This window comes from Ips typographus, unplaced genomic scaffold (assembly GCF_016097725.1).
Source record: "Ips typographus isolate SLU unplaced genomic scaffold, UJ_Ityp_2.0 IpsContig109, whole genome shotgun sequence".
Lineage (NCBI taxonomy): Eukaryota > Metazoa > Arthropoda > Insecta > Coleoptera > Curculionidae > Ips > Ips typographus.
In genome coordinates, this window is record NW_028098534.1 from 34484 (window position 1) to 106572 (window position 72089).

The window sequence follows — 72089 nt, forward strand, 5'->3', positions numbered from 1 at the left end:
AGAGTGTAAAGGTAGTAAATGATACTCCGGCAAGTTCCCTGTATTCAATATATATTTGCTGAATAAATCAATTATATTTATTGTACTCTATTATGCCTACTCATACAATATAATATAGGTTGCTGTGTATACATAAAATACTTATAATAGCGCACCGATTGATGCAATACGATTAATAATAATACTTAGCTATGCATGTCAATGAACTGTTACAACTTCAACTAACTATGTTACACCTCCTTTTCCTAGAGAATGACCTTTGCTATGGCCACTTTCAAAGGGCACTTTACTAAAAAAAAAAGGTTACTGATGCCAAGTTAATTAAAACTGTTTTAAGTTAATTTAATTACAAATTTGCAATCTTTAGTACTTAAAGCTATACACTCTCAAAATATAGTTACTTTTACGACAAAATTTTCTCTGTACCTACTACTTTTCCGACTATAGCAATAACATAAAGTATAGTCAGTGGTACTTTAACTTAACCTAACCTAAATATATTTCTATCCCAATTTGCGTATAATTCATGTGTTTTAAACAGTAAACTGCTTGTTAAATAAATTTATATGTATAATGGAGAATATGCATCAGCACTTCCATAAATTGTTAACGTAACCCCCGAATGTAAATTTTAGGATTGAATAACCCTAAACCTAAATCTATATACTAATTTTACTGATACAAGAGCTAACAATAATACCAACGATGCACATCAAGATTCTGTCCACAATAAAAAACAGTAGGAACACTAATAACTGAACACTTCCCACGTTGAACACTACCGGCACGATGAATGCTAAGAATAGTATAATATATAAATTAAATGTACGTACAGTATTTAGGGTATTTACACTGTGTACTTTCGATATTTATAATAGTTACGATATTTACAGACAGGCCTGTTTATCTAACTTAGAACTAAACTTAATTATCAAGACACATTATATTTCTTAATTCTATTTTTATGAACCTTAATCTGCTTGTTGTTATTGTCTTTAACAATGCAATTTGGACCTTCAATTAATATGACTTCAAACGGACCATCAAACCAAGAATCTAGTTTTTGACGATCTTCGTTGGTTATAAGCACAAAATCTCCCGCGCTTATTTGTAGTCGACTAGTTTGCTGATCATAATACAACTTACGCTTTTGTTTGGTTTTTTCAAGTCTCGAGCTTTATTTTGCGCTAACTGCAACCGAAATCGAAATTCTTGATCATACGATTCTAAATTGTATAAAGGATCAACACGAGAACCATTAAATATTTCAGGTAGGTCTGCTCTTTTACCAAATACTAGCTCGAAAGGTGTGTAGTTATGATAAGTAGTAGGAGACGTATTATAACAAAAAGTGTAGTAATTTGTCCATATATCTCAATCTGTATGAGCTTGATCAATGTACATTCGCATAAATTCATTAAGAACTCTATGGTTTCTCTCGCATCCACCTATGGACTGACTGTGATACGCAGTGCTAGTTTTATGCGGGGGTATTTAACATTTTTGCTAAACTTTCAAAAATTTTATTCTTGTATTCTGTTCCTAAATCAGTTCTTACTTCTTCTATAGGTCCATATACTAAGATAAATTTTTCAAAGATAGCTCGTGCTGCTGTGGAAGCTTCTTTATTGGGTATTGGAAGTATTACGATGTATTTAGTTAGTTCACATTGAAGAGTCACTGCATAACAGTTATTGTGATTTGATTTTTGAAGTGGTCCTATTGTATCTATACAGACAATGTCAAAAGCTTTTTGAGGAGTTGGAGTCAAAGTTAAAGGTTCTATGTGTTTAACGGCGGCTTTATTTACCTGACACTTATGACACTGCCTAACATATTTAGCGATGTCACGTGACATATTTTTCCAGAGATAAAATGACCTTAATTTTTTCAATAATCTTTTCTGGCCACAATGTCCACCTAACATGGATCATCATGAAATTGTTTGATTAAATTAAGTTTCTCGTCATTGTCTATGATTAATTTTCTTTCTTTACATAAAACAGTTTTAACTTTTGAAAGTATTTTATGCCCTACTTCCTTTAATTCATTTACGGTGCACCGTGTGAAAATCTTGTCATCTAAATTCAATCGCAAATGTGTAAGCTTACTATCACCAGCCATGTTATTCAGCTTAGACAATAGTTTCGGTAATGAAAAATTGCCATTAGTAATTGAAAGCCAACAACGAGCGCTCTTTTTGCGATAATTTATAATAATGTGAATGCATTCTTTATCAATTTCAAATCTTAAGGAAGGAAATTTCAATACATTATAATTATTAAGGGCTTCATAAATCTGAGGTTCTTCAGTACGTGATAATTGTTTATCCCCAGTAGTAGTGTGTTTATTAAAATTTTGGTTTGTCTTAGTCATTAATCTGGTAATTGCTAATATTTGAGCCGTGTTTCTGATTTCCTGCAAATCCGAAATATTTATTTGAGATAAGGCGTCTGCGCCTACATTATCTGTTCCTTTTATATATTCTATATCAAAGTCAAAGTCTTCTAAATCCAATCGTATTCTGGTTAATTTGGACGACGGGTCTTTCATAGAGAATAAGTAAACAAGAGGTCTATGGTCTGTTTTTACTAAAAATGTTTGTCAATATAAATAACAACGAAAGTACTTTATTGCCCAGTGAATAGCTGTGAGTTCTTTAAGAATAGTTGGTTTGTGAGACTCGCCTTTTGTAAACATACGAGATGCATAAGCTATAGGTAGTTCCTGACCATTAAAATTTTGTGAAAGAACTGCACCACAAGCAAGTTGGGATGCGTCAGTAACTAAAATAAACTGTTTTGAGAAATCCGGATATTGCAAAATGCGAGGACTAATTAGTGCTTGCTTTAAACGGTTAAATGAACTTTCGCATTCGCTTGACCATACAAACTCAGCATTTTTCTTAGTTAGCGAATTTAAAGGTAATGTGATAGTTGCAAAATTTGGTATAAACCTTCGATAATAGTTGCAAAAGGCAACGAACCTTTTTACCTCATCAGCAGCTCGCGGCGTCGGATATTTGTTTATAATATCGTACTTAGTTTCATCGGGCAAAATACCTTTGTCTGTTATTTTATGACCTAGAAAAGTGACCTCTTTTCTAAAAAAATTGCATTTCTTGGGATTTAATTTCAAATTGTACTTTCTGCAAGTTTCAAAAACACTTTTTAGATTATTCAAATGATGTTTTTCTGAACAGCCTATTACTATTAAATCGTCCAAATATAAAAAAGCTTTTTCTGGAGTTATTCCGGCAAAAGCAATAGACATCATTCTTTGAAAACTGTTGGGACTGACTGAAAGTCCAAATGGCAATCTGGTAAATCGATATGAACCATAATCGATGCTAAATGAAGTCAAATCTCGCGATTCTTCATCTAAAGGTATCTGATGGAATCCTGATAACAAATCGACTACTGAGAACCACTTTGCTCTACCAAGTTGATCTAAAATATCGTCTATGCGATTAATCGGAAACTTGTCTCCTATAAGTACCTTATTTACAGCCCTAATGTCAATACATAATCTCCACGCTTTCTGATCATTTTGCGATTTTTTAGGAACCAATAGAACCGGACTATTGTATGCTGAGCAAGATGGTTCGATCATATTATTATGTAACAATTTTTCGACTTGTCGATTTGTTTCATCTTTAAGTGCTCTGGGAGCTCTATAATTTTTAATATAAGTAGGTTTTTTGTCAATTACTTTTAATTTTTGTGTGTAAAAGTTGTTAAATGTTAATTTATCTGTTTCTAATCCAAAAACGTCTGAATAATCTTCGCAAAGTTGTAGCAGATCTTTTTTAACAAAGTCTGGGACATCTTGATTAAGTTCTTTTAAGAGTTGAACATGTCTATCTTGATTTTCTGTTTCTATGTTGTAAATGTTAAATTTATCGAGACTGATAGTTTCAAGATTAGATATGTCTACAGTTACATTTTCAAATGTTGTGTTTAAGATTTTTACAAGCGGATGTTTTTGAGATACTATACTACGAGCTAAGTATACACCAGGCTTTAATTCTTTATTTAACACCACAGCGTCGTGTGTCAAATGTTTCAAAACGTCAATCTCTCTAATAACTTCTCATCTAGAAGGAATATGGAACACATTCTTTTCAGGACTGCTTAAAATTGGAATTGTTCACTTTTTGTGTTTTAAGTGTACCGTCATATTCCAGTTAGAATAATCTATTATTGATTGGTAAGCAACTAAAAAATATCTACCCAATATTCCGTCACATGGTATTGGAACATTAGAATCAACTATATGAAATTTGTGAGTTAACGTACACCCTTGGATAAAAATATTTGTGTTTGCAACACCTAATGAATTAGTTAGGTCTTCTGTGATACCTTTGATGCTAGTGGCTCGAGAAAAATCAACTATTTGATCAGGATTTACTGATAAACGTTTAAAAATTGATATGTCAGGTCCGGTGTCTACTAGTAGCGTACTAACTGAACCAGTCATTTCTAACTCAACTTTCACAAAATTTAAAAATGTCAGACTAAAACTATATATGGTTACATATCGCCCAACCGAGCCGCTTCTTGGCTCGATTGGTGCTCCAATCCGTTTCCCGACTCCGAAAAGCCAACAAAATTAGGACTAGAGCCTCTATAGTACCTAGCAGATGTGTTACTACGATTAAAACCTCTATTAAATGCACCTCTGCTTCTATTACTGCCTCTAAATTGTTCTCTATAATTATTAATATTGTTTCCAAAATTATTAGAATTTCTATTGTAACTGTTAGAATATCTATTGAAACTCCTATAGAAATGCTGGTTATAATTGTTATTACGTGGACCTGTGCCCCTATAGTGACGTCGCGCATTATGAAAGTTGTTTTGCCTAAACTGAAAAATATTTGCCGAAGACGGTGCCAACGAACTAACATTCACAAACTTAGTAATAGTTTCCTGTACCGAAGAAAACGTGCCAGCCTCCATTATTAATCGAACTCTTTCACTACTGACATTTTGGCTACATGCTCGCACAGTATTTTCAACCGTGTACCGTTGGGCAACTTCCGCTGGTACGCCCTCTGTAATATAGGCTGATTGTAATTTTTGCGCTAATGCGTCCACTTCAGAAGCATATTTTGCGGCTTCTTTATCGTTTTGTTTCAGATGTAAAATTTTTGCAGTCAATAATTGTGAAGTTTCGCCTTTAATCGAATTTTGAAGTTTAAAAATTATGTCGTCAATTGTATTTTCATTCGTAATAAGACTTCGCGCTTTTCCAGTCAAACGAGTTTTCACGAAAGCTACAGCGTTAGCAAGTTGATTTTCGCAATTGTTTTTAAGTAAAGTTAATGCATCTAAAAATGACTGTAAATTTTCGGAGTTACCATCGAATTGACTTGGGACTAATTTACTAGCCAAACTAAAAAAATCTACGGTGTTTGTCGACATTTTTGATATTTCAAGGATACTTTTTAAACGTTCTAGCAGTGTTTGCCTGGAATTAAAATTTAGTTTTTCAGTTTCTTTTATATAGGGCGCTGCTGCTGCCAATAATTCCTCTGGGCTCTGACTCTCTTTTAAAACTTGAGTTTTAAAGTTGCTTAACTCTTTTTCGATTAAACCTATCTGTACAAGTAATTTATTTACTCTGTCTAAATTTCCGCGTCTCTCGGTAGATTCTTTATTGATATTACTTAAAAAGCTTTTTGCAGTTTCGTAAATTTTCTTAACTTCTGTTAATCCTTTACTAGTCATTTATCAAACATAATAATTATGATCCAAATACTGCAGTTTAAAGAAAGTAACTACAGAATAGTCATATAGACAATAATACCTATAATAAAATTTTTAAACGCCTGAATTGAAATCAACTTAAAAGTTCCATTATAAAACCCAGTTTAATAAACTATTTAGTACGACTAATTATTGCTTACTTTTCTTTTGCACAGTTACACATAAGAACTTAACACATCACTATCACTGTACATACGCGCACGTCGCGCACACGCTTACCGGAACAGCTCTTACGTTTACTTACTCAACATTACGTTTCTCTTATAGATGCTAAAGAGACTGCTGCCATGTCGCGGCGGATCTGCTTCTTCATATTTTTCTTGACAGCCCGAATAATTCTCCACAATAAGAGCATTGCCAACATAGCGAAAATAAGATACAGAACCACTTTGACGTCTTTAGTGATGTTGTACTCAGCTTCTTGTACTATAAAATTGGAGTTAACTACGCCATTTTCCGTTACTTCTTGCTTGGTATTTTTTGACTTGGTTTGCTCCATCTTAGCTCACATTTATACCACGCTCAGCTCCTAAGCAGCTTTGTCGGCATCGGATACATTACGAAATTAACGAGACTGCGGCAAAATGGATCAAACTATAGATCACCAATGTACTACGCACCATCACTGTAAAACTCACTATCACTTTTCTTTTAACTTTTACTTTTTACTATTTAATTAGAAGTCCAGGAAAAATTAGCAAGGTCGCCATGTAAAGGTAGTAAATGATACTCCGGCAAGTTCCCTGTATTCAATATATATTTGCTGAATAAATCAATTATATTTATCGTACTCTATTATGCCTACTCATACAATATAATATAGGTTGCTGTGTATACATAAAATACTTATAATAGCGAACCGATTGATGCAATACGATTAATAATAATACTTAGCTATGCATGTCAATGAACTGTTACAACTTCAACTAACTATGTTACAAGAGGCCCAATTGCTGCGAACGGCGGCGAATCGACATTTCACGGTCATCAATAACACTGGCGGATACAGCCGCAATATTTTCTTCGGTCTTCACTCTACGTATGCGTGTTAGTGGTTTAATGTTCAATAGTGTAAACTGGGTTCGAAATTTAGTCACAAGCTTCCGAATAGCTCCCTCAGTAGGCCGACCAAACTGCCTATAAATTGGAAGAAAAATTTGAAAGAATTTTGATAGTAAAATTCAATAATTTGCAAGCGTTGTTACGCTAAGGCAAGGGCCAGAAGGGCAACCGGAATATCTCACCCTCACCTTGGTGCGTCAAAAAGACACAGGGATAACAGAAAATATAGAGGAAAGTCAGAACGAGAACGAAAGGTCAGAAAACGAGAATAACACAACGATAAGGGGAGAAACCCCACCCGCCCCAATTCAAGGGTACCCCGAAGGCACTAACAGGAAAAAAGAAGCAAGTATCAGTACCATGGCAAATATTACGATTTCATCGAACAGCGGTCGCAAACAATTGGAATGACGCCCTGAAAAATTAAATATTTTCATTCCTTTCTGCAAGGGGCGGCTAATATATGGTACTCAGAATACAAGCAGGCCCACCCAGACAGCAACTGGCACCTCATTGGCCGGGCCTTCAAAGCAGAGTTCTGCGACGACAATAGCAGCCTGAGACTACTTTCGAAGGTACGAGAAAGAACACAGAAACCCGCGGAACCAACGAAGAATTATTTTTACGACCTAAGGGTTCTGTATGAGGAATATAAGCAGGTAGTCGATCTGGTGGAATTTCAAGAAATTTTTCAAAGCGGGCTGAGATCCGACACAAGGGCCAGATATTACTGGCTCACACTTTCCCAACCAGCCTCCGAGATCCTTGGAAGAAGTCAAGCTACTATGCATCACGATGGACAACGCCCCTTCAGAACCATGCGCACAAGAACCACCCCCCAACACAGACATTCCGGCCGCAGCGCCAAGTAGACAGTGGCACAGGCTTCAGAGAATATACACGGTATGAAAGCCCTCGAAGAGATAACAAGACCCCATCCCCGCCCAGAAGGGTGTACGACGCAAGACGCACCCCCCCTCCGGGTAGACGAGACCCGCCCGCAAGAACACGAGACAACAGGCCAACGTGCTACTACTGCGGGAAAATTGGGCACTTTGCGGCAGTCCGCAGAAGCAGACAGCAGCACCCAAACTCCAGGGGGTGGCAAAAGTAGGCCCCGTCACCCTCTCCACTTGGGGCCCAACGTGCAATAAGGTCTTGACAATTAACGTAGTGCTAAACGGATACTATATACCGGCGATAATTGACACATGAGCGGAACTCAACATAGTAAGCAGCCGTCTAGTAGGAAACAGGGGGAAGGTCATAAAACACCCCACTCTGCTTCTTACAGCAGGAGGGCAAAGAATTCCGAGCCTAGGGGAAACGACAGACATCACTAAAGATACTAGGAAATTATGTGGGAAAATGGGAAATACGGGCAACGATACTAACAGACCTTCCCCCCAGCCCCTCATCTTGGGCATGGAATTTTTGGAGGACACAGAAGCAACGATTAGCCTGGCACAAAGGACAATAACCCTAGGGAAAGACTTATCCATCACATTCAGTCATCAAGCGAAAAGCATTAACCAGTCTAACCCGCGAAAAAGCAATGCGAAACAAGCAGAAAGCAGTAACCAGCCACACCCAAGAATAAAAACCCCAGCAAACAAAGCGAAGCAGGTACAAACACACAAACCAGCCATACACGTGGTGTCTAAATCGATATTTTCCTTTTCTAGCAACACGGCATGGGCATTCACAGTGTCAACAACACCTAGCAGGGACAAAGGAATAGCTAGGGTTATCAGAGGCCACGTTGGGATAAAAGACGATCACGAGTCGCACCTAGGGAAATTAGACTTTTTCTCAAAAAACGACCGCCAAATAGTACAAACGACGGCCAAAAAGGATAGCTCCAGCCCGGTCGCTAACGACCCTTTCAGGAAATGCTGTACAGGGTGCTGCATTTTCGATGGTTTTACGGGGTACAGAGAAAACGGTAATAGATAGAAAAAAAGTAGCATTCGTGTCCCGATCTCTTTTTCCGAGCTGAGATGACTGGCGAAGAGTGGGCTGCGCAAACTTCTTGTGTTTCAAAGATACGGGGGGTTTTTGAAAATTGGTCATTTTGGAACATCCTCTGTATTTCATTTGCTATTAAAGTTATCAAAAAAGGAAAAACGGTTTCCGGTAGAAGTTTTGACGTAGAATCCAATGGCGTAGTCAGTTTTTTTCTATTACGTTTAGTTTCTGACATATGACACTAAGTTATATTTTTTTAAATGGAACACTCTATATATTTTTAGTTCATTTAATTCTGTTTATTTTTACCTTTTCAACGGTGTATTACAACATATAAGTTTGTAGAGGTTAATCTTGTTATTTTAAAAAAAGGACCTTTGCTAAGCTAAAAAAAGGCCAATATCTAAAATACCAAACAAAATCGGAAATCATATAAGCTAACACATCAGAAAATTAAATATTTTTAATAAATCTTATTAAAAATCTAAGTTACAAACAGTTCTATCGTCACTTTAATAAGAAAAGTGGCCATTTCTATTTTCTTCTATTTTTAAGGTAGAAGTTAAAAAAACTGTTTATAAACGACATGTAACATGTTAATATGAATATAGCCAAATTTGGTTTCGACTGTGGGTATTTTTATACATATTATTTAGCACTTTTTTATTAAGAAAACGCTTTTTTTCGAATTACGAAGATTAACGTTTACAAACTTATATGTTTTAATACACTGTTGAAATAGTAAAAATCAACAGAATTAAATGACCTAAAAATATATAGGGTGTTCCATTAAAAAAAATATAACTTAGTGTCATATGTCAGAAACTAAACGTAATAGAAAAAAACTGACTACGCCATTGGATTCTACGTCAAAACTTCTACCGGAGACCGTTTTTCCTTTTTTGATAACTTTAATAGCAAATGAAATACAGAGGAGGTTCCAAAATGACCAATTTTCAAAAACCCCCCGTATCTTTGAAACAAAAGAAGTTTGCGCAGCCCACTCTTCGCCAGTCATCTCAGCTCAGAAAATGAGATCGAAACACGTATGCTACTTTTTTTCTATCTATTACCGTTTTCTCTGTACCCCGTAAAACCATCGAAAATGCAGCACCCTGTACAGCATTAAAAAATTGGGCAAGTCAAAGAAATATCAGGAGCATCGCGTTGCCAAGGATAAGCCCGCGTAACGACATCGCAGGCTGGTCGACGAATGGAAAATCCATTAATTCAAAAGATGGACTTATTGACTTAAAAACATAAGAATATTCGAGGATTGCAAAATATTAAGCGCACGAGGCAAGGTCGCACCAAGATGCACCGAGTGCACCATATCAGTGATGAGTCACCACCACCTGCTTTGCGGGAATATGAAAAATAGGCGACGAACAATAACAAACTACGTCAGCCGATCAATCGGGTATAAAACACGCCATTTCAGCAGTATAGGATAAGTGTGAACCGATCGACGGTAGTGCGATCAGCTGACCTGAGAAGTCGAAATGTCGACTCTCCTCGGGAAAAGATCAAGTTAAGTAGTCCGTTCTCCAAAGTTGTTCAAACACAAAAGTGACTAAGCCAACCGCCAGAAAATGCTAAGTCCTTAGCTTATGAGTCTAGGTAAGTACAATTGTTAGATTGTCAACTTTTAGTGTGTTTATGACCGTATTGTGCAGACCCGTTTGTGTATACTATATTTAAATAGATTTAAGTGTTTGATAGAAAACTCAGTGTTTGATTCCATCCTTAAAACTGAGATCCCGGCACGACGTTTAACGTCGTGAGTCAGTTTAATTAATGAATACGAAAGGGCTCATAAATTAAACGTGACATTTGGTGGAGGCGCCGCACAGAGGGGCCATTTATTAATAAGGTGGCAGAAAGTCGAGTTTACGAACTTTCAGTAATTCTTTTTCTAACTATTTATTATAATAATACATTTATCATAGTACTAGAAATGACCTACAGTGGGAGTTGTAATGCAACTATTCCGCTGTTGACATGGTAAATACTTTTATGTTGTAGAACCACATGATACGACTTTAATTTAACGGGTCAATTTCTAGTCTCAACTACAACTTTTTTGTTACTTTTATCAATATGAAATCTAAAAAAAATGTTAAATTATACCTTTAAATATATAAATATAGGAAAAATGTATTGAGATTTGAATAATATTAAACCACTTTGTCACTTTCTTGTTTCGCTTCCTAGTCTGTCGCGGCTAATTTTCATCACCTGAACTTGCAGCGAGTGCGAGAACCGTAAAGTCATTTGACAGTGTATCACGTGACATTGGTTTGTTCTGGCAATAAATTGATGAAATGACGTCACGGTGCTTGCAACTATAGTATTTCTGAACGTTCCCTTAATGTAATTTATACACATATTAGTCAAGAAAGCGGTGACCCCGAATATTTGACACGCGCTTGCGGACGGCCGGCGGCCATGTTGAACTCCACTAGATATGTCAAATAGTTGAACTTAGTTTCGGTACTATTATTTGTCGATAGTATTTAAAGTTGAATCGATAAATTCATAGTTCGAATTATAGTAATTCTATAATTTTTATCACCATGGAGCCAAAACCAAGTGGTAAGTTAATTGAATTGTTTATTTTAATATTTTAAATTACAAAAGCATGGAAAGGCATGTAAATGGCGGCATAGGGTTGATTTTAGGAATTTTATAAGCCGCCCCATTAATTTAAGGAAAATAAGCCGTAATTGGGAATAAATATTATATAATTATTAATTATCCTTTTCAGGTTCTAAAAGTTTAGATAAAAATGGTAGTATCCAATTATCTAAAAGAAAACTTTTTGACGTATTAATGTCTTACCCGACATTAAATATTGATGACAGGACTCAACGAGTAATCTTATATGTGAAAAATATTACCAGTTGTCCTCAGACATTACTTAACGTAATAAAGCAAAAGACTTCTCGTTTCATGTCAGAATTTAAGGCAAAGATAAAAGCTGCTCAGTATAAAAAGGATCGATTTATTACTGAAAATTCAAAATGGCTGGAAGGTACTATAACATTTCCTATGTTCTTACAATCCTCCAACAAATGCAAGCCAAGAATTGGTAGACCTACAAACGATTTTTGACACAGTAGCGAGAGAACCAAAAGAAACAAAACTAAATTAATTCGTTCAACAATGAGTTCAGGTGAACTGACGCTGCAGCCATAGTAAAAGACGTAAAGTTTAGTACACCTACTCGAGCGTCGAAATATAGACAAGGATTCAAAAGACGAGAAGGGGAATCACTGTGTAACCGCCTTTACGTACCGGTCCTGGTACGGTTTTTGCCACACCTAGGGGTAGGTGCTTTGAAACTCGGGCGCCACCTTAGTTTTATTTGGAGAAGCGTAACTAAGGAACTCGCTTTGTATACCTGGGGAGCTTTTACACAGTCGAAGACAGAGTTCACGTTTATCTGTAACTGGATGAAAGGAGTGGGACAAAAATAAGGAAACACAGGGTTGTTAGCAAAACTAAACAAGTCGTGTTAACCAGGAAAAATAACAGTTAACAATCATTCATATCCTTACTTAAAAACTCTAGCACAAATGAACAAACAGAGAACAACACAGCGTCGTGTTCAAATTAATAAACGGTACAGTCGGACCTGGAGATCCTAACTAAATTAATACGGTAACTTTGAAACGGAAAACAAACGGACAACACAACCTAGTGTTCAGAACGGGGAACGGTTCGGAGAACTAAGACGGCTTCGAAACGGTTTTCCCAGCCAGGGTAAACAGACGGTTACGGTATGAATGACGGATTCGGACGGTATGAAAACTGCTCTAGGGGCTCAGAAGGGGTCAAAGAATCGGCCGGAGCTGACAGTCCGAAGAAATCAGTTCGGAATGACCTGGGTGAGATCAGGTTTGGTTACAGGATTTCGGAGCCGTGGCCTTCGGCAACCGGCAGTGTTATAACATCCAGTACCGGCGGTCCGAAGGAAACGGTTCGGAAATACCTAGGTGATAGTGAGATTGTAGCCTCCGGAGTTGACCAGCAGTGTTATAACATCCGGTACTGGCAGTCCAGAGGAAACAACTCAAATCACCGAGTGGTTTTCGGAGTCGTGGCCCTCGGAGTTAACCAGCAGTGTTATAACATCCTGTACTGGCGGTCCGAAGGAAACGATTCCGAAATACCTTCCCCTTCAAAGCTTGCCCCCAGGAACAATAAAATTTACCGTTCAGCTGGCTGAAGCGTCGGTCGGTATTCACTACTCGATGGTCCGGGATGAACTGTCTAACTGCAGCGCGCGGCGCATTACCTGGTTACCAGCTCGCGAGTCGCGACGGCGCGATGTTGCTTCGTTTACGCTACCGCGGCTGCGCGCTGATCCTTTATCGATCGCGGCGGTGCGTTCACCATTCTGTCGCGAAGACGCATTGTAACTTAAGCGTGTGAGGCTGCGCATTGTTTTCTTAAATCTAATACTACATATTAACAAAAAAGTTAGTAACTTCGTTACAACTGTATCTGTCTGAAGATAAAGCTTTATCCGTATTAATAGAAGCTAAATTGACTAGACATCAATACAATATTATTAGAAAAGCAGATAAAAAGAAATTTCCGTCTTACAAGAAAATTCAGGAGGCTAAAAAACGTTGTTATCCGTCAAAAGAGCATATGCAAATAAACGGCAAAGTGGCCGAGGTAAAGCTACAGGCACTTCTCGATCATACTGTGAAACGCATTGTTGAAGTTCAGCAAGAGGTATTGCATTCAGTTACTGAAAATGACGACATTCGATTAACATTGATTTCTAAGTGGGGAAGTGACGGAACTTCTGGTCAATACCAATATAAACAAAAATATAACTACGATGAAGAGTTTGATGATGCCTCTATATTTATAACATCCTTTGTACCTCTTCGATTAATATATGAAACCCCTGAAAAACATATAGTTATTTGGCAGAACCCAAGAACCAGCTCACCACGATTTTGCCGGCCAATTAGAATACAATTTATCCACGAAACTCCTGTCATCATCGTTAGAGAAAAAACATATATAGAAAATCAGATAAAAGAGCTTCAGGCTACAAATATAAACTTAGGAGGAAAGCTTCTCAATATATCTCATAGTTTATTATTTACCATGATTGACGGAAAAATTTGCAATGCGGCATCGTCGACAACGTCTACACAAAAATGTTATATTTGTGGAGCAACATCAACATCTTTTAACAACATTGATCTAGTTCTGAAAAGAGAAATTAAGCCATCAACTTTGTCATTCGGTCTTTCTAGTTTGCATGCCTGGATTCGGTTTTTTGAGTATTTGCTACATTTGTCCTATAAAATGCCAATTAAAAAATGGCAAGCAAGAGGTGTGGACCATAAGAAGGTAGTTGCTGAAACCAAAAGAAAAATTCAGGAGCAGTTTAAAACGCGAATGGGTTTGATTGTTGATCGCCCAAAACCTGGATTCGGTAGCTCAAACGATGGAAATACTGCCGGGCGATTTTTTGAAAATGTATTTATATCCTCTGAAATTACTGGTATTGATGCAGATATTATCACAAGACTAAAAATTATTCTGCAGACCATTTCATCTGGCTTTAAAATAAATATAGATAGGTTTAAAACATTTAGCCTGCAAACAGCTAGATTATTAGTCGAAAGATACCCATGGTACAACATGCCCACAACTCTCCACAAAATTCTTGTACATGGACCAGATATTATTAAGTCGTTTTGCCTCCCTATCGGACTATCTATCCGAGGAAGCCCAAGAGGCGCTAAATAAAAGCATCAAGCAATACAGGGAAGGTTATGCTCGTAAATGCTCTAGACAGCAAACACTTGAAGATGTGTTTAAAAGACTTTTGGTAACATCGGATCCGGCAATTTCTAGTATACGAAAATTACCCAAGAAGAAAAGCAAGTCATTTGAGAAGGAAGTTCTGGACTTACTTTCCCCAGAAGAAGATGAATCGGAATATGATCAAATGAACTCTAGTGATGAGGACAGTGCTTCTGATGTGGAACTGTGTTAAGTTTTGTTTTGAATAGGACTTTGTGATACATAAAAATGTCAACGTATTGTTTATGAAATGTTCACATTATTTCTCTACTGTTTTTGTTTTTATATAATTTAGTTACCTAAAAATTTTCCTATTTTCCTCTGTTAATCATTTTACTTGAAGAAACGAGGCGAGGCGAGGCCGAGGCCGAGGTTATTTCAGCAGCAGAGGTAATTTCACAATTTAAGGATGTGATCATGTATTGTTATGTATGTGTACCTCTAAAACAAGCAAAATAAACTATTATTATACTACTTCTCAAAATCGATTATGCTGCAAAAACTACCATAAGAAAGAATAAATATATTTTTTGAGTAGAAATTTAGTTGACCAATAAAAGAAATTCTAACTAATGCCGAATTTAAGAAAAAAAACTCTCTGAATCAAGATACTCAATAAAAATATAGGTATTTTCTTTAAAATCAAGCCCAGGAAACAAACTCACATTTGTTTTTTTTTCTGAATATTTTAATGATGAAGAAAAAATTATAATAATCATAGAATTTTACCCAGTTTTATGTTATAATTATGTCAAATTTAATAAATTAAATATTATTTTTAATACCAAACCTTTAATTTATTAGAATTCTGGTAATAAACATTTCTGCCACAAATTTTGAATCTTGCCCCTCTGTGCGCCGGTCTGTTTTGAGATGGATGAAAAACAATAGTTGAGTTTTTTTTTTTATTGTATCTTTTGGGGTATTATACAGATTGAGGAAAATAATGTGTGGGCTATAAAAGAAATTTTAGGTATTATTTTCTTTTGGCTAGGGATAGTAACGTTGATTTTGTTGGGCTTACTGCTGCCCAAAATAGCTATTAAGTGGACTGTATATTTATAATTTTAATAACACTCTTTCTTAACAAACTGAAACTATATTCAATTAAAAAACTTGGCGGGAAAGCTCCAGACCACCAACTGGCTTCTTCCTCGTACACTTATTCTTAAACAACTAGTCTTACATTCAAGATGGCCGCCCATGGCGCGTTGTACACGTGACATATTGGGGAGGGAGTAGTTGATACTGTTTATTTATTCTAACCGCAACATATACCGCCCCCCTTGAAAGGCATTGCATACTTTCAACGCTAATATTACTTAAAAGCAAAACAACAAACATTACTAAATCTAAAATAGCAAAACTATGCTAAATATCAAAATACCACAAAAAATTGGAGAAGCACTACTCAATTGGTAAAATTGAGATTTTTGTGATGGCTCTTTTAAAAACACCTTTAGATGTTAGCACTGACACTACTCTCACAACACCGTCTCAACCTGGAAACACATTTATCACTCGCCCCAATGTCCATTTTAAAGGCGCAACATTGTCTTCATGTAGTATTACTAAATCACTAACTCTAACAGACTTATTATTATCTATATGCCATTTAGAGCGACGATTCAAAGTATGTAAATATTCGTGGCTCCACCTAGCCCAAAAGGATTGAACTAACTGATTAAGATATTGATATCTGTTAAGACGACTACATTTAATGTCCATTACATTAGCTTCTGGTAAAGAAAGCATACTGTCACGAAGGATAATAAATCAAATTTATTACTTGAACGGAAACATTAAAAAATGTTTATATTACTTGAGCGGAAACATTAAAATTGTGGAATGCGGTCGGAGTGCAACTGCAATTAAGATGCATTTGCTGAATTGCGAAATAATGTGGAATGTTTTCCAAGTACCGATGGTCGAAGGTCGTCACGAGTTGTCGGCTAGACGAGGCCAGGTCTGGGAGTTTTGATTGGTGGAATCAGTGTCTGGAATGCTATAAAAAAGAGGTTGCACCCTAGAGAGGGGTTCAGTTCAGTTGAGTCCAGTTCTTTTGCATGCTTTGAGTCCGCAGTTTTAACCACAATTAAGTGGGCGTCTGTCTTTCGACCAAATCTTTGCTTCGCAAAATTTTCTCTATCTCGGCGTTTTGATCATTCTTCTGACCACATTTGACATAATGATGTCTTGCCGTAGAGAGATGGCTCTAAACCTGCTGGTACCAATACCATCAGGCAAGTTTCGCCGTATATTCCGATTATTGTACCAATCGTCAGGCATATTCCATCCTGCACCCATGATACAACTCCAGTTTGCAATCTTGGCTGCTCGTGTTTCTCCGGGTCCATCCTCTTTATATAACTGGAACCCAAACACATTTGCTGCCCCCATGACTGCGGTGGAGCTCGTTGCTGCTGAGAGTGCTTGTACGCTTCTTTCTCTCCAGCTTCCAGCCTCATTAGTGTCCATAGGCTGAGTCTTTATTACCTGCGTTTCTCCTCCGGAGAGGCTCAGGTTCTTCATTGTTACTTTCTCATTTCTGAAAGTTTCCATCTTTCCGAGTATATCTGAAATTGACCGCAAGTAACGAAGGTTAAAACGCGTTCCAGGAACATATTCAGTAAAGTGATTTACTGTTATTCCGAAACCCGCTAATCGCTGCTTGATTTCTGGTCTCCTCGGTCCAATTGGATAAAATCTTCCAATGAGATTGTTTGTGAACACGGTGCCAGCTGGTCTTCCTATTCGGAAGTTTGGTACGGGTTCAGCATCGTCCGATGCCAAAGCCATGACCATGTCTCCAGCAATTCCTAATGATGGTACTTCTTCAAATAGGGCGTGCGTGTCAGTGTTTATTTCTGCCGCGTGGTAACCTCCGAAGTTTTGCACGACCGTAGTTGGTAGTGGCGGCACTTCGAGTCTGGTCTCCTTGCCCATTTTGTCCGTGTACGTTCCTATTTCTTTTAAATAAGTAAATAGCGTCTGAGGGACATTGAATACATCATCGGAAGTAGCTTTCCGTAGATCTTTTTCCGCGCTAGTGAGGTGTTGGTCTCCCTGCTTTGCCTTTGTCTCAATGAGCTTTAGTTGCATTAACGCAGTAGCGTAGTACGAAACTTCTTCTCGAGCAATCACTCGATCAATTTGCTTCTCATCTACTCTCATGGCGTCATACGTTTCTGTTGCTATGTCGACTATTTTGGCATAATTTGCAGAAAACACCTGTCTTGGCGCTATTTCCGTCACCGTTACGTCAATACCGAAAATCGCTTCTGAGATTATCGAATCGTTTCGCTGTGGTGTCGGTGTTGCATTTAAATTGGAAGGTGGTGGCAGTGTAGTTTTCCGCTCCCCTTTTGGTTTTTGGACGAATCGTTTCTTTCCCTTGGCGGGATCAAAATTCTCCGGTTTTCCTTTATACCCGGGTGCGATTTTCTGAATTTCTTCAGTAGAATACACTTTCTTTTCACTCTCCATTATTTCAAATCACTTTGTAAAACTTACTGTGATAATTGACATGTCCTATATTGAGACATACTGTGATTGAGACATGTCCTATATTATTGCAGGAAGACACAAAAATAAGTTACACCCTATCGCTTACGCAAGCAGAAGTCTTAGCAAAGCGGAGAAAAATTATTCTATAACTGAATTAGAAGGATTAGCAGTTATATGGGCACTTTCATACTTAAGACACTTTATTTATGGTAAACCTGTAAAAATCGTAACTGATCATCATGCTTTATGTTGGCTAAAGACATTAAAAGACACCACGGGTCGATTAGCTAGATGGTCATTAAAACTGTCGGAATTTGATTACACGGTGTGCCATAAATCAGGAATTGCGCACAAAGACGCTGACTGTGTAAGTAGATATCCGGTACCGCAACCAGATACGGATAAACACGACGTTGAAGAAATACCAACATTTATTTTGGATACTCGTAATATTGAGGAGTTACAGAAGAAAGATGAAAAAATTTCCCAAATAATAATGACAATCAAAAACCCGGAAAATGCTACAATTGGTTTACGTAAGCAGGCAAAAAACTTCAGGATTGAATCCGGAATTTTATACCGAGTAAATCCGAATGATTTAGGTCGAAATAAGCTATTGGTAATACCGCAACAGTTAGTGGGAGAAATTTTGTATTCTCACCATTCGGAACCGCTGAGTGGTCATTTGGGAATAGCGAAAACGCTATCAAAAATTAAGCAACGGTATTATTGGCAAGGGTTGCAAAAAGACGTTGAAAATTTTGTTAAGGGTTGTCCAGATTGTCAAGCTAGAAAAGGTCAGCAAAATCAAAAGCCGATAGGATTTTTACACCCAATTCCTGTGGGAACACCATTTGAAAAGGTGGGGATTGACCTTTTAGGCCCTTTTCGCCGAAGTAGCAATGGTAAAACCATGATAGTGGTAGCAACAGACTATGCAACACGTTGGGCAGAAACTGAGGCGTTACCAAGTGGAAAAGCAGGGCCGGTAGCAAAATTTATTTTGGAAAAAATAATTACAAGACATGTAGCGCCTAAGGAATTATTAAGTGACAGAGGAAAAGTGTTTCAATCAGAATTGGTGACGAAACTATTGAAAGAAATGGGCACTACAAGCCAATTTACAACGGCATATCATCCAGCGACAAATGGTCTTACGGAGCGATTTAATAAGACTCTTGCAAATATGTTGGCAATGTACACCAACACAAATCAGTCAAATTGGGACCAATACTTACCACATGTAACTTTTGCCTATAATTCAGGGAAACAAGACAGCACGCAGTTCTCGCCCTTTATGTTAGTATATGGACGAGAACCTATTTTACCAACTGAAGCGAACATTATGCCGCATACTGAATCTCTTAATAGCAATCAAATGAGGGAAACTAGTCTGGCAATACGTAATTTTGCTGCTGAAAACATAAAAAGACGACAAAACATAGATAAACTTCGCTATGATTGTAAACATAGACATGTGGAGTTTAATGAGGGTGACCAAGTGAAAGTTTTCACCCCGGTAAGGAAAGTTGGGAAAAGTGAAAAATTGCTGCTTAAATGGTTCGGACCTTATTATATAAGACGAAAAATGTCGGACGTGGACTATGAGATACAGAAAGGCAGATCAGACAAAGCAAAAAGAGAAGTTGTTCACGTAAGCAGAATATTACCCTATTATGATCCCTGGACCCCAGAATGCACGCCTTTATAAGGAAAAAAGATGGGAAAAACACACAAAAGAGACAACTTTGAATAACTAAAGAGTATATTACTACTAAAGAAAAAAAAAGGAAACAAACAAACGAAATAAGATAAAATAATAATAATAAAAAAAAAGATAATAACAATAATAAGAGGGAAAAAAAATACAATTAAAATTACACATTTACAAAAAATACAATAAAATTGAAAAATAAAAGTAATGTGAAAAAAAAAAAAAAAAATCAGTAATGGTGGTGGTGGAAGTAGATGCGGTGACCAGTATCATTTATGGTTACCTGGTCACCAGACCACCAAGTTGGAGAATTGCTGTCTCCTGAGGTTGTCTCCTCAATATTATTGTCCCCCGTTGGAGCAGGAATCCCGTTCGGAAGCCGCTCTTTGCGGACCGGGGGCGTCGATGGCCTTGTTGGTACTGGTGACCCCCACGCAGAGGTGTTAGATGAGGGTGACGGATAAGTAACACCCTGGTGGCGCCCAATGGACGGTGAAGCGGACCTGGCACCAATGTCCCTGTCATTATCAGACCAAACGTCGGCGAGCCCTTCACCAGGGCGGCGCATCGTTGAAAGTCTCCGGAAGTCCCGGAGACGGCAACCCCTACCAAACCCAGTTTGGTTGTCACTTGGGGGGCAAGATTGTGGATCTTTAGTTTTGAAAAGAACAACAAATTGGATTACTTTATAATGTGAATAACAAAGCCAACAAATTTACTTACGGTTCATGATGAAAACACGAAAAAAAAAAAACACTACTACACTCAATGGAGTAAAAAGAAAAAAACGACTGCACTCGCAAAGGCACACAAAGAAAGTGACTGGAGAGGAAAAAAGTGAAGGACCGTTTCGTCCATAAAATGACAAAACTGCTGTGAATGCAGTGCTGTATAAGTAAAATAAATAAACGATAATAAGGCACCGTCTATCCCTAACTGACATAAAGATTGTAACACTTTGTATACAAAGTAATAATTTTGTTGAAATGAAAATATTACGTTTGTTGGGTACAAACTTCACATACCGAGTGGTACCTAAATTTGAAGTTACTGAGCTCAGGGATTTTTATTCTCTTATCCGCGTCTGAATTTAATGGCCAATTGAAAGATTCACGAACGGATATTAGTCTAATTTTCCGCAGTTACACCAAAAGTGTGTAAAATGATTATCTAAGCGCGCGTGTTACAAGTTATTTGACTACAATGGAAAAAATGATATAATTAAAATGGCATACTTAGACAAAAAATACGAGGGACGTTAAATATATCGGGAAATGCCATAGGTGCCGAACAAGTAAATACTTGAATAAATATAAATGTCAGGGGTATGTGATAATGGGGGGATAGGCAGATTAAAATAACGAGTTTTCGTTTTATTTTAGTGTTGGATAATTTTGAATATCAGCATAATGTATTCGGTCGAAACAAATGCATCAAATGAATAATATGCGACCGCACTTGTCCCGTAAAAGTGCTGACATGAAATTAAGAGAATATAAATAATTCCATCGCTGTGATTTGCATTTTAGTTAGCGAAGTACCGTGATAGTACCGCGAGTGCGTTTCCTTGAAAAAATACCGATCTAGAGTTTATAAAAATGGAGTGGATTGTGATGTTTCTATATTATGCCCGATGTGTTACGGACATAAATGTTAAGTTACATTTATATGACATGGCGTTATACCATTTATGGGAGTTACATCAAGAAATACAGCGACCAGGAATAGTGTATTTGGGAGTCACAAAGGCGTTACTAGCACTTTGGACCCAGATAATTCACATGGAATACCAGATGATACATATTGATTTATTGACGAGACAAGGAAGAAACCCTACGGAAAGATGTGGTTGTGCAATCTGCGCACCTCCGAGGGTGCCATTCTATCAACCAAGACAATTTTGGGAAATTTGGGGAAGTCTGTTTATGGATGGTTGCGCATGCAATGTTTGTTCGTTCAGAAGGAATTCACAATTCAGGCGGCGTGAACTACATGAACCTCCCCGACCCCATTTACCACCAAGAATGATGGGACATCCATTTAGGGTGCCATCAAGAGGTGAACCTACATTAGTTGAAGTGCCGAGGGTGACTTTGCGACAGAATTGGAATCCCGTTGAGCCACCACTAAATACAGCAAACATGACAAATTGGACTCGGCAGGTGGCTGCCACGCCTCTTCGAAGACAAATAAATCGTACACGTGTACGTGGTACGGCACCATATCAAGTGCCTATACGTGAGGAAAGAAATGAGGACCAGTTAAACACTGATCAGGCGAAACCCGGAGGGACCCAAACCGAACAAGACAAGTGAAACAATTATTGTTCAATATTTTATATCAATATTATATACTATATATTTAAAGTTTATCTATATAATAATGACTATTGTAGCACGAAGAAAATAAATGATATTTAACCATTTTTCTTGTTTAATTAAAGGTAAGATGGGTAAAGTTAATACAGGCGTAATAAGTTTTAAAAGGCGTCAAGTACGTCACTGTTATTAATATGATAATGATGACACAAGCGTTACCCTGACCTACCTCAAAACCGCTGACAAGACAAAATAAACCGAGTATAGGTTGTTTACACTACTTAGGTAGAGTGCATTTCAAACCATAGGGTCATTAGACAACCATAAATTTTGTTTTGTGTTTACGTTTTAATAATTTACTTTCTTATTTTTGTTTACAGATAATCTAAGGAAGAAGCAATCAAACGTTATCGTCAATTTATTTTTGTTTTGGGTAAATAAAATATTTCTCCGCACGGATTTGAAATGAAGTTAGAACGTTCAATGTTCCAGTTTTTAAAACAACTTAGTTGATATGGAAATTGGAACATTAGTTAAACATATGCAGAAGTTATTGCAATCGGTTTGAAGTATACCAGTGAATAAAATTCACTCGGTTGAAGGTTATTAATTTAATTGAAATATAAAAGAAATATGCGTGTAATATTATATATTATTATATGTTATTATTAAGCCTTAAGTAACGCATATTAACCTTTGTTCTTATTTTCATTACATGTAAAAACCGCTTGAGGGAGCCATAAGAAGCCAATGTACTAAATGGCGCTGTGCAAAGCCAGTATTGGACGACCATTGAAGATGACATTTAACAGTATCACCAGAGTCAACCACATGATGAAAATAAAGCCTAAGCAGAAGAGACTATGGAGTATGGAATGGACATTGCTAGACTTCAGCTACTGGACTATTTGGTGACCAGTGGAAGACGATGTGTTAAGTCATAGTCAGGGCAATATATGATTGTGACAAACACTTTTGTGCGAACAATGGCGCAATAAAAGTCGCAACATCAGAGCTACTTATATTGCAATATATGGTACATATTTAAGGGCTACCCAAGGTTTCAAATGTGTTATGTTAATTTAAGGGTTAGTTTAATGATTAGGATTATTATAATTTTTGGGTACGACGAAGCGATGACGGAAAATGGAGAAAGTAAGCATTTAGAAAATATATGATAAAAAGTAAAATTAAAAATTTTCGCTTACTCCATTTTTCAAATGATATTATAATAAGATGAATTTTATATAAGGCTAGCGATAACTTAGGTTGGTAATTAGAATTGTCAAATATAGGAATTACCTCTCTTGGTTTAAACTGGAGGGCCAGTTTCATGGAGAAGGGGCAAATGTCACGAAGGATAATAAATCAAAGTTATTTCACTTGAAAGGAAACATTAAAAATATGGAATGTTTATATTACTTGAGCGGAAACATTAAATTGTGGAATGCGGTCGGAGTGCAACTGCAATTAAGATGCATTTGCTGAATTTGCGAAATAATGTGGAATGTTTTCCAAGTACCGATGGTCGAAGGTCGTCACGAGTTGTCGGCTAGACGATGCCAGGTCTGGGAGTTTTGATTGGTGGAACCAGTGTCTGGAATGCTATAAAAAGGAAGTTGTACCCTAAAGAAGGTTCAGTTCAGTTCAGTCAGTTCAGTCCAGTTCTGTCCAGTCAGTCCAGTTTTGCTGTGCACCACGTTGGTGATCGAACCGCAAATGTCAATTAGACATGTCCGTAACGCTCAAGTAAAGTTAATCGCGAACCGCGCTCCAAGTGACAAGCCTCTCTCCAAGATTCTGTCTTCTATAGAGATGTAAGTATGTTTATCGTACTTCTATGTTGTGTATTAATTTACGCCTGGTTTATTATGATTTTATTGGGAGTTAGTAACGTTTTCGTTGGGTAGGAAACCTGTTATTTTACTAGTCAGTAAGTTAGGAGTTGTTAGGTTTAAGTACGTATTCAATAGAACTTGATGGTAAAGTTAACTGTGTTTTATTTTCACGCTGAAACGAGATCTCAGGCAAATAAGTTGAATTAAATTCAACACGTCACGCTAGTCGTGACAATAGGAACACTAATAACTGGATAGTAACAAATTTTAAGTTAATTACATACTATTTGAGACAGTTTTTTTTTGATTATGTATATAATAATAGTTACATAGTATTATAGTTTACACTTGACAAATAGCATATTTTGGTGGTTTTGGTTTGGCGATAGTATTGATCTGAGTTTTGAACTGTAGTAACATAGACTATCTAAACTATCTTGTTTTGTCAGAATGAGGTCAAATCTCGGGTAAAATGAGATAGACACTCTAAACACACCAAAATTCTTCTTATGTGTATGTAAATGTAGGGTACCTACTTATAATTGTTTTTAATTTAAGTTTAGTTTTTAGTTATCCTATTTTTGCTTAAAGGAGAGTTTACACATGCATAGATTTACTTGCGCCAATAAAAACTTGTGTCCAAGTAAATTAAATTTGCACGTATAAACATCGACTTACATGCAAGTTGTATGTATGCAAAGATACAACTTGCATCAAATCTTTGTTTACACGTGAAAATTTTAGTTTACTTGTTTTTATTGGCGCAAATAAATCTATGCATGTGTAAACTCTTGTTTAATCTAATGAAATTACTTTCTGGTATTTGTTTGCATCTTAGCCATTGTGATGTCTGTCTCAGATGTGGAAAAAACATCAGAAAGTAATCTTTCTAGATCACAGCTTCAAAGTTTGGAAAACACTTCAAAATCATTATACTTACTTACTTAATCCCTACGCACTTAGCTTAAATTCTTAAAAAAAATTGTATCTGTACTGTAACTACTCGTATATTATTAGGTAGCCGTTTATAAACTATAACTTCCCTCACAACTTGACCACAGCTTATTTGAATTGTAAGGGATGAACCAAATAGATGCCAATGATTTGGAATGACTGATTTTTAATAAAACACCCTGTATAATCAACAATTGAACACAGAGGGCATTGTGATTGTAGTAACTGACCAAGAGCATTGGTTCAAGAGTTTGATGGTGTCAATATAGTGCCCAATTTGTTCCTCAATTGATGCCTGTCTCAAATGTTACTGGTAATATCTGTAGAGAAACATCAATTTCAATAATAGTGTAACAACTTATTGAAATCTACTTTATCCGCGAAAAGGTGTGCGTACTTTATGTTGTCAAAGTGAGCGAAAATGTCAGCTGTTGTAGTAGTACAAAAATATTAAAGTAGTTACATTCAAGTTTTAGTTTAAAATGACGAATGTCCTGTGTGTGTATGATAAATGTACGTTTTTCAAAAAAAAACTTAAATTGTTGTTGCTTCGCTACGCAAGAACATTTTATTATTTTTTTCTTTTTTGAAAAAGAAAGGTTCCTACCTTGAATGGTTAATGTTTGGTGTGACATTGTGGGCAATAATATTGGTCTTTTTTTATTGATGGAAATATTAACGCGACAAAATACGCTACTTCTTAAGAGAGAACGAAGAAAATAAAGAAATAAATTTAAATCGATGAATGACCATGTGTTGGTATTAACATGCCGGCTGTCCAGCTCATTCTTTTTTTCTTACGGTGGATTGGCGTGATGGTACTGTTAACTGGCCAGTATGCCAGATTTGACCACCAGATTTCTTTATTTAGGGACGCTTATAACAAATTGTTTATGCAGAAGTGGCAAGAACAGCAGAAACTCGAAAGAAATGATAATTAAGAGAATAATAATAACGTAACATTTATTTGATTTCGTTCTCAAATAAATCTCCTGCTTTAGCCAAGCAGTAGCCTAACCTGTCATAAAATTCCTGACGCACGTTAATGAAAGTTTTGATTAGAAATAGAACCTAGTATTTCAACTATTTTCTGTCGCAATTGGCCTAAATCTTCAGCCTTCATGTGACGATGACCGTAAAGTTTTTGGGTTACATGCCCCCAAAGAAAGAAGTCATTTGGGGCGATCGAGGAGGCCAATAGACAGTACCATTTCTGCAAATCAGACGATTTGGAAATGTTTGGTGCAAAAATGCTTGTACGTCTCTGGCATTATGCGCTGGACAACCGTCTTGGTGGAACCAGATTTCCTGCATTAATGTTCAGATTATGTACAGCTGGTAGCACGTTCTCTCTTAAAAGGTTTAAATACTTATTGGCATTTAAGTTTCCATCAATAAAAAAAGGTCCTATAATATGATTGTTTAAAATGCCAGCCCAAACATTGACCTTTTGCGGATATTGAGTCCGAATAGGTACGCTTATATGCCTATTTTCCCTTGAATAAGCCACAGTAACGGACGGATTGTGACGACCATGCAAGGAAAAAGAGGACTCATCGGTAAATAAAATATTAGCTATGAAAGTATTGTCTTGGTTAGACCTTTCAATCATGTCTTCGCAAAACAACATTCGTTTTTCGCAGTCTTCCGGAAATATTTCTTGTGTTGTGCGTAACTTATAGCACCGGTACTTGTTCCGTTTTAAAATATTTCGCACAGTAGTTGGTGCAATGACAAGCTCCGCAGCAATAGCAGTACTATTACATGGGAAGTTGACTTCTGCCAAACTGCAAACTGCCGTTTCGCGCTGCTCTTGATTTTCATTTCGAGGATGACGGATACCTTCGGGAGGCTGCGGAAAATCGTGATCTCTAAATTTGGTACAGTTTTGCGTACACCCAGTATTTTCAAATCTATGGACCATATCTTTAATTGTCGTACTCGCTGGCAGAGGTCGATTTTTCAAACATAAATATGAATCTTCCGATAATTTCCTCCACTGTACAACCAGAATAGTACCATTTAATAATTTGTACTCGTTATTCGACGGAAAACATCTTGAAAACAAAAATGTTGCCAAAAATGTTATTTTTAAAAGCATTTTAAGCCTTACCTTTATCTGGGGCGCAAACCGTTAATTAGGTAATTTATTTCACTTATCTAATTAATAAATATTCAGTAATGTAATATGTATAATAATAGTGTAATAGGTAGTGTATAAGGACGTAATAAAACAGAACAAGAAAACTTCAATTAGCAAATACAAAATGTTTATTTGAAAAACAAAGGATAAACGACATGTCATTTGAAAATAAGCCCGCGTTGATTTTTGAGTTGGGCCGAATACTTTGGCAGGCTGCGTTCAGAATTTTTGATTATCCGTAATTGTTTTATAATGACTATGATTTCGAGTTTGCGTACTAAAGAACTAATAGAATACTATTAAGATAAGTGGTCTAAATGATAATGTATTAATAATTCAATTAATTGTACCAAACTAGCCTAGTCTAGATTTTTGAAATTTTGAGAGAATCCTGCTACAAAATAAAATTTAAAATTTTGTGACTTTTTTAAAAAAACCAACACTTTTACAAACAATTTTAATACATTTATTTACATACATACTATTTAAAAGAACAGATTTTACTTAAAGACAGTTCAATAATGTTAAATTAAATATTTAGTAGCATTCCATAACTTTCTTACATCAGTAACATCAATAGAAGGAAATTAAGAAAAATATTAAGTAACATTTATTTTTATAAAACTGCCCATTGATTCTCCTCTTGTATGTTATAAACATGGTGGGTTTTACATTATACTGTAGATTGTCAACACAAGTTCCTTTAGTTATACTAAACAGCATGTTTTTAAACAAAATAGAAGTGTATGTTTCCATTCATTAGAAGGTCAAAAATATTCTCAGTGCAGACAAACATGTTCAATAAAACACAAAAGCATGTCATTAGTATTACATACATACATACATTATTACTGACCAATTGCTACTTGTGTGGAGCAGCATGTATGGACATGGTTTGCTACAAATATCATGCTCATAAAATAGCAATACATATTTAGATTTTTTAGTATACCTACTATCTGGAGCATAGGTGAAAGGGGGCCTGCTTTTGGCACATCTGAAGTTCGGTTGCTTATGAGCAAGCCATAAAGTACATAGTGTCTACTTAAAGCAGGCATGCCTATTGCTAGGAAATGTGAACAGCTGAAGGGTACAATGATTCTTGGCATATGCTAAGAAGCAGGCCTTTTTATGAGCGTCTGCACCTTCACTTTGGGTACAGTGGCAGATAGATATGTTGATTGAAAACTTTTTGTTATTGTATTTCCTATGATAAAACACACTATTATACTTACAAATAACCATATTACATTATTTTATGAACTGATATAATTATAGACTTGATATAATAATTATTAAGTACATCGTTGGTTGCATTCCTTAGCAATACAGATAGTGGGAGAATGAATTCTGTGTTACAACCTTCTGTGTGCATGATCTGAAACTACAACTGTAAATTAAAAAGCACAGTCATTAGCCAACTTTACACTTCATTTTACAGCAACCAAGTTGGGTTTACAATTTAATTAAAATGGAGCACTGATCTAAGTATTATATCTTTTGGCAAATTGATTGAACACAACCTGAACACTGGATCAGATGGCTTGTATATTGTCTAGTGAACTGAAGCTTTTAGATGTTTCACACCTTATTATATCATTGTCATTCAACTAAGTAACTTTGCTAATAACAACAGAATACTGTACACCCCATTTGTTAGCTGGTTCCTTAAATGTGGCTTTGTTGGTAACTGGACTCTAGACTCAATAAAAGTTGCGATGTTGTATGGCTAAGCTAGCAAATCGGCTTTACTACCTAAAAATAACTTATTAATAACACTACACTAGAGGAGTCTCTTGCTATTCTCTCACTGATGAATTGTCTGGGGGGAGTTTCCTACCTTAAATTGAGAAGGCCACCAACTAGAGGAACTCTTACTATTGTGTAAATAGTGTTATTTGTTCATGTTTTCCTAAAATCTTACAATAATAGGACTAATAGGAGTACATTCTGGGGGTCTTGTGAAGAATAGCTAACCACGAATTTTGAGTCAATTTTTTTTTTTTGGGTTAGGTTACGTCCTATATAGTACAGATAAAAAAGAAAAAATGCGAACGATCCACAATTTTTGTCACAAATCGTTCAAAAAATCCATGATTTTACAAGCATTTTGTGGAATTTGATCAGCTGATTTGGAAAGTTCGTCTGCGCTGTTGCCAAATCGCACGCGTAGTCTGAAATCAAATATTACATCATTCTTAAAAATTGTAGAAGTGTTTTGAAAAAAGAATGAATATGAGAATATGTGAACCTATGCTAACCTAGTGGCCGATCACATAGAGTAATCAAAAACATGGTTATGCTGTAATGGTTATTTTTTAAATATTATTAAAAAAAAATGCTTAGGTGAACCTATGCTAACCAAGTGACTGATCACTTAGATGGCAACAGCGGACAAAGCATCTCGTCGTAGTAAATTCATGGTTAGTTATTGTTCACAAGACCCACATTCTGGTATTAATATGCCTGTCACTATAAATGATTTCTTGTTTACTTTTAATTTGACAATTGAGGTTAGATTTTAATCGCAGATGACAGATGAAATATAGGGAGGTGTGGTAGCGCTATAGCAATTCGACTGCTAAATGAAAAATAAATAATTTCATTCAAATTGTTAAACAAATAGACAGAAATCGGACTAAATACAGCTCGCTGACCGAAGACAGATTATCCAAATGTTTCTCTGTCCGTTACACGGTTTTCCTATGGTCGGTTTTGGATTTACCATACGTGTATAAGCCATAATCTACATGTTAAAAAAAAAGAAACAACTCGAAATTCGTGGATACCTAAAGTTAACAAGACCCAAACCATGGACAACGGCTGTTCCCTCTGGCTCCCCTTCAACCTTCCACCTGGGTTTTAATTGCATATTGTACACCCGAGCACCCACTGTGACGTCATGCAGCGTATCGCTTTATCCCAAACTCGGCTGAATATCTTCGATCTGTCATTTCTGTTGTGTTGCGATTTACGATGTCAACTAAAGGCGTGTTTTGGCTTGGCGTCAGTGTTTACTGGAGTGTTTACAATGCCTGTCTCATTTTAACTCATTCTGATATAAAAAGACGCCCTATGCTACTACAACTTAAAACTCAGGTTAGTAGTCCGTCAAAATACGCCTTAAACTTCCAACTTGTCAGCTGTCAGCTGTCACTATGCATTGCTAGCTTTTTTGTCGTGTTGTCATGAAAAAAATTGCCATGCATGCAGCATGCAGCTTAAAATAATTGTAGTTTATTTTAATTTATATTACAACTATCTAATAATTGACGAAGATTATACACTAAAATCAAGGAAATGTAGAGTTTTTGATATGCATAAGCACAATGGATACAACGGCTGCTTGCCCAGGTAAGATAACACTGATTACAGTGGCAAATTGATACATAACCTGTGTAACCAACATGGCTGCATTACTACAAATTTAACAAATCTTACAGAATCTTATCCCCTATATGCTGAATACTTCCCCATTTTTCATCTGGATGAGAAAGCACAACTTCTTTGAAGAAATTGTCCTATTTGAGGCCCATATTACCCACCAAGAAGTGCAACATATCAATAAAGTTGAAGAGCCAAATCATGTGCAATTTTTGCAACTACATTACAATGGTGGATAAAAAAGTAAGTTTTAAGGTGAGTTAACTGATTTTACTTAAATTAAAGGTGGGTTTATGCAGACGTTAAATTAAAGCAAATTAGAATTATACTAAATGAAAGTAAGGTTTGTAGTTACATTCAATTTTCAGTGCAATTTAGATGCCATCTTATTTTTAGTTCTTTTTTGATGAAATCCATGTCAGATTGTTTATTTAACTTACTTTTACCAAAATAAGGGTGGATGAATCACTTTCACACAGGAAAAACTCCTATGGCATTCTCCATACTAAACATAAATGACTTGTTTTTGAGCGGTACCAGCACCACCCGCCTGATTGTTGAACATTTTGTTTGGTGCCTAACAACCCTAGCAATGTTGTCAAACAGAACTGTTTTTCTGTTCAAAATTAGTAAAGTAATTCTAAAAATTGATTTTTAATTTCTTAAAATGGAAGTTTCCATATTTTTTCTCTTTTTCAGATCTTAATAATTATTGCTACATATATGAATCGGCCACTATGGTTAGCACTAGGTTACCATGCATCTTTTTCAATACATTTACAAAAAATAAACATTGCCCCTTGTACTAATCTGACACTAAGGTTAACATTGTCAACTGTAATTATAGATAGTAAAGTGTCACTTTGCATGTAAAAACTAAAAATACTTATTTAATTTACAAATTTTCAAGTTATTTAACTATTAAACCCTTCATGTACTTGGTGTAACCTGACCACTTTCAAAGGCATTTTTTTACTATTCTTTTCCCAACAAACAGCTCCAACCACCCATTTTTGGGTGGAACTAAGTTAAATAAACAATATGACATCAATTTCATCAACACAAACAACAAAAATATGGTTGCACCTATATCGCACCAGACCCAAAATATACAGGGTGTTACAAATTTGAGGCGTTAGCATTGCTATCTCAGAAACTATAGTTGCGAAAGCTTTGGTAAAATGGAGGCAAAGTTGCGCCAAAAAATGGTCATTACTTCGGGAGATATCTGATAAAAACCACAAAAGTAAAATTTCTATTTTATTTTTTTACTACTTTATTATTGATTATTTTGGAAAATCAATGGCACCTTCTGGAGACACTTTTTTATGCTCTTCAAGAAAACAGCTTTAGTTTTCAGCTCCGACGTTTCGTTTTTTAGATACCATCAACAACTTCATTTCTTCAAATACGGACCTGAACTTTTTATTTCATTTTTTAGGAGCTACACTTACTTACCTCCCAAAACTAATGATGTGCCACACTTGTCAAAAAATTATACCTAGTGTACTTAGGTACTTGTTTTTTTTTTTTTTAATCCATTTGTAATTCATATGTTGTCATAATGAGTAGATAATTTAGATTGATATGATTTAAGATTTAGGTTTTGCTCTTTTTAACACTAAAAATAAAGTTTAAGCTGTTTCATCAAAATTCAACCTCAAATTCAAACATGTGAGTATTTGAAAAATAAATAATTCACCAAAAACCAACCAGCAATGAACCTAATTATTAAATTATATCAAACTAAATTATCTACTTATTATGACAACATATCAATTTCAATTGCTTAATTTATTTAAAAAACTTTAAGTACCAAGTATGTACATAATACACTAGATATACTTTTTTGACAAGTGTGACACATCATTGGTTTCAGAAGGTCTGTAGCTACTAAAAAACGAAATAAAAAGTTTAGGTCGGTATTTGAAACATTGAAGTTGATGATGGTATCTAAAAAACAAAACGTCGGAGCTGAAAACGAAAGCTGTTTTCTTGAAGAGCATAAAAAAGTGCCTCCACAAGGTGCTATTGATTTTACAAAATAATCGCTAATAAATTTTAGCAAAAAACGTTAAATGCAAAACAAGTAGATATTTAGGTCTACTTTATTCTTAGATAAACAGTTATTATACAGGGTGTCCCAAATTTGAGTAACAAACCAAACAAACTTATGTTTTTTTTAAATACAGTGACCAACTTTTTATACGCTATTTGAATTCTACGTCAAATTCTAGGCCTAATGGATGTAGAATGTCTGTATCCATATTCAACTGTTTCCACAGCAGCATCCTTGATTGATTCAATTTTGACCTCCTCCTTAACTTCCTTATTTTTGATTTCAGCAAAAAACGTTAAATACAAAACTAGTAGATATTTAGGTCTACTTTATTCTTAGAGAACCAGTTATTATACAGGGTGTCCCAAATTTGAGTAACGAAACAACCTTAAGTGTTTTTTTTAAATACAATGACCAACTTTTTATCTTCTTCTTAGTTCTAGGCCTAACTGATGTAAAATGTCTGTATCTATATTCAACTGTTTCCGAAGCAGCATCTGTTACTTTAACAATGTTGCCTCAACTATGTGATTAAGGGTTTATTTAGTTACTCAAATTTGGGACACCCTGTATAATAACTGTTTATCTAAGAATAAAGTAGACTTAAATATCTACATCTAAATTGATACAACATGTTTTTTTACTAAAATCAAAAATAACGAAGTTAAGGAGGTAGGTCAGAATTCAATCAATCAAGGGACACTGCTGCGGAAACAGTTGAATATCGATACAGACATTTTACATCAGTAACGCCTATTTGACGCAGAATTTAAATATCGGATAAAAAGTTGATCATTGTATTTAAAAAAAACATAAGTTTACTTCGTTACGCAAATTGGGACACCTGTATAATAACTGTTTATCTAAGAATAAAGTAGATCTAAATGTCTACTAGTTTCGTAATTAACGTTTTTCCCTAAAACCAAAATTAAGGAAGTAAGGGGGGTGGTCAAAATTCAATCAATCAAGGACGCCGCTGCGGAAACAGTTCAATATCGATACAGGACATTTTACATCAATTAGGCCTAGAACTTGATGTAGAATTTAAATATCGATTAAAAAGTCGGTCATTGCATTTAAAAAAAGACATAAGTTCGTTTGTTACTCAATTTGGGACACCCTGTATATTAACTGTTCATCTAAGAATAAAGTAGACCTAAATATCTACTAGTTTTGTATTTAACGTTTTTTTGCTAAAATCAAAATTAAGGAAGTTAAGGGGGTGGTCAAAATTCAATCAATCACCCTGTACATTGGTTATAAACAACTTTTGATGTACTAATTTGTTTTCACAGGTTTTTTTTACCTTGTGCTTAATTGTTTGATTACAGTTTTGTTTTGTGTTTTGTTATTGCTCAATTCACTTATGTCAGTTTCCCCAACTTTGGCTAAGTAGATTATAAGGACATCTCAGATAAGTTTACTTTAGACTGTTGTTGCATAGTTATTTTGCATCGGATCTGTCACATTCAAACTTGAACTTAGCTAGTTGTACCGGGTGACCCAATGAGACTGTTTCTCGACCATATCTCGGGAACCGTTCGTTGTATAACTTTGGTGTAAAAAAATTATTGGGTAAATCGGCCATGAAGAATCGCAGGAAAATATTTTCAAGATCTAAAATAACCACCAGACGGCATAACTGACATTTAAATTTTAAAATCGCATTTTTCTCTAAATTTCTCATAATAAACTAAAAAGTTTTTTTTCACATTTTGAAAGAGAACCAGTTTATCTATAATTTTGGTTAAATAAATGTTCAGTTATTTGAAAAACAAAGATGGTGTGGGGTGTTTAATTGTTTTTGCAATAACCTGCTTTAACTTTTTAACGGTTTGACCGATTTTAACAAATTTGGTATCGTCGAAAAGAGCATTCTTTGGGCAATCAGAATCAACTAAAATATAGTTATTTTAGTTGAACCTTTCTCCGCCAGGGGGCTAGTTATGACACCATGACTAAAAAAAATCAGAAAAGTCAAATGAAATGATATGACTTTTTCTTTATGAAAAAGTAGCCAAATAACATCCAAATAGGCTAGGGAAAACCGTTTTTCAAAATCTCGATCCTAACCTAACCTCAAATATTGGAAAAATTAGATTAATGGATCTTTGAAGGCCAAGGATCGCGCGGTAAATGTTCTAAAACTATTAAATATTTAGCTACAAAATGAATAAGATGTTAAAGAGGCAATTGTGAGTTTAAATAGAATTCATTTAGGCATTATTTAAAAAAATATATATCATCAGAACATTCATGTTGCTCCAAAGGGACTAAACGCATCCTGAACTTATTAAGTCACTTTAATATTACTCTTGAAACTCTTACTTACCTTTAGTTTAGCAAAGAAGCCTAAAAACCCAAATAAATATACTATAACCAAATTACACATATTTTGGAACCATTAACAAAGATTTTTTGTCAAATTTGATGCCCCAAATCTAACATTTTGGGTAAAATTTTAAACTGTTTTTTTTTTTTGCGATTTTTTTTATCTCTGGGGAAGGATTAAGGATATAGTCTTTGCAACAAGGCCAACTTCCCGCGAGGATATGATTGCAAGAATTAGAAATGCCATCTTGAACATCCCAAGAGCTGAAATTGAGGCGTCTTCAGATGTGCATTCAAAATAACGGAGGCCATTTTGAACACCTGAGTCGCCATTAGATCTCTTTCTTTTTCCGTCTCATGGGTTTTATTAAAAAACGAAAAAAAAAACAGTTTAAAATTTTACGCAAAATGATTTGGGCATCAAATTTGACAAAAAGACTTTGTTAATGATTCCAAAGTATGTGAAATTTGGATATAGTTATTTATTTGGGTTTTTAGGCTTCTTTTTTAAACTAAAAGTAAGTAAGAATTCCAAGAGTAATATTAAAGTGACTTAATAAGTTCAGGATGCGTTTAGTCCCTTTGGAGCAACATGAATGTTCTGATGATATATATTTTTTTAAATAATGCCTAAATAAATTCTATTTAGACTCACAACTGCCTCTTTAACATCTTATTCATTTTGTAGCTAAATATTTAATAGTTTAAAACATTTACCACGCGATCCTTGGCTTTCAAAGATTCATTAATCTAATTTTTCCAATATTGATGTTAGGATCGAGATTTTGAAAAACGGTTTTCCCTGGCCTATTTGGATGTTATTAGGCTATATCTATATTTGGACATATCATTTCATTTGATTGTTCTGATTTTGTTTAGTATATGGGTCATGGTGTCAAAACTAGCCCTCTGGCGGAGAAAGGTTCAACTAAAATAACTATATTTTGGTTGACTTATTGCCCAAAGGATTGTTACGGTCTGGGCCTACTATGCTCGATACTTTTTAACGAGCGCTCGCTTCGGGATGAAACCGATGCGCCGCAATATCTGGCCGGGCGCGTATTAAAGTAGGCCACAGTTAGGAAGCGCTACCTGGAAGATTCTTGAATGGTCAAGGCAACCCGCGAAGCGTTTCGCGGTCATTCTAGAACGTGGTTTGCGAATATAAAGACGCGGTGTCAACCGCAATAGTAGTGAATTTGGAACGCGGTTAAGTTTAAATAGTGGAATAATTGTGGAATTGTAGTAGTGTTTTTAGTAGCTGTGTTAATTATTGTACGGAGTGTTTTGAAGTGTAATAATTTATTAATTGTTGAGTTAAATTGACTTTGTGTGAACCCACGGGAAAATCGTAACAAATGCTCTTTTCAACGATACGAAATTTGTTAAAATCGGTCAAACCGTTAAAAAGTTAAAGCAGGTTATTGCAAAATCAATTGAACACCCCACACCATCTTGTTTTTCAAATAACTGAAAATTTTATTTAACGAAAATTATAGATAAACTGGTTCTCTTTCAAAATGTGAAAAAAACTTTTTAGTTCATTATGGGAAATTTAGAGAAAATGCGATTTTAAAATTTAAGATGGCAGTTACGCCCTCTGGTGGTTGTTTTTAGAACTAGAAAATATTTTCCAGCGATTCTTCATGGCCCAATAATTTTTTTTACACGAAAGTCCTACGACGAATGGCTCCCGAGATATGGCCGAGAAAACAGTCTTATTGGGTCAACCGGTACATACTTAAATTTGTCTTGGAAGTGTGGGGGAAACAGGCATTAGGCCCACAGAGCCCTTTGTCGGAAAAATCTGACAAAGGAAGAAAACATTAATCAAGATAAGATGTAATTGACATTTGTCATTTGTCCAAATCCTATTCAGGCTATGTGCTATAAGCAAATAATAATAATAAGTAATATTAAGTTAAGAAAGTTAAAAGTTGACCAACTTCTTAATTTAACTTATCTAAACTTAATAGAAAATTCAGTTGCATAAATGCATGTTGCAATTACACATGTTGATGTTTCTAGTACTAAATTAGTTTAGCTTAATTCTATTTTAATGTCCTGCATAAATTCACCTTTTACAGCATTGCTGTTTCATTATTGTTTTACATTTAACACAGTAATCGTCATTATACACTTTAGTAAACCGAATTGCTCAACATTGAATTAATATGTATTATACAGGGTGTTTTTTAATGATTGCAAAAAATTATTTAAAAATCTATTCTACATCGAAAAATAATGACAGTTTATTTATACAGGGTGTTACAAATTTGATGCATTAGCATTGTTATCTCAGAAACTATAGTTGATAGAGCTTTAATTAAATTGAGGCAAAGTTGCGCATTTTATTGCTAAATAATTTGGTGAAAAAATTTAAAAATTTTTTATTACTTTGGGAGATATCCGACAAAAATCGAAAAAGTTTTGGGAAATCAATGCACCTTCTGGAGGCACTTTTTTATGCTCCTCAAGAAAATAGTTTTAGTTTTCAGCTCCGACGTTTCGTTTTTTAGATACCATCATCAACTTATTTTAATTAAATTAATTTAATTTTTCAAATACGGACCTAAACTTTTTATTTTGTTTTTTAGTAGCTACAGACCTTCCGAAACCAATGATATATCACGTCAAAAAAATATATCTAATGTATTACGTACTTGGTACTTTAAGTATTTTAAATAAATTAAGCAATTGAAATTGATATGTTGTCATAATGAGTAAATAATTTACTTTGATAAAATTCAAAATTAGGTTCATTGCTCCTTTGAAAAAAAGAGAGTTTCTTATAGTACTTTTCAATTCATTAATTAAAAAATATGTTTTTGGTTAATTATGTATTTTTCAGACACTCACGTGTTTGATTTCGAGGTTGAGTTTTGATGAAACAGCTTAAACTTTATTTTTAGTGTTAGAGCAAAACCTAATTCTTAAATCATGTCAAACTAAATTATCTACTCATTATGACAACATATGAATTCCAAAGGCATATTTAAAAAAAAATAGGTACTTAAGTACAGCAGATATAATTTTTTGACAAGTGTGGCACATCATTAGTTTCAAGAGGTCTGTAGCTACTAAAAAACGAAATAAAAGTTCAGGTCCGTATTGAAAAATTTAAGTTGATGATGGTATCTAAAAATCGAAACGTCGGAGCTGAAAACTAACTATTTTCCTTAAAGAGCCTAAAAAGTGCCTCCTGAAGGTGCCATTGATTTTCCAAAATAATCAATAATAAAGTAGTAAAAAATAAAATAGGAATTTGACTTTCGCTTTTTGTCGGATATCTCCGGAAGTAATGAAATTTTTTTTTAACCAAATTGTTTAGCATTAAAATGCGCAACTTTGCCTTCATTTAACTAAAGCTCTATCAACTATAGTTCCTGAGATAGCAATGTTTTTGCATCAAATTTGTAACTGTACAAACCATATTTCAAAAATGCTTTGTTATGAAATTAATGAAATACTTGAGTGTTAGTTCTGTGTTATTGTTTGGGGTTTAAGGCCTTCTTTCTCCTTCCACAAACTTTTTAATGGTGCCACAATGATTTTTTTATGAAATATTTCTGTTAATTTAGAAACTTTTTTGCTTCTTTAGTTTTTTCTGTACCTGTCACAGTTTTCGAGAAAATAACAAATTTACAATTTTAAAAATCTCAATTTCATAATGCACATTGATAGAGAAATTGGTATGTTTTTTCTGAAAATAAAAATTAAATCTGCTTGAAAACAGTTACCGATACTGAAGAAATAAATAATTTTCTTCCAAACATCCTGTATTTCTTTAACAAAGCATTTTTGAAATATGATATATACAGGGTAATTCAAATTCGGCCCTCACCATTGGGATCTCAGAAACCATAAGAGATACGAGAAAGTTTAAATTTGGGTAAAGTTGCGCAATTTAAAGCTCAACCAAATACCGTTTTAAAAATTTCGATTTTCCGAGTGCTTCCGAAGATATCCGAAAAAATCTGTAAAATTGATTTTTTGTTTTTATTTATTTCTAGCCTTATTTGAAGAGATATCCCAAATCTAAAAGCATCTTTTCTTTGTCATTTTCCCCAGCTATTCGATGATAGATTCCAATTTGCCACACGACGTTTCGTTTTTTGGCAGTCATCATCAATTTTCTTTTTTTTTATGGGCACCATATTGGATTTTTAGCCCACCAAATAGTACGTTTTATTCTGATTTTAGTGATGTATAATGACTTATGATTTGCTTCATAAATGACAAAATAAAATTCAATAAAAACTAATTCTACTTTAGTTGGCTTTGAGTTAATGAGACGTTTTATGAAATGATTGCTGCAAAATTTAGGTTAATCAGAAGAGATTTGGTAGCATCTCTACTTAAACCGGTCATTTATGTTTCCAAGAGAAAGATCATTATTTTAGGAACTTCATTTTTGCCAAATTGATTTTTTTTGTAATGTTAATTGCAAGTTTAAATGATTTAATATGGGATTTTGAAAAACATCAAATCAAGCTATGTTTTGGTTAAGTTTTAACTAAATAAAGTTATGTGGTGCTGTTTGGCTTACTGATTACAGTTGGTTTGCACTTATATTATTAACTTAGTACCAAATTTGTGTTGAAGCTTAAAATAATATTGCCTCGTTTTTCCTCATTGTGTCTAAGTATGTTCAGGCCAATTGCGTGTGACAAGTACTACCAAGTAATCTTCATAAACCTCTCATAACCTCAAAGCCAACAAAGGTAAAATTAGTTTTTATTCAATTGTTTTGTTATTTATGAAGCAAATCATAACTGATTATACATCACTAAAATCAGCATAAAACGTACTATTTGGTGGGTTAAAAATCCAATATGGCCCCCATAAGAAAAAAGAAAGTTGATGATGGCTGCCAAAAAACGTCGGCCGGCAAATATGAATCTATCATCGAATAGCTGGGAAAAAGTGGCAATGAAAAGATGCTATTAGTTTTGGAATATCTCTTCAAATAAGGTTAGAAATAAATAAAATTAAAAATTGAAATTTTCAGTTTTTTTAAATATCTTCGGAAGTACTCGGAAAATCAAAATGTTTACTACTGCATTTGGTTGAGCTTTAAATGACGCAACTTTGTCCCAATTTAAACTTTCTCCCAATGGTGAGGGTCGAATTTGAATTACCTGTATAGCAAACTGGCATTATTTCTTGATGTATAATCGATGATTAAGATTTTTTGCAATTGTTAAAAAACACCATGTATGTACTGTTGTCTAAAGACATGTTTAAAGTAATAGTAATAATGAGGTATAGTCTGATATTATAACTTTAGTTGCATATCATAACAGAGGTGATTGTATTGCCAACCAAATTTACACAACATGACAATAACATTGCATAGATATGGAACACCGTTTTCCTCTTTAATGAGTTGAAGTGTAAAGTAATGTTTGCATGATCTGAAGTTTAAACCACACTATTGTCTGGTTACTTACATGATTATTTCAGGCAACTACTAAGCAAGGGCCGTTTTGACATTTAAAAAATTTGCCCTATAAATCAATTTTTTTTTAAGATTATTTTTTTATTAGACCTTTGTTAACTTTTCTACATAATCGCCATTTAATTTCTAGCACCTTGACATACGGACAATAAAAGGTGTCTAAACTAGAGGATTTGCTTAATTAGTATATTAAGTGAGGCGGCCATTTCCGTAACGTTGCGAGTGACAAATTATAAAATTTTCAGTAGGTAAAAAATATATTTTTTAATGAAATATGTTTAATACGTTTAAAGGTATTATATTGCCAGGACTAACGTGACGTGTTGAATTGAATGCAAGTTTACTGCCTGGGATCTCGTTTCAGTGTGAAATAAAACACATAGTTACACACCATTAAATTTTATTAAATAAGTTCCTTAACCTAAACAACTCATAACTTACTAACTAATAAAATAAGCGGTTTACTAATCTTATAAAAACGTTACTAACTTCCAATAAAATCATAATTAAATAGGTGTAAGATCAATACACAAAAATAAAGTACAATAGTACTTACACTTCTAATGAAGATAGAATCTTGGAGAGAGGCTTGTCACTTGTAGCGCCATTTTCCGAGTTTCTGCTAGGCAAAGCAGGACTGACTGAAATTATCCCCTCTCTAGGATATAACTTCATGCCAAACACTGGTTCCACGGTAGGTTATACTCCGGTGCATAGTTTAGCTATTGCATCATAAGTGCAGGTGCATTTTAACCGCATTCCACATTTTTTATGTTTCCGTTCAAGTGAAATAAATTTCATTTATTTCTATCGTGACAATATAATACAGACATAACGTAAAAGATCGATAAACAATGGCTAGTTAAAAAATAGTCTAAAGGCAAAACGCTGTAAGGGTCAGAGTTTTGAACTGCTGTTTCCTATGGTCGAAATTCTTTTCAAGATAAATTTGGACACCCAGGTGATCCGAATTTCTCTTAAAAAAGCTTCTTAGCTTTACCGTCCAGAACGGGGAGCATTTGTTCGATCTCATTTTTTACGAAATACTAAAGTGAGTTTTAGTTTTTTGAAGCTGCATCGTTTTAAAGCTAATGCTACTTCAGGTTTGAGTACATTGGTCTGATTCCATCCAGCGACCTCACTATGTCCTTAAGCCACCATCACAATACCAAATTTACCTTTCGTTGTTGAAGTTGCGTAGCTGTTGAAATTTGTTTGTATTGAGTTTTACAGCGCCTTAAAAATAAGCATTTCCGGCGTTTTCACGGCAAAGTTACATTTTCTCTATTATTAATTCGAGAAAAAGATAGTATTCGGAGTAGAATAATGAAAAATAAATTGCTAGCAATTGCTCAACTCTACGTTTCATATAATTGCATAGCGGTACATACAACGTCATGACTTGCATCTCTCTTTTTATTGCGAAACGTGCTTTACTCGTATTGTTGACAGTTACCTTCAAAGATTTATGAAAATATCTGCAGCGGTTTTGAAGAAAAATAAATTCAGATTTGTTTATCCAAATTTAAGCAGCCTGTATAATAGGTTTTTTAAGGTCTTTTAGTAATAATTAGTTGTTTTAAAGTATGTCTTTGCACCATAATTATTTAGCAATAAAATGCGCATCTTTGCCTCCATCTCTCTCTATCAACTATAGTTTCTGAGATAGCAATGCTAATGCATCGAATTCGTAACACCCTGTGTAATAATTTTTTTAAACAAAGTCGGAATTAGTTTTTGAAAATGTTTGTTGGTTGTTCCGCTTATTTGTAGGTACCACCTTTTTTGTGAAGGTGCGGTAATAGTATATTCAAAAACTACTTTGCTTAATGCACACTTTACACTTTTTGGTCGGCTGTTGTTGAATTATTATAGGGGTTAAGGCAATGTTCAGTTGGATGATTAAAATAATGTTTCCTACGATCGTGTGGAAAAGTGTACTTTGCCGTACGATTTTTCAAAGCGGAAGTAGCACTTTTCCGCTGTAGTGCGGTAATAGTATATTTTATTAGTACAAAAATAAAGGTTTTTCCGTTCGCGTATAACTAATTCAGGTGTGAGGCAAAGCCGAACACCGGAAGACATGCAAACACGGAAAACCTATTTTTGGACGAATTATGAACGATATTTTTCATTATACTTCTTTAAAAACGAGGGAATAAAAACCAGACTTAAAAAAAAATGTCGACCCGAGTGTATTTATTGTACTCTTGCTATACTGTGGTAATGATTCCATCGTTCATGTTGTTTTGATGTATTATAATTTGAAAGTAACTAAAGTTAAAGTATTTTGTAATATATTCTTATATTTGATTTCGGGAGATTTATTACTCTTTTTTAAAATAATTGTTTCAAAACCATAAAATTTTTATCCTGCATTCTAAACAAAAATTACAATTAACAAAATTTCTTATTTAAAATTAAATATAAAAAAATCTCAACTATCTCGCTTATTTTCATAGATATAAAGTTGTGTTTTTTGCGACAGTTTGCTACTTTTGTTTGAAATTACACATGGCTACAGCAGAATTCTCATAACATTTTTTTGTTAGGGAAAAATTGAAAAATATCACTTTTGAGGTATCTCAGATATAATTTAAACTTTTTGAAGAAGTTAAAACGGATTTTTAAAGACATTTTCTGTAGAATCCAGTGACGTAGTAAATTTCTAGCGTCGTCGGTTTTTGAACTATGGTACAAACATTTGATTTTTTTTTAATGGAAACACTTAATGATTTAAAACCGCGAATATTTTTTGTCACTATTAAAAATTCCATTGTTGAACTGACGCTTTAACGGAATCTAGGAACTGATATGATGTGGTATAGTAATGTTTTGTTTTTTTTTGGGACGCTATTAATACGTTCCAACTCATAGACTTGAGTACAGATGGAACCAAATATTGCATGGGTTTTGTTCTTTGGTTACCAAGCCTCTATGGCCTGATGAGCCGTAGTACGGCGAAACGCATCAGAGGATTGGGATTAATAAACAAAAAATAAAATCTTACCATTTTTGTGATACGTTGTGAGTTAGGCGTAGGACTGTCAAACGCAGATTTTGATACAGATATTTTTTATTTATAAAATAATCACCTTTTAAAAATCGCAGAAGCAAGTGTTTGTTTTGCAAGCTTAGAGATTGGTTTCAAATACATACTAAAATTAATATATTTTTTTGTTCCAGATATTGTCCCGGTGGTGAGAAGCAAAACTAGTCGTCCAGGTGAAGAGTGGAATTCCTGTTTTTTTTATTAATAAATTGAAGATGGAGGCGGGGGTTGTGGGTAGTTTTATTTGCTTTATTGTTCTGCCATATGCAGCATTGAGCAATTACCGAGAACATATATTTTAGTTCCACATTAATGAAAACGTATTACTACTGTTACGTAATTTATTGATTCGACATCTTCACAATATTTGGCTCAAGAATTTTTATTTAATGTCTGAATAAAAGGCGAAGTATTAGGAAAAGTGTCATTCTTTTTAATGTCAATCTACGCATGGCGAACTGAGTAACTGTGCAGAAGTTGACATTGGGAGTGAACATAGACCAGCAATCAGCCATTTATATCTATCAAACGTACGATTTACTTTTCAACTGATTGACATTCTGCAGCAAAATCATTCGAGGAATAAATACGATTGCCACCTTTTTTATAAAAGAAAATCGTCTCTTGGAAAATAGGGGAGCAAAAACACAGTAAACGAAAATTTGTCGAGAGGTTAATAGGTACTTAGGTGATTTTTTCAATCGCTTTTTTATGCAAGATAATTAAAAACACACAAAACATTTATAAATCCAAATTAAAACTTTATTAAAGAACGAACTCTAAAACTTAACTAATTGCATATTATGTCAACATTTACAATAGTATTTTGTATTGAATTTTGCAGACTTTAAAAGTTCTGGTTTATCACTTAACGGTGAATACAATTCCGGACAGGAGGGCATAATGCTAGAACGTATGCAAAGTTCTGCTGTCACCATTTCAGTTATATAACCGGTTCATTAAGTTGAAAATCTTTCCCATAAGCATTGCTACAAGGAACTGATATCACTATCTGAACTATTTGTTTCAAAGTTAGATCTTCCACATTTTTGGCAAAGTGCACCACTTGTCTGCGGCAGAAATATCATCGTTTATGAAAGACGCAGATGCCTTTTTCGAGCAGACAAAATTTGTCAAGCTCTCCACCTGGTTTTCATTAAAACCCTTAAATGCATGACTTTTTTTTTTAATTCCGATTATCATAAATACTGTACTTTGCATTGGTCTTAATATGGGAAAAATAAGGAAAAAATCTACATTATGTTTTTTTACTTTATTTTTAGAAAAAACTGTTTGTTGCCAAATGGCAACATCATGTATTACAAGCCAAGAGACTCACATGTGAAAATTTTTAAAACAGTTGTTCTTCCGATTTAAACAAAGATCTGAACACCGCATTTTTCGCATTTGGTATGCGTAAAACCTTTACATTTTGGAAACTTGCACCTCATCTTGGCTTCTTGAAGGACTGGCCAGTGCCCCGTTTGGTCAGTACGAACTTCCATGGGCGGCAGGTGCTTCATTGGACCCCTTGTTCTTTTTTCTTTCAATTCGTTTTCCAGGCTAGTACTCGGACGACCGCGTTTGCTAGAGAGAGCTCTGACATTACACAAATTATAAGCAACTTCTGCTCTAAATTGAGCTTGGATTTTTGGCTTGAAACCAGGCTGCGTTTTCGAAAGCACTCGTTTGTAGAGTAGCCAGGCATTTACCAAACTCAAATCCAGGAGATGATAGAAAATACGCATGTACCATTTGCTTCTTTTCAGTTTTATCTTATATCTTCCCATGAAGCTGTCTAGTAAATCAACGCCCCCCATATGTCGGTTATACTCGGAAACAATGAATGGGCACTCAACTTCCACAGATTTTTTCTCTTTGCGATCGAATCGTTTCACTTTGGAGGTAGGTTTTTTTCCTGCGAAAGATGACGCTAAAGTTACATATTTATTATCTTTCCACACAACAGTAGAAATGTCATCACCGTCCACTAATGCAACCAACTCGTGGCTTGTCCCACGTTCCGCTTTCTTCATAGCAGCTTCCAGTGGCAATTTGCAATTTGGTATTCTGTTTCGCCGTATTGTGCCGAGAGAAAGAATTCCTTCTTTGGCCAAATGTACCATCAGCTGCAAAGATGTGTAGTAATTGTCGTGATACAGTCTGTAATTCTTTTGGCGAGGAATAATTCTGGCTAAGCGTAGAACCAAATTGGAAGTAACACCAAAATTGGGTTCATCATCAGGTTGATCAAATTTTTGCTCACCAGTATAAATTTCGAATTTATAAGCAAACCCCGAATGGCCTGACATCACAAAAAATTTGAAGCCCCATTTATGAGGGTTCATTGGCATATATTGCTTCGCATTATTATTATTTTTCTCCGTATGAACGTACAGGCCCATCGGGAGTTCCAACAACAATAATGGCTCATCATAGTTCGCCTCTTTCTTACATAGCCCTCAGTGTTACATGAAATATAAGACAAAAGGTTAGTATGTGTTACTTAAGGCTTAATATACAATATTATGTCTTATAACAAAATTAATTTGAGCATCATTCGTAACCTTTATTTATTTGTTAGTATGTACGATCCATTTTTCATTAAAAAATAAAAAATGGAACGTGTGAAATTCATTTTCCAAATGCTGTAAAGCAAGGAATCCCGTGTATGTATCGCGTAATCAAAATTAGTCGAACTTTTATGTTAGTAGCTCGTTATCAACCAACAAGATTGTCGGAGCGTCGTGTCAGGAATATTCGCCTCTTCAGCGAAACATTTTTTATCACACCTATTAGTTCATGGCGCTAAAAAAATAATTGGATTAATTTCATGACTAGATTATACTCGCTATTTGGGGATAATATGACATCATACATTCCAAATTTTTTTTTATTATATACTTTTTTTTTATATATATCATCCACTTGTGTATATCACGTCTGTATCAACATATGCATATATATATAGCCATTAAAATACAAAACAATAATAAGGTAACATAAATTAAATTGTAGACCTCATAGCTGCTGATAAGTAGCATATGGCCCCATGTCGTTAAACGATTCTAATTGCGCGATAAACGGCTGTGTTACCGCGTGTCTAAGAACTTCTTCAGTTTGTTGCTGAATAATGGGTCCCCCTTCTTGCACCTGCGCCAGGTTTTCCGGATTCGGGCATAGTGCCGGATTGCGGTCGACCTGACTTGTGTGTGATTCAGGAGGTCCAAATGCACCTCCAGAAGATGTGCCAGCAGAACTGATTTCTGATGTTTCATCCCTTTCTTGTGTTTGGGGCACTACTGGTACCCGAAACTGATATGTCATATCATTTACATAAGCATGCGGATATGGCGGATGACCTGGTTGACTCAAAAATTGAGTTCTCCCGTACACACATGTAGCACAAGGACATCCTTGCACAAATACATTTTCCCATGCTCGCCAAAAATCCTCAGGTCGATATTGAGGTTGTTGGGGTGATATGCAAATTGCACAATCACATGCCGAAAACGGAATACCCCCTTGACGTACTTTCTCGCTTAGTAGAAGTATGGTATACTCCGTATGAATGATTTGAGTCCACAGGCCAAGTAGAGATTTTGTAATCCCCAATAATTGTATTGGTACCACTTGATCAAACTCTCCTTGCAGTTCCCACAACTGGTACAGTGCCAATTTGTATAAATACAGTTTGGTGTTTATTTCGGTAACACACCTAATATAAAACAAGAAATTCACTATCCATTCCATTTTTGGCACTTTCGCGAAAATTATAGGTTAACTTCACCCAAATGTTACTTCACGACCGATTTCTAAAATGACACTGTAAATTGTTGTCCCATTCGGGTTTATTTAAACCAATCTAGTAATTAGTCATTATTCATAACTGCGCGTAGCGATGAATCAAATTTGTCTTATCGCTCGCGAATTAGTTGCTTTCTTTACCAAATGCATAAACAACTATATGGTCAAGGTGATTATTACACCGACAACATCATTATTTATCTTTATTCGTTTGTAGGTACCTACATCACAATAACAATATTCAATGTTTTTATTTCCATTACATGTAACCATTTTTTATCTCATAGGGAAAATTAAACTGATATCTATTCTTGAATTTTAAGAATTTGCGCAATAAAAATTCAGACGCAGATAACAGAATAAAATCCTTGGGCCCTGTAAAAATAGGTACATAGCTCAATATGTGGAGCCGTACATTATAATTGTTACTTTGTTTTAAACATTATGCTTAATTGCATTTTTGCATTTTATGCATTAATCGGTCTGCAATGAACAATGTCTGGTCTCATTAAGATATTATTCCGAACTGGCCAAATCAGCGAATCCCATGGGTTTAAGCATGGTGCACCATTTAACTGTTGGGAAAACATTTCTCTGATAACCTTAACATTTGACAAGTTCATCGTCTGGAAGCATTTTGCTAATTTCAGCATCCTGGCTTTCCGGTGGAGAGGGATCTGAATTGTATTTATACGGTTTTCTTATCACATTCTCCACAGTTCGTCCTCTGACCCACACGAAACTTTACCGTGCATTTTTGTCGTGTGTTTCGTAGTGCATTTATAGTCTTTTGTAGTGCATTGTGTCATTTTTAAAAGTAAGTATAAGTGGTTTTTTTTTTTTCCTTTTATTCATCATTTCCATATATTTTTCCTTCCAAAGAAAAATTCTCTTTGTTTCGCTATCCAATGTTAACAATATCCTCCCTTTCAGATGGAACCTGGAAATGAAGTCGACACCGAAAAGGGCCGGGGCCGCGGTGCCCGTCTGATGGCCCTATTGGCTGCCCAGCGGGCCCGACGAACCGTGGGTGCGTCCAGCCTAAAACTGGGGCCTGGAGTGGAAGCTGGTCCTTCTGCGACCAGCGAGGTGGAGGCTCCCCCTCAGGTGGCAGGTGAGGTGGAGGCTCCTCCTGGGGTTCCAGCATCCCCAGAAGAAGAAAAAATAGAAGAGGAAGGCGGCGTCAACGACGCCTCAACAGCGGTGGCGCCGCGTTTGGCTGTCGAAGCCATAGGCAGCAATGCAAAAACAGTAAACTTTTATTTTTTTAAAATAAAGAAAACAAAAGTAAATTATTAACCGAAATGCTTGTATTATTTTTGTTGCGGGGTTCCTTCTGGTGTCCATGGGTCATGGTAATGTAAAATTCTGCTTACATGGACCACTTCAGTTTTAGATTTTGGCGAAATGCCCTTTCGTATTTCATAGTCCACATCAGACATTTTCCGATTTATGTAATAAGGACCAAACCATCTAAGCAGTAATTTTTCACTTTTTCCTACTTTCCTGATAGGGGTGAAAACTTTTACTTGGTCCCCCACTTCAAATTCAACATGGCGGTGTTTACAATCATAACGTAATTTATCTATGTCTTGACGCCGTTTTATATTTTCAACTGCCAAATTTCTGACTGCCAAACCAATGTCTCTAATTTGGTCGCTATTACTACTTTCTAAGGGTGGCAACAAGTTTGCTTCTGTTGGTAAAATAGGTTCACGACCGTACACCAGCATGAATGGTGAGAATTTAGTACTATCTTGTTTTGCAGAATTGTACGCAAAAGTCACATGTGGAAGATATTCATCCCAATTTGATTGATCAGTATTAGTATACATAGATAACATATTGGCTAAAGTTTTATTAAATCTTTCTGTTAAGCCATTAGTTGCGGGATGATATGCAGTAGTAAACTGACTCGTTGTCCCCATCTTTTTTAGCAATTCCGTAACCAATTCTGATTGAAAAACTTTCCCTCTATCGCTTAACAATTCCTTGGGTGCACCGTGTTTTGTAATAATTCTCTCCAGTATAAATTTCGCTACAGGTCCGGCTTTGCCGCTCGGTAATGCGTCAGTCTCCGCCCACCTTGTGGCGTAATCTGTCGCTACCACTATCATGGTTTTTCCGCTGCTACTTCTGCGAAACGGACCTAACAAATCTATCCCAACTTTTTCAAATGGGGTGCCAACTGGAATAGGATGTAACAGACCGATAGGCTTTTGATTTTGTTGGCCTTTCCTGGCCTGACAATCCGGGCATCCTTTTACAAAACGTTCCACGTCCTTTTGCAACCCTTGCCAATAGTATCTTTGTTTTATCTTTGCTAGGGTTTTTGACAATCCCAAATGGCCACTCAGCGGTTCTGAGTGGTGGGAGTACAAAATTTCCCCTATTAACTGTTGCGGTATCACTAAAAGTTTAGTCCGGCCCACTTCATGCGGGTTTATACGGTACAAAACTTCTGACTCAAGTCTAAAATTTTTCGCTTGCTTACGTATACCAATTGTAGCTTCTTCAGGATGTTTTATAGCCTGAATTATTTCCAAAATGTTTTTATCTTTTGCTTGCAATTCCGCAATGTTACGCATATCCAATAGAAAGGTTGGTATTTCGTCAATTTCTTGTACTTTCGTATTTGCTGGCAAAACAGGATATCTGCTTACGCAGTCTGCATCTCTGTGAGCAATTCCTGATTTATGATGTACTGTGTAGTCAAATTCTGATAACTTTAACGCCCAACGCGCTAAACGTCCAGTAGTCTCTTTCAAGGTTTTTAACCAACATAGCGCATGATGATCAGTCACTATTTTTATAGGTTTTCCATAAATAAAATGTCTAAAATAGGATAGCGCCCATATAGCTGCTAACCCTTCAAGTTCTGTTATCGAATAATTCATCTCAGCTTTACTAAGGCTTCTACTTGCATATGCTATTGGGTGTAACGCATTTTCATGATCTTCCTGCAATAATATTGCTCCGATTCCATCTTTACATGCATCTACCCTCAATTCACATCCTTTATTTGGTTGAAAATGTGCCAAAACTGGTTCACTAATCAATTTTTGTTTTAGTGTTTCAAATGCTTTGTCATGTATATCCTGCCAATCAAATTTATTTTGTTTCTTTGTTAGATCATGTAAGGGACGTGCAATTTTTGCAAAATTTTCTATAAATTTCCGGTAGTAGTTACAAAGTCCCAAAAAACTTTGTACACCCTTTACATTTTTTGGCCTTGGAAAATTTTCGATTGAAACTAATTTCGATTTATCTGGAAAAATTCCATCTTTCGAAATTGTATAACCAAGAATATTAATTTTTTCTTTTAAATATTCACATTTTTTAGGTTTTAGTGTTAAGCCTGCACTTCGGAGTCTATTGAAAACTTTACGTAATTTTTCCACATGTTCATCTATCGTTTTAGAAAAAATTATAATGTCGTCCATGTAAATTAAAACTTCTTTCCATTTTAAATCTCTAAACACTACATCTCCTAACTGTTGAAATGTTGCCGGAGCATTGCACAATCCAAAAGGCATCACATTAAATTCCCATAATCCGTGACCTGGCGCTGTAAAGGCAGTAAGTGGCTTACTTTCTTCTTTTACTTTGACTTGCCGATAACCTGAATACATGTCCAACGATGAGAAATATTTGGCGTTTCCTAAGTACGTCAAAATATCCTCAATATTAGATCCTGACCATGAATTTTTTACTGTCACATTGTTTAACTTGCGATAATCCACGCAAAATCGTGTCTCTCCAGACTTTTTCTTTACTAATACGACGGGACTTGCCCAGGGCGAGTTACTTTGCCTTATTATGTCGTATTGTTCCATTTCTCTTATCTGCTCATCTATTATCTCTCTTTCTTTTTGTGCCACTCTGTAAGGTTTCTGTTTTATCGGTTTAGCATTCCCTACATCGATTTCATGTTCAATGACATCGGTTTTTCCCATATATTTTGGTGTCTTAGAAAAAACGTCACTATATTCTGACAGTAATGTCTGCAATTTGTTACACAATTCTGGGTTCGTTATATTGCTTAGGTTATGGTCATTCATGGTAATCATCTCTTTATCATCCTCAGTTTCATAAATACAATGAACTGGAATTTCTGCTATATTCATTTCTATATTTTTCTCTAAATAACCAATTGTGGAATTTTTCAATATGAACATTTTTCCAAACCTCATATTATTAATTTTGATGTACCATTTGCCATTTTTCACAAAAATATTTGAACAAATCAACCCTCTTGGTCGTAGGTATTTATTGTTCTCGATAAAGCAGTACTTCGTGAACTCGTGCGGAGATAAGGCACAGTTCAGTCGTACCGTTATCTCGCGACCAACCTCGACCATGTAGTCGGTTTCAAGTGCAACCTTCAAATTTCGCGCGGTTGACTCAATCTCGACGTTCGCAAATACCTTATTAGTATCTTCCATTTGTTCTATTTTCCCTATGTTGCTGTTGACATTGTTGCCAAAATGTAAAATCAATGGGTCAAGTTCATGGTATAATGTCACAGTATTGGTATTATAGTCAATCAATGATTTTTTACTAGCCAAAAAGTTATGTCCCAAAATTAAGGCTTTTGATAAATTTTGCACCACTAGTGCCTCAACGGAAATAATTGTGCCCTTAATTTTTATAATTACCTCAGAATTGCCGAGAGGTTGAACTGGATAACCTCCTGCGGTTATCAGTTGTATATTGTCTTGTAACCGTCTCATGTTACTGATATAATCTATGTCGACTACATTTTTACAAGCTCCTGTATCAAGTATAACAGGGACGTTATCTTTATCGTTAACCGTGATATGTACTATTAATGTCTTAGTGGTGCCCGTAGATGATAATTGGACAATTTCGTTCGGGCTTCTTAATTTTGAAACTGTCCTCTGTCGTTTGGGTTTCTTCGGCCTTGAGGTGCATTCCTTTGGAAAGGCCTGTTATTGAAATTACAAGACACGTGACCGGGCCTACGGCAATCAATGCAAATAACCCGGCCGTCGTGCGTTCTCGTACGAGGCAAACAATTATTGTTATTATTATTTCTCCAGTTCTGATTAGAAAACTGATTTCTGTTCCCATTAAAAGTATCCTGGTTCCGGGGTTGTTGCGAATTGTTTCTTACAAATTGTCGCCCCCTATTGAATGAGTTGTTCCTCGGACTATTTTGATTTGGTCTAAAATTATTCACCCTTGGAACATAGGTACTTCGTGTCTGATTTTGAACCGTATTTGAAAAATTTCTATTAAAAAATGTCCGTGGCCTGGTGTCATTCCAGGTCCTTTGTCGGTTTGTTGGGTTATTACCATTGTTACTGTTTACTGCCGCAGATACTGACAATAAAGCTGTACTTTGTGTCATTTGATTCACTAGTGTCCTTTCTTTTATATCGCTTATTTTAATGACCAATTGCTTTAAATCGTTAAAATTTCTATTGCTAGAACTAAGCAAATAATACATCTCATAGTAAGACGGATGTAAACCATTTTCAAAATGATCCCTAAATGCGTCAAAAGTCATTTCTGGGTCAATCTCGTTTGCGATTGCCAATAGATCATAATAGTACTTTTTAATATCCTCGACGTCCTGCTGTTTGCGGGTGTTTAATCTAAATTTTAACTTTCGGAGTGGCTGTTCTCCTGAAAACTCTTTCAAAAAACCTGATTTAATATTCAGCCATGTTTTCATCTGATTCTCTGGCTCACTAATATAATTACTAAACCACGTATGGGCTGGACCTTCCACAAAATTAGCCAAATAAGATATTTTATGATTTTCTGACCAGCTATTCACAATCGCTGCTTTTTCGTATTTATTTATAAAAATACTGGGAGAGTCAATAGAAGGGTTAAATGTAGATGGGCATGTAAACTTTGGGGTGGCAGGAGTTTTTGGCTCAGCCAAAGCTGCTTGTAAAGTCATGTTAGCCATTACTGGAGTATTGTTAGGACGTATGGCACGGTTTCTTTCTCGAATTACAGGGGGTGGGCAAGGATTATTACAACCTTGTAATAAATCCGTGGGGCGGGATGAGGTAGGCTCTGGCACTACCACTTCTAAGGGACTTTCTTGCCAGAACTCTTCTGATTCTCGCGGTTTAGGCGGAGTCCTACTCAATGAAGCTCTTGGCTTAAAAAACTGTTCTGGGGATCGTGACCTTGCTTTAGAATCTTTAGCTTTCTGAACTCGGGAAGTCGAAGCTTTGGTTGTTTGAATTCGCGGGGTTTCAACTTGAGCACTTACGACAGTTTTTTCGAAAGGGCTGTTCTCGTCCTCACTGCTTGTTAAACTGTGAATAAAAGTTGTTCTGTCAACTTCTGGGGCCCCTGCAGATATCGCTGCCTGCACAGAAGCAGAGGAACCGACAGTTGAGCTATGATGCGCGGGTTTAAACTCTTTCAACTTTTTTAAGACTTTTTCGGGGTTTTTTCCTTGGGCTAGTGCTTGTTGCAAAACAAATTTTTCTTTGTCTGATATACTTTGAGCTCTACTGCGAGTTCGTACTCGTGATTTGTCACTTGGTTCACTCATGTAAAATTTAATATGAAATGTTTGGCATTATTTTTCAAGTTTTCGGTCAAAATTTAAACGATTTTTTTTTTAAACAATTTGATTATTCCTAGCAATTTCTTTGCGAATTTGCTTGTTCATCAAACTAATAATTTTTTTGACGCTAAAATACACAAGCATTAATACCCCCATGCACAGAAAAATAATAATTAAAATTTCCTTTGCCGACCATGAATTATCTTTTCCTGAACTATTTGATACACCTCCACTGTTTCCCGCTTGGGAAATAATAATTTCCTCCTCTTTTGAAGATGTACCACCCATATTAAACCAAAATTTTATCAAATGAGCGCTTCAATAGCACAGGTAATCTCCAAAAAATCACTAAATAAATCAACGTTACTATCCCTAGCCAAAAGAAAATAATACCTAAAATTTCTTTTATAGCCCACACATTATTTTCCTGATTCTTTATCATACCCCAAAAAATAAAAATAAATAAAAAACTCAACTATTGTTTTTTATCCATCCCAAAACAGACCGGCGCCTCCACGAAATGTCACGTTTAATTTATGAGCCCTTCTGGGTTCACCAATTAAACTGACTCACGACGTTAAACGTCGCGCCGGGATCTCAGTTTTAGGGATGAAATCAAACGCTGAGTTTTTCTCATACAACACTTAAATCTATTAAATATAGTATACACAAATGGATGCACAATACGGTTGTAAACATACAAAAAGTTGACAATTAACAATTGTACTTACATAGTCATAAGCTAAGGACTTAGCTTTTCCTGGCGATGGCTTGGTCACTTCGCGTTTGAATAACTTTGGAGAACGGACTAATTAACTTGATCTTTTCCCGAGGAGAGTCGACATTTCGACTTCTCGGGTCAGCTGGTCGCACTACCGTTGATCGGTTCACACTTATCCTATACTGCTAAAATCGGCGTATTTTATACCCGATTGATCGGCTGACGCAGTTTGTTATTGTCGCTTGTTTTTCACATTTCTGCAAAGCAGGTGGTGGTGACTCATCACCGATACGGTGCACTCGGTGCATGACACATTCGGTGCATCGTGATGCGACCTTGCCTCGTGCGCTTATTATTTCGCAATCCTCGAATACTTTTATGTTTTTTAAGTTAATCAGTCCATCTTTCCAATTAACGGATTTTCCATTCGTGACAATATAATGTCTAACCTTCGTTGAACACATTTGTTCATCAATGCTAAGATATTGTTCTAAAGCCACCGAAGAAAATCTTTTGTTCAAGTATTCAACGAGAGGTCTAATCTTATAAAGCCTATCGTGTCCTGGTTGGTCACGAGAAATGAAGGTGGAATTGTTGTTGAAATGAATAAACTGGCGTATTTTTTCAAATTTGTTCACTGACATCACATCTGCAATAGGTGCAAATCTCAACTCTTCACTCCAGAATGATCTGATGTTGGGCATGTGTACCAGAGATGTATAAATAATTATGCCAAAGTAATTCTTCATGCCGTTCTCTGTAAAAACGGTTGGTCTTTCAGGCTTAGTTTGCACTGAATATAAGTTGGTTTCTTCAGTAGTCTGTAACGGGTTACTCCTGACATCAACGCCAGATTTTAAATTAAACCCGTAAATCTTAAATAAATATTCAGTATATGTATACTAGTATCTACATAGAACGCATTGCACGATAATACAAAAGCCTGTAAACTATAATCACACAACACTTACAATTAAATAGAAACAAACAAAACTAAACTTACATCAGACAGGCCTGTCAACGCAACTTACACACTAAGTCTTATTAGTGGCGAGGTAATTCAAAAACGTGCCACGGGTGATCGTCCATTAGTCAGGGTGACACACTTGTCCATCCAGGAATTTCGTGCTGTACCAAATACACTCTTATACGCAGGAGTCCGTTTACAGTGTCCAGTAGTAACTTTTCCTCGTCAATGTTAAACTTGGAGCAATCAAAAGCTGTAAAAGGTTGTAAATTCCCCATCTTATTCACCTAACAACATAATTATTTACCTGGAAGATTTGGCCGACATGCCCTGTGTTATCCAGCTATTTTATCTTATACAGTCTTAATTAATATAAATACTATTGTGATTTATAATATTGTTTAAATTTCTTAAACACCAGATAATTTCGCCTACTACTACGAAATCTCGATTCCAACAGACCTGCACGAACCACTTTTAACCGACAATCTTTTTTTACCTTACAAGTCTTAGCTATTAGTTCTTCTGAGAAAAAGAATGAGAAAAACTGAGAAGGAGTTTCTAATGACATTATTTCAGCAGACAACTCAGTATCCCCATAAAACCGTAACTGATCCTCATTCAACTCCAAAGATTTTGATTTTCAGTCAATGTCTTTTTTTAGTGCCTTTTTCTGTTTGGAAGACAAAAAAGTCGACAATGGCAAATCGTCATCATCATCGGACTGCTGGTTGACTTCTTCAACTTCCAGTGTTACCTCACTTTGATCATGGTTTTCATCATCAAAATCACTTTCTGGTATAAAAGAACAGTCCTCCAAACTGTCTGCATCGCTTACATCGCATCCGTCATCACTCAGACCGGTAAAATTCTCCCAATAGGCCGCAAGGTCCTGGTCTGTGAGTAGCTTATTTTTGCTCATACTAGAGGATAAAAAACAGAAATATCTTTAGAAAACTTATTATAAATGCATAATGTTACCGATCGGCAACTTCTAGAAAAAAACATGAAATAGAAAAAATGCATAGTGTTGCCGTTTGGTAACAAAACAAAGGTAACGTTATGAAAGCCTGAAATCTGCTCTATTTCTTGTTTTCTATGACATTTTGACGTAACTTGTCAAGTAAGGGAGTAATTTAGTGTCAAAGCAACGAGTGTCACAAAATATGTTATTATAATATGGTGAAGGAACTTTGACGCCAACACCAGATCTCTCCTGGTGGATTATTAGTTTTAAATTAAACTAGATTGTAGTGACGTCACAAATTTTCCAATTAGAAATATTTGCAATTTTATGTGTTTTTTTTTTTTAAAAAAGTCTTTTTTTTCGCGCATCCACCAATTGTCAAGAAACTTTTACATTCTTTTGTATGTATTGATGGAAAAACTTTCTTCTTGACAAATGGGTAAAAAAAAACATCTGAATAAGTATTTTTTTTTTGTCGAAAAATTACTAACTATCTATAATGATGGGCGGAAGAATCGGCGTTGCGACCTTTGGAAGAACATTTGCTGGATGACTGAAACAGCGATTTTCTGACACCATCTAAATCGCTGGGTTTATGCTGACTGTGGATCCTGGGTTTGATCGGAGTCTTCGGAGTCTTCGGAGTGCTCGGCTGCAAACAAAATATCGCATTTAAACCAACAAAACGACTGACACCTGTCAAATATCTTAATGTTGGCATGAAAATTGCATTCTTTTTCCAAGAGTCAAACAGAGAAACATTTTGATTCGTAAGTCACAACCTGTCAAAGTTGTAAAAATTGGTCATGTTTTGCAAATTAGACATTTTCGGTTAAATCTACTTACTGGTCATTTTGACCACCCTGTATAGTGTTTTTTTCTTCAAATGTCAAATAACCAAGTAATTTACTGTTAAATCCCAGTTGTTTGAATTTGACTGTCAGCGCCCATAACTCTGTTATTTTGACTGTTACAGGGTGGTTCAATATACCAATGTGTAGCTCTTGATATTCTCTTTTGACCACCCGGTATAGTGTTTTTTCCTAAAATGTGGAATAAGTGTACTAAATTTTTGCCACGCAACATATTATATGCATAATACATACCTTTCAAAACTCAAACCACAATTTTTACATCACTCAGTAAAACTCTGTTCAAATATACCACGTGTTGAAATTGAATAACACAAACGGATTGAATCAGGCGTGCCTAGTGAGCAAAATGGTCGCTTGTCCTTCCTACGCACTCCACTTGCAGCGATTTGATCGCGGCATGTAATTAGGAGGTATGTAGACAGGCGGACACACCATGCAATCAGTTCAATATTTGCCGTCCCCTGCGTTCCAGTATGATAACTAGCTATATGTTGCCAAAAAGCAACAACATCAATTTATTAAGTAACATTTGAACAAAATGCATATCTAAAATTTCCGTAAAATATTAATACTAAATACAAAATCCATAAGAATAAACTTACCATTAGTAGCTCGATGATAATCCTCCTCATTTAACTCAAACGTTATCAATGAGTTGGTTTCAGGATCCTGAACCTCTAAAATGTTTTTTGTGGAAGCCATTGATGAATGATTGATGAATTTTATGAATATAAACTAAACTCTGTTGTCTGTATTTACAAATAAAAATAAAATTTGAGGTTATGTGTGTTGTGATTATAACGCGTTTTGATCCGAAATCACATGTCGAAAGAAAGCAGCTCGGGTACCGTTTACAAATATGACAAATGCACTCTCAAATGTCAATTTTGTATATGACAGATAACAGGTGGTACCAGTCGCAATTTACAATGTGACAATCACGTGGCAAGCAGTTATCTGCACTCAAGGTGGCAGTCCGATCAGCTTCAACTTTAAAATGAACGAAGGGGCGGGACCAACTTTTTCTTAGGAGACCATTAAAATCCGTCTTTGTCTAAATCACATGTTTTGTGTATTATTTTTCTTTGTCGATTTTTACTATTTCTCGTAGAAACGTTTATGAATGAACACATTACACTGACTCTATACAGAAACAGTGGCGACACATGACTTGGCTTTGGGGGCCATGTTTGTGCTAAAATTTTGCGCGGGAATTTTTTTCCCATAAGAAGTAATGTAAAATGACTTTTTTTAAATTTAAATTTTTGACTTTATAATAGCAGATTTGATCGACTTATTGTGGCAAATATTTTCTTTAAAGTATTGTTTCTTCAATATCTGTGAAATAAACCCGATTTTTGTATGATTAATTCCAAGTTTGAGGTTAGGTTAGATGCATGTTAGATGTTTGATATTTTTGTTAATGTTTTAAGTTATTGATATGTGTGGCTATATAATCTCTAAAAAAAATCTGACTTCAGGTTTAGGAGTATCAGGTATTTACTTACAAGACACAAGGGGTTTTCTTAAGTACAGCAGATATAATTTTTTGACAAGTGTGGCACATCATTAGTTTCAAGAGGTCTGTAGCTACTAAAAAACGAAATAAAAAGTTCAGGTCCGTATTGAAAAATTTAAGTTGATGATGGTATCTAAAAATCGAAACGTCGGAGCTGAAAACTAACTATTTTCTTAAAGAGCCTAAAAAAGTGCCTCCTGAAGGTGCCATTGATTTTCCAAAATAATCAATAATAAAGTAGTAAAAAAATAAAATAGGAATTTGACTTTCGCTTTTTGTCGGATATCTCCGGAAGTAATGAAAATTTTTTTTAACCAAATTGTTTAGCATTAAAATGCGCAACTTTGCCTTCATTTAACTAAAGCTCTATCAACTATAGTTCCTGAGATAGCAATGTTTTTGCATCAAATTTGTAACTGTACAAACCATATTTCAAAAATGCTTTGTTATGAAATTAATGAAATACTTGAGTGTTCTGTGTTATTGTTTGGGGTTTAAGGCCTTCTTTCTCCTTCCACAAACTTTTTAATGGTGCCACAATGATTTTTTTATGAAATATTTCTGTTAATTTAGAAACTTTTTTGCTTCTTTAGTTTTTTCTGTACCTGTCACAGTTTTCGAGAAAATAACAAATTTACAATTTTAAAAATCTCAATTTCATAATGCACATTGATAGAGAAATTGGTATGTTTTTTCTGAAAATAAAAATTAAATCTGCTTGAAAACAGTTACCGATACTGAAGAAATAAATAATTTTCTTCCAAACACCCTGTATTTCTTTAACAAAGCATTTTTGAAATATGATATATACAGGGTAATTCAAATTCGGCCCTCACCATTGGGATCTCAGAAACCATAAGAGATACGAGAAAGTTTAAATTTGGGTAAAGTTGCGCAATTTAAAGCTCAACCAAATACCGTTTTAAAAATTTCGATTTTCCGAGTGCTTCCGAAGATATCCGAAAAAATCTGTAAAATTGATTTTTTGTTTTTATTTATTTCTAGCCTTATTTGAAGAGATATCCCAAATCTAAAAGCATCTTTTCTTTGTCATTTTCCCCAGCTATTCGATGATAGATTCCAATTTGCCACACGACGTTTCGTTTTTTGGCAGTCATCATCAATTTTCTTTTTTTTTATGGGCACCATATTGGATTTTTAGCCCACCAAATAGTACGTTTTATTCTGATTTTAGTGATGTATAATGACTGACTGATGTTCAGTTGGATGATTAAAATAATGTTTCCTACGATCGTGTGGAAAAGTGTACTTTGCCGTACGATTTTTCAAAGCGGAAGTAGCACTTTTCCGCTGTAGTGCGGTAATAGTATATTTTATTAGTACAAAAATAAAGGTTTTTCCGTTCGCGTATAACCAATTCAGGTGTGAGGCAAAGCCGAACACCGGAAGACATGCAAACACGGAAAACCTATTTTTGGACGAATTATGAACGATATTTTTCATTATACTTCTTTAAAAACGAGGGAATAAAAACCAGACTTAAGAAAAAAATGTTGACCCGAGTGTATTTATTGTACTCTTGCTATACTGTGGTAATGATTCCATCGTTCATGTTGTTTTGGTGTATTATAATTTGAAAGTAACTAAAATTAAAGTATTTTGTAATATATTCTTATATTTGATTTCGGGAGATTTATTACTCTTTTTTAAAATAATTGTTTCAAAACCATAAAATTTTTATCCTGAAAAAAAATTATATTTAAATTATTATCCTCCTAAAATTTCTTATTTAAAATTAAATATAAAAAAATCTCAACTATCTCGCTTATTTTCATAGATATAAAGTTGTGTTTTTTGCGACAGTTTGCTACTTTTGTTTGAAATTACACATGGCTACAGCAGAATTCTCATAACATTTTTTTGTTAGGGAAAAATTGAAAAATATCACTTTTGAGGTATCTCAGATATAATTTAAACTTTTTGAAGAAGTTAAAACGGATTTTTAAAGACATTTTCTGTAGAATCCAGTGACGTAGTAAATTTCTAGCGTCGTCGGTTTTTGAACTATGGTACAAACATTTGATTTTTTTTTAATGGAAACACTTAATGATTTAAAACCGCGAATATTTTTTGTCACTATTAAAAATTCCATTGTTGAACTGACGCTTTAACGGAATCTAGGAACTGATATGATGTGGTATAGTAATGTTTTGTTTTTTTTTGGGACGCTATTAATACGTTCCAACTCATAGACTTGAGTACAGATGGAACCAAATATTGCATGGGTTTTGTTCTTTGGTTACCAAGCCTCTATGGCCTGATGAGCCGTAGTACGGCGAAACGCATCAGAGGATTGGGATTAATAAACAAAAAATAAAATCTTACCATTTTTGTGGTACGTTGTGAGTTAGGCGTAGGACTGTCAAACGCAGATTTTTATACAGATATTTTTTATTTATAAAATAATCACCTTTTAAAAATCGCAGAAGCAAGTGTTTGTTTTGCAAGCTTAGAAATTGGTTTCAAATACATACTAAAATTAATATATTTTTTTGTTCCAGATATTGTCCCGGTGGTGAGAAGCAAAACTAGTCGTCCAGGTGAAGAGTGGAATTCCTATTTTTTTATTAATAAATTGAAGATGGAGGCGGGGGTTGTGGGTAGTTTTATTTGCTTTATTGTTCTGCCATATGCAGCATTGAGCAATTACCGAGAACATATATTTTAGTTCCACATTAATGAAAACGTATTACTACTGTTACGTAATTTATTGATTCGACATCTTCACAATATTTGGCTCAAGAATTTTCATTTAATGTCTGAATAAATGGCGAAGTATTAGGAAAAGTGTCATTCTTTTTAATGTCAATCTACGCATGGCGAACTGAGTAACTGTGCAGAAGTTGACATTGGGAGTGAACATAGACCAGCAATCAGCCATTTATATCTATCAAACGTACGATTTACTTTTCAACTGATTGACATTCTGCAGCAAAATCATTCGAGGAATAAATACGATTGCCACCTTTTTTATAAAAGAAAATCGTCTCTTGGAAAATAGGAGAGCAAAAACACAGTAAACGAAAATTTGTCGAGATGTTAATAGGTACTTAGGTGATTTTTTCAATCGCTTTTTTATGCAAGATAATTAAAAACACACAAAACATTTATAAATCCAAATTAAAACTTTATTAAAGAACGTACTCTAAAACTTAACTAATTGCATATTATGTCAACATTTACAATAGTATTTTGTATTAAATTTTGCTGGTTCATTAAGTTGAAAATCTTTCCCATAAGCATTGCTACAAGGAACTGATATCACTATCTGAACTATTTGTTTCAAAGTTAGATCTTCCACATTTTTGACAAAGTGCACCACTTGTCTGCGGCAGAAATATCATCGTTTATGAAAGACGCATATGCCTTTTTCGAGCAGACAAAATTGTTCAAGCTCTCCACCTGGTTTTCATTAAACCATTCCATCAATTGGAAAATAATACACATTCCTTGTTGTAGCGTGCTGTTGAATCCAAAGGTGACAGAACCAGTTTGTTGTTACACCTAATAACCTAATATACAATGTTACTTAGAAGTTTCAAATAATGAATGTCCAATAGTATTCTTTTAAAACTTGCCAGGATGAATGGGTTTTCTCGGACAAGTTAATTAACCCAAATGATCCCAAAACTATTTTTTTTAAAAAAACCTTTTTTTTCTTCAGAGGCAGATTATTTAGGGCGTGTCTAGAATATCATTCTTATAAAGGGTGTTTCAAAAACATTTGCTTATTTTATGCAATAAAAAAAATACTAAAAATTGTTTTTCTAAATAAATTTATTACCAAAGGAAAGCCTCAATATAAAATTTTTATTTATGGAAAAGAGTATTGGATAAATGAGCACCGTTCATGTTTTCACACTCTCGTAATCTCGAACCGAAGTTTTCGATCACTCTCTGAAGCATTGCACGAGGAACAGCGTTAATTTCATCTGGTATTTTTTGCTTCAATTCTCTCAAATCCTGTGGCGGTTGGGTGTATACCTTACACTTGAGGTGTCCCCATAAAAAGAAATCTGCTGGTGTCAAATCGGGACTTCTTGGTGGCCAGTTAATGTCTCCTCTGCGACTGATGATCCTCCCTGGGAATAACTGATCAAGAGCATCCAAGGAAGCATTCGTGACATGAGAAGTCGCTCCATCTTGTTGGAAAAACGTGTTTCTATTGTAGCCACCATGGTTCTGAATTGCAGGACTTAAAAAAGTCTTAATCATGTGGCAGTAGCGCTCAGATGTAACAGTTTGAGCTTGACCATCCTTAAAAAAATACGGACCAATGATTCCTTGCCTTGACATAGCAGCCCAGACAATAACTTTAGGCGAGTGTAATGGCGTCTCATAAAGATTTTGCGAGTTCTGCTCGGCCCAATATCGGCAGTTCTGTTTGTTAACATGTCCGTTAATGTGAAAATTGGATTCATCAGAAAACCATATGTTGTTGCAACCGTTGAAGTCCTCTCTCATTATTCTACAGAACTCTGATCTATTAGCGGGATCCTGCGGTTTTAATTCTTGTGTGATAACAATCTTGTATGGATGGAAATGCATATCCTAGCGAATAATGCGATGAACAGTCGACTTATGCAAAATTAAAGACGCTGCACCCAATCTTAATGATTGCCGGGGATCCTCGTTAACGAATTGGCGTACACGTTCAATGTTTTCGTTCGATCTCGCTGACCTTGGGCGTCCAAGCGGTTTACTATTCATCGTGTTTCCACTGTTCTCGAACTTTCTTATACAATATTTAATCAAATTTTCACTTGGGACATCTCTCATTCTTGCTATGACAAAATGATTCCTGTACAAACGACGCACAAGGGCATAAGAATCGTTGTTTTTATGAAAATATTTCTGGGACACCCTTTACTTAATTTTTGCTGGACACGAATCACCACCTAACAATAATTTTAATGTTTCTAATGCCCCTGGCTTAATATTTGGTTCATTAAATAGTCAAATTCGTCTATTTACACAATCATGTAATGGAAATGAAGTATACTTATTAAAGTTTCCAATTTGACTAAAGTTAAAAAAATTATGAATTAAACAATCTATAAAATAAGATTTCCCTGATCCGGGAGGTCCTAAAATATGTATAGTATTAACTTTTGGAAGTTTTTTATCAATAACATTAATACAATCAGTTAAAAAATTTAAAATTTGTTTTTTGTGTAGTTGGTTGGTAGTAGCCTCTGTAAGGTATTTTTTCTTAAGTGGTAATGGTTGGATTAGGCCAGAAAAAAGCAGACGTTTATTGTCTACCACGAGTCGACGTTTCGACCACTGTTGGTGGTCATCCTCAGGACTCTAAAATTTTTATTATTCCTGTTTACACAGTGGTTACACTGAGGGTGTAGAATACATATCACAATTTAGCTCACAAAAATTAGCTTAATACATGAACTGACTCAATTTATATGATTGTTATAACACATATACATAATAAAACATAAATAAAAACACTTAATTATAATATAATTAAAGGACAAGCCTAAATCATGTAGATTTAGTACAAAAACAAAGAAAGGAACAAACCAGGGACAGGCAACACCAAAAACTTACGTGTAGTTTAAAACGCCTTAGTAAGGGTCTTCAAAATGTAGGACACATGTAACTCCATCATTGCACACATTTATAAATTGAACTATTTGTTCTAGATTCAATTCTGTACTATTTATTTTGTTTTACAGTAATCAGCGTGCCTGCAATGTGTAGTGGGATTCACTTCTTGTACGCTCTGAACACAATTTAACTCGGTTATTTCGATGTTTCTTCGAGTCTAACTGCCTATTTATCATCTCAGCATGCCGGATTTTTGCATGTCAATGGAATGTGTTTATTTACTCCTTCATAGCTGTAAACTTAGATTAAGGTGGATGTCGACATTGATTGGAAATCATTGTTTTATGTTTAAGAAATATATTAAAATAGCAAGAATGTAAACCTTCAATATCTTCTTTTTTATTAACATGATGTCTCTCCTTTTTTATAGCAATCATTTCATGTATCAATCTCTTTTTTAAATTTTTTTGTTTTCCAATAATCTTTGTGTTAGTAAAATCAAATGTATGAGCGAGCGTTTCTGAGTGTTCTGCCAAAGCGGTCTTTTGTTTTGACTGTAAGAGGTTTTGAGGTCGCACACTTCTTTGATGTTCCAATAACCGTGTTCGCAAATACCGACCTGTTTGGCCAATGTAGCAACAGTTACAATTTTGACACGGAATTTTATAAATCACATTACTTTGATAATCTATTGGTGTTTTAGTTTTAAGCTGTGTAAAATATTTTTTTAACGTATTTTCAGGTTTGTACGCGATTTTTACAGTGTCTGATTCAAGCAACCTAGAAACAGTTTCTGAGAGACCTTTAATGTATGGTATTTTATAATATTTACAAATGGAATGATCACTTGAGTTATTGGTAGTTTGTTTCCTAAGTAATTTATTTATTAATTTTTGAGGATATGAATTTTTAGTTAAGTAGACAGTGAGTGAATGATATCTCTAAGTTTAAGCATTTCAAGCCAAATGCTTAAACTTAGAGATATCATTCACTCACTGGAAAATAAAACATTTAGAGCGAGAACAGACTAGGTGCATCACAGAAACTAAGAATGTGCTGCCAAGCGACATATTTTCGACCTTTTCGTTATCACAAGACACATGTTACAAAAAGATATTTAATAAAATAAAACGCTCTCAAACTCAAAAACTAAAGTCCTTAATTAACACTCAAATCAAATTTAATTCTAGTGTAAAAACGAATGAAAAAGATAAGTGGTTTGTTAACATTACAAATGAAATTATTCCGTCGAATGTTCAGGACACACTCTCACTAGGAGAAAAATTCAACTTACCTTACCAAAAAAAATCGCTACCTATCGATCAAATGATAATAGACGTTGAATACATTATAGAAAGCTGTACTGAGGAAATTCAAGTTCAAAAAAGAAACAAATTTGTCAACACGCTTACGAACCATCTTAACAAGCTAAGTAATTCAAGACATCTTAACACTCAAACTTTTCTACTCAACAAATCAGTTAAAGATACCAAAACGTTTTTAAAACAAAACTCAGAGATCATTATTGTCCGAGCTGATAAAGGCAATGCGACAGTCGCAATGACAAGGTCAGATTATTTAAGAAAAAGCTACACACTTTTAGCAGACACAGAGACGTACAAATTAATTACCAAAGATCCTACACAAACCATACAAAACAAACTTAATAAAACTATTGAATCTTACATTAAATTATCGATCTTCACAAAAGAAACAGGCTTAAAACTTAAATGCTCTAATGGGGTATTTCCAAAAATGTACTTTCAACCAAAGATCCACAAAGACGATGTTCCATTAAGACCTATTGTCAGTTATGTCGGTTCGCCGCTCTATAATTTAAGCAAATATCTGGCTACATTATTAAAACATGCTTATGTGATTGATGACACCCACACAAGGAACTCGTTTGAATTTGTAACATTTATTCAAAACTTTAAAGTTCCCGACAACTACGTTCTACTCTCACTAGACGTTATCTCCCTATTTACCAATATTCCAACCGATCTTACCACTGATATAATCAAAGAAAAATGGCATCTGATACAAGATAACACAAAATTATCTAAAGAACAATTTTTGGAACTACTGAACTTTACATTTAAAAATAGCTACTTCAACTTTGAAAACAAGTTTTACAACCAGATCTATGGTCTAGGTATGGGCAACTGTCTGTCTCCTATCTGTTCAGACATAGTTATGGCGAAACTACAAGAAAATTGCATAAAAAAGTTACCATTTCAGCTGCCCTTTTTCAAAAGGTATGTTGATGACATCATTACTTGTGCGCCTTTAGACCAATTACAAACGTTGCTAGAAACCTTCAATGCCTTCCATCCAAAGCTCCAATTTACAATAGAAAAAGAGAAAAACAACTCCATTCCATTTTTAGACATTTTACTAATTAGAACAGATAACACTATTATTACAGATTGGTATCATAAACCAACCTTTTCAGAAAGGTTTTTAAATTTCCATTCACAACACCCTTTCCAACATAAAGCTAATATAATAAAAAACCTACAAAATAGAGCAATTAAACTTTCCCATCCAAACTTTCACACAAAGAATTTAGAGAGTATTAAAATCTACTTAACTAAAAATTCATATCCTCAAAAATTAATAAATAAATTACTTAGGAAACAAACTACCAATAACTCAAGTGATCATTCCATTTGTAAATATTATAAAATACCATACATTAAAGGTCTCTCAGAAACTGTTTCTAGGTTGCTTGAATCAGACACTGTAAAAATCGCGTACAAACCTGAAAATACGTTAAAAAAATATTTTACACAGCTTAAAACTAAAACACCAATAGATTATCAAAGTAATGTGATTTATAAAATTCCGTGTCAAAATTGTAACTGTTGCTACATTGGCCAAACAGGTCGGTATTTGCGAACACGGTTATTGGAACATCAAAGAAGTGTGCGACCTCAAAACCTCTTACAGTCAAAACAAAAGACCGCTTTGGCAGAACACTCAGAAACGCTCGCTCATACATTTGATTTTACTAACACAAAGATTATTGGAAAACAAAAAAATTTAAAAAAGAGATTGATACATGAAATGATTGCTATAAAAAAGGAGAGACATCATGTTAATAAAAAAGAAGATATTGAAGGTTTACATTCTTGCTATTTTAATATATTTCTTAAACATAAAACAATGATTTCCAATCAATGTCGACATCCACCTTAATCTAAGTTTACAGCTATGAAGGAGTAAATAAACACATTCCATTGACATGCAAAAATCCGGCATGCTGAGATGATAAATAGGCAGTTAGACTCGAAGAAACATCGAAATAACCGAGTTAAATTGTGTTCAGAGCGTACAAGAAGTGAATCCCACTACACATTGCAGGCACGCTGATTACTGTAAAACAAAATAAATAGTACAGAATTGAATCTAGAACAAATAGTTCAATTTATAAATGTGTGCAATGATGGAGTTACATGTGTCCTACATTTTGAAGACCCTTACTAAGGCGTTTTAAACTACACGTAAGTTTTTGGTGTTGCCTGTCCCTGGTTTGTTCCTTTCTTTGTTTTTGTACTAAATCTACATGATTTAGGCTTGTCCTTTAATTATATTATAATTAAGTGTTTTTATTTATGTTTTATTATGTATATGTGTTATAACAATCATATAAATTGAGTCAGTTCATGTATTAAGCTAATTTTTGTGAGCTAAATTGTGATATGTATTCTACACCCTCAGTGTAACCACTGTGTAAACAGGAATAATAAAAATTTTAGAGTCCTGAGGATGACCACCAACAGTGGTCGAAACGTCGACTCGTGGTAGACAATAAACGTCTGCTTTTTTCTGGCCTAATCCAACCATTACCACTTAAGAAAAAATTTAAAATACTTGTTTCATCATTATTATATTGAAAATGCAGAAGTTCTTTTAAAACTTGTACTGAATCTTCAATAGATTAATAATAATCATCTGTATTACCATGAAAAGCTGCATACAATGGAGTTTTGTTACTTATCCACTCATAAATATCATTTATACTTTTTTCAACCAACTCAGAATTAAATAAATCCATAGCAACTTGTATTGAAGCGTGAACATTTGCAGTACCCGCTTACCCAGGAACAAACCGGAGGATGTGGACAAGGTCAGTGTGGAAGATCCACTAGAATAAACCACCGTTATATTTTGTTCCCATTGTTGCTTTAAGCATTGCTGCAGATTCGGTTCTAGTGACGTTTGGCAAAATGTCGTGAAGTAGTCGTGCTCCTTTAAGAGATCTACGAACTTCGGAAATGAAATTGTGTATTCGTTGAATTTGTTGCTCCCCGCTAGTTTGATTTGCTTCTTTATTTTCTGGAGTGGTAGTAAAAAGTTCTTTAATGAGCGTTTGCCAGCTAAGTTGTTTTCGTTCTGCATGATTACTTGCGTTAATTCTAACCATTGTAATATCAGGTAAAAAGGAAGTTGCTCCACTTGAATGGGCCAAAGAAGTTCCAGCAAATTCAGAAGACAGGAAATCTCGCATGGTGCCATCATTGAATTGGTTAGTTGAGGTGGTGAAAGGTCTTCGCAATCGCTATAAAATATTTAATCTTCACGTGCGCTCCATAACTTTACAATTTCTCGACGCTTACTAATTTCTCCCAAATAACATATTAAAGAATTATCATTATTGCACGTATCTACAGCACAAATATCGCAATTTAAGTGGCCTTTAGTATGTTCGTGAACCAACATTAAACTTACATCTTTAACATTGTATGCCACTTTTTCCCAAAACGTATTACTTAATGTACGGTAACACTTTGCACAAAGAATCATTATAGTTCCATTTGATTCTATCATAGCTGAATAGTAATAATTGCAAAATGATAACATGGTATGGTGTTGTGTTGGACGATTCCACAACCACCAATTTTCTTGTGCTTCAGTAATTTTTCCAGTTCCATTTTGTACACGCATATCTTCGGGTGCTTCATAGAAATTATTTATTTCTTTGATTTTCTTTAAAATTTCATTACTGGGGTAAAATTCGCAGCAACGATATCTATCACTTACGACATCTTCACCAGTTTCTAAGTCTGCTTCTGTTTCACTATTTATCGGCACTTCTGGTGATGTAACAACGTTGCACAATTCTTCTAAAGCTTCTGCACAATCACTAACTGCTGGTGAAGTAGACATGGTTTAACGTGTTGGACCAATCTGCTTTTTAAACTGTTTGGAAGAAACTATAAACTCAAAATTATCAAAGTCGTGTAAATCATAAGGTAATTCCAAATTTGATACTAATTTTAATTTTGTCAACTCATACCTTAAGTGCGTGCCTTGGGGTAATTATGTTTGGATGCAATATATTTTGCTTTGAAAATAAGATTGATGCTATCATTACATCAAATTCTTCGTTTAGTTCATTGCATAATTGACTAATTAAGCTGAGATGATCAGTAACCGTTTGACTGTAAGTTAAGGAGTTGATTCGTTTTACAGTATTTTTAGAGAAATTATTGAACTTTAACATATTTTTGTCGTTTAATTGACGCTCTTGCCCCTGTAGCGCCACTGGCGGGTCCTCCTGGGTTGCCCCAGGATTCGTCAGGTTCGATGCCCTGAGAGTATCTTCAAGCCCCAGGACATTCCAGTCTAATACGTCTGGCTCGGATATTTCCATGTCTTCCAACATTAAAAAAAAGTGAGAGGGATGCCAGTCGGTTTTTCTGCTTTTTAACTTTTTAATTTTAGATACCGACAAACTAACAAAATGAAATATATATACCCAGAGCTTTCTGATTCTCCTCAAGCCTCCAAGGATTGAAAGAATAAGCCCCCAAGTTTCGAGTTTGAACGTTTAATCAGAGAAACTAAATTATTACCCTAACTAATAACCTAACTTAAACTAAAACAAGGTTGGGAAATCGTCAAACCTAACACTTAACCTAACTCAACAACCTTAGCTACTAAACTCCCGCCCTTAACAAAAGTGCCAACAGGACAGGGCTAGAAGATTTTTACATAAAAACTTAACCTAAAACTTACTAGGTAAAACTGCTTTTGGAGTCCGACGCGGTTGTTCACCAAAACGGTTTTATTTTTAAAACAACGTCCCGACCGGATCACAACTTGTCGACACCAACGAAAATTGCCAGCTCCGAAACACACGGTTAAAAGTCGTCCTTGGAAGGCTATCGGAACGAGAACGACGAAATTTAACTTTTGCTCACCCTGAACAAGCTGCAACTTGTTCAAGTTTCAGACAAGAATTACACGCTTGTCTATGGCAAAATGGAAAAATATCAATACACGGCTACAACCGTTATTGAATCCAAAAAGAAGGCGACGACCACTTTTTATTTTGCCCACCTCTTTTTCCGCTATTTTTCCTAGCCCGACTGACTCGCTAAGAACCCCGCATGTCACGCCATCGCTCGGTTGCCTACCGCCGCACCGCCGCGTATCGGGCCAATCAGATTGCCGGGATTTTCTGTCTCTAGGACGTGGTGACCTCGAAGAGAGTGCGTTCCACGACAATTTTCATTAAGTCTTTGTTCGTTAATTGGAGAGTAGATGCAGTTTTATTATAATCACTAATGGCGTCAGACATTACGTGAGCTTGTTGTTTCATCAATAACTGCATGTCGTGATTTTGTTGAGCTACGGTTTTAATGGTTTCTGTGTAAAATATTGCATCATCGGCATCAGGAATTCCAAAAAGCCATTTGATAGCATATGAAACACCGTCGAATAATTCGCGTCTAAACCTTTTGACGTCATCGTGACCAGTAAGGTGGCAAATCGAATCAAATTTATCATTTAATTTATCAATATAATGTTCTATAAGTTCTAATGATTATTTACAAGCGAATTTTAGATTACTGCTTTGGTCTTTAGTTTTATTACTTCTTTTACTATCAATTTTCGAAACACACGTATACATCAGGATTCTTTTTAGGTTGATACACGTATAGAACATTGTTGATTATTGCAGTGAGAATTAAAAAAGTTGGATGTAACAGAGCCATGTTACTAGAACGAATGGGAAATGTAATTAACATCGCACTATTTATATGTTTATACACTATATTTATCAAATATTTCAGAGACACATTAGCGTTAAATTCATGTGACGATAAAAGGTTTTGTGGAAAATAAAGAACCAAAAGTATAAAAAACACATTTATTCTTCTCTTGCTCCCCATAATTTTATCATTTCTAAACGTTTATGTATATTGTTGCCCCAATTACAAGAAAAATTTAAATTATAAGCGTTTGTAGCTTTACAACACACATCGCAAATCATACGGAAAAAGTCATGTTCATGCACTAACAAAAAAGACACTCCCTTGTAGTGATAAGCAACTTTTTTGTAAAACTCATCAACAAAACCTTCATGGCATTCAATGCAAATATTCATAATTAAATTTATAGATCTTATCTCAAGAACATAATGGAAATTACAAAACACTATTGATTCATGGTGTAGTACAGCACGATTCCATAACCACCAATCCTTATCGCGTTAATTAACAACTCCAGTAATATTTTGGACACGCTTGTCAACTGGAGCTTCATAGAAATCATTCACTTCCTTTATTCTTAATGTCACGTCAATATTTGGATTATTAGTGCAACAGCTATACGTCTAACTTACGACATCTTCTCCTATTTCGCCTTTTAAGGCTCTGTCGTTATTATTTTGGTTT

At 35.1% G+C, this 72089-nt stretch overlaps 1 protein-coding gene and 3 long non-coding RNA genes across 6 annotated transcripts; 2 read left to right on the plus strand and 2 right to left on the minus strand.

The window, feature by feature from the left end:
• Positions 1-27748: 27748 nt before the first annotated feature.
• Positions 27749-29067, minus strand: LOC145739376 (uncharacterized). 3 transcript variants are annotated; one of them, XR_014181012.1, is made up of 3 exons: positions 28925-29061; positions 28066-28868; positions 27749-28011 (listed from the first exon to the last, which is right to left on the minus strand). It is a non-coding gene; the product is annotated as an uncharacterized LOC145739376 (long non-coding RNA). The 3 variants fall into 3 exon arrangements; XR_014181011.1 differs by having other exon boundaries at positions 27749-28868; positions 28954-29067; XR_014181010.1 differs by having other exon boundaries at positions 27749-28868.
• A 1238-nt stretch (positions 29068-30305) lies between these two features.
• On the plus strand, positions 30306-43629 carry LOC145739378 (uncharacterized). The gene is made up of 3 exons (XR_014181013.1): positions 30306-30467; positions 30557-30740; positions 43535-43629. It is a non-coding gene; the product is annotated as an uncharacterized LOC145739378 (long non-coding RNA).
• Positions 43630-47884: 4255 nt separating this feature from the next.
• Positions 47885-48512, plus strand: LOC145739377 (uncharacterized). The gene is made up of 2 exons (XM_081994816.1): positions 47885-48024; positions 48141-48512. The coding sequence occupies exon 2, from the start codon at positions 48141-48143 to the stop codon at positions 48504-48506; it is 366 nt and encodes a 121-aa protein (XP_081850942.1). The 5' UTR covers positions 47885-48024; the 3' UTR covers positions 48507-48512.
• A 15467-nt stretch (positions 48513-63979) lies between these two features.
• On the minus strand, positions 63980-65261 carry LOC145739368 (uncharacterized). The gene is made up of 2 exons (XR_014181004.1): positions 64402-65261; positions 63980-64146 (listed from the first exon to the last, which is right to left on the minus strand). It is a non-coding gene; the product is annotated as an uncharacterized LOC145739368 (long non-coding RNA).
• Between the last annotated feature and the right edge of the window lie 6828 nt (positions 65262-72089).

Bases quoted from the DNA above. Each gene is read 5' to 3' on its own strand.
- LOC145739377 (XM_081994816.1), top strand. From the start codon at position 48,141: ATGGAACCTGGAAATGAAGTCGACACCGAAAAGGGCCGGGGCCGCGGT.